General features: G+C 47.2%; 2 protein-coding genes, 1 long non-coding RNA gene and 1 pseudogene across 14 annotated transcripts; 2 read left to right on the top strand and 2 right to left on the bottom strand.

The window, feature by feature from the left end:
- Positions 1-5,733: 5,733 nt before the first annotated feature.
- Positions 5,734-5,831, bottom strand: LOC111562094 (annotated as a pseudogene).
- Positions 5,832-12,929: 7,098 nt separating this feature from the next.
- On the bottom strand, positions 12,930-30,537 carry PARK7 (Parkinsonism associated deglycase). Of its 2 annotated transcripts, none has more exons than XM_023258060.2 (7): positions 30,382-30,537; positions 29,367-29,479; positions 27,661-27,762; positions 25,285-25,344; positions 24,313-24,382; positions 20,727-20,813; positions 12,930-13,534 (listed from the first exon to the last, which is right to left on the bottom strand). In XM_023258060.2, exons 2-7 carry the CDS (start codon positions 29,454-29,456, stop codon positions 13,374-13,376), a joined length of 570 nt encoding a protein of 189 aa, XP_023113828.1. In that variant the 5' UTR covers positions 29,457-29,479; positions 30,382-30,537; the 3' UTR covers positions 12,930-13,373. The 2 variants fall into 2 exon arrangements, with proteins under 2 accessions (XP_023113828.1, XP_023113829.1); XM_023258061.2 differs by having other exon boundaries at positions 30,376-30,529.
- A 167-nt stretch (positions 30,538-30,704) lies between these two features.
- On the top strand, positions 30,705-33,249 carry LOC123379456. The gene is made up of 2 exons (XR_006583876.1): positions 30,705-31,018; positions 31,967-33,249. It is a non-coding gene; the product is annotated as an uncharacterized LOC123379456 (long non-coding RNA).
- Positions 33,250-33,632: 383 nt separating this feature from the next.
- Positions 33,633-60,446, top strand: TNFRSF9 (TNF receptor superfamily member 9). Of its 11 annotated transcripts, none has more exons than XM_045035044.1 (12): positions 33,633-35,582; positions 36,814-36,944; positions 37,092-37,190; positions 40,998-41,075; positions 46,755-46,831; positions 47,626-47,809; positions 48,544-48,651; positions 49,646-49,783; positions 50,225-50,291; positions 52,975-53,105; positions 53,636-53,770; positions 58,647-60,446. In XM_045035044.1, the coding sequence occupies exons 6-12, from the start codon at positions 47,695-47,697 to the stop codon at positions 58,742-58,744; spliced, it is 792 nt and encodes a 263-aa protein (XP_044890979.1). In that variant the 5' UTR covers positions 33,633-35,582; positions 36,814-36,944; positions 37,092-37,190; positions 40,998-41,075; positions 46,755-46,831; positions 47,626-47,694; the 3' UTR covers positions 58,745-60,446. The 11 variants fall into 11 exon arrangements, 10 of the variants coding, with proteins under 10 accessions (XP_044890979.1, XP_044890980.1, XP_044890978.1 ...); XM_045035045.1 differs by lacking the exon at positions 33,633-35,582 and adding an exon at positions 35,596-35,774; XM_045035043.1 differs by lacking the exon at positions 33,633-35,582 and adding an exon at positions 35,781-36,146.
- The last annotated feature ends 9,691 nt before the right edge of the window (positions 60,447-70,137 follow it).

The raw sequence follows: 70,137 nt of genomic DNA, 5'->3' as shown, positions 1-70,137 counted from the left end.
AATGGATGAAGATATAGGGAGTTTTTAGGAGTAGTACAGAAAATATAAAAAAGAACCAAATGGAAATCTTAGGCCTGAAAAATGCCATATCTAAAAAAAAATATGTTTTTTGTTTCAGAGGCTTGACAGCAGAGGATAAAAGAAAGGATCATAACATGAACATAAAGACAGATGAGTAGAAAGTCTTGGACCTACAGCACACAAAAAGAAAAGCAGTCACAAGTTCCCTAGTTGGGAATCTAGAAATTGGATGTACAACTTCTAAACCATTTGAAGAAAAAGAAAATGAAACTTTAAAAAATGATCAATCCTGGGGCGCCTCGGTGGCTCAGTCGGTTAAGTGTCTTGGCTCAGGTCATGATCTCATGGTTCGTGGGATTGAGCCCCGTGTCGGGCTCCGTGCTGAGTGTGGGACCTGCCTGGGATGATTCTCTCTCCCTCTCTGTCTGCCCCCCCCCCCCACCGACTCATGCTCTTTCTCTCTCAAAATAAATAAACAAACTTTAAAAAAAAAATCGATCCAACAAATGGAAAGAAAAAGGGAAACATTTCAACATTTAAAAAATCATGGTAGGGACACCTGGCTGGCTCAGTCAGTGGGCATGCTACTCTTGATCTCAAGGTTGTGAGTTCGAGCCCCAGGTTGGGTGAGGAGATGACTTAAAATCTCAAAAAAAAAAAAAATCATGGTAAAAAGTAAACCAAATGACATTGCAGGAATAAGTCAAAACATATCAGCAAAACAAAAGGAGAATGGATTGAATCCCCATTTTAGAATACAGAGACTTTCAGATTTAGTTAACAACAACAAAATCTCTATGTTATTCACAGAAGACACACATAAAAAGAAAGCTCTGTATTGGTTAGGGCTACTTTTGAGTACAAATAACAGAAACACCACCTAACAATAGCTAACAAAGTGGGTTTATTTTTCTTCTAGAAGTCTGGGAGTATGTGGCTGCTGGTCTTTGTTCAGTAGTATAGGGATGGTGTCTCAGCATTTCTCTTTACCTTTTCTTCGTGGTCACAGAAAGGCTGCCAAGACTCCAGCCTGTACATCCACACTCAAAGCAGGAAAGGAAAAGCTAAAAACTAGTCACATTGCTTCCTTTTTCGGGAAGAGCAAACACCCTCCCAGAATCTCAACCGACTTCGGCTTGTGTTTCATTCATCAAAACTGTTGTCACCTGACAAAAGAAGCTAGTCTTCCCCCCCCCCCCCCCCCCGCCCCGCTCCCCCAGCCCAGGTGGTAAGAGTATACAAGAGAGAAGGAAATCACAAGTGAGTGTTCAGTAGCCGGTGAATAGTGTCTCCCCCAGTCAAAATAAGGGGAGGGAAAAGATACACTGGGGAAAGTTGACCAAAGGCTAGCAAGAACTGAGCTGTCTGGGTTCTGAGCTGAATAGGACCAAAGGACCCGGCAGAAGCTAGAAAGTACACGCTTCGTTTCTGAGGGCTCTTTTGCAGCTAGGTTCTAGACGTGAATTAGGTCTGGCCGGTTGCCCAGACCTGCATCAGATTTGGTAGACGGAAGCGAGACAGGGGCGGGTCTTTCTGCAACTAAGGTCATGGAAACGAGTGTGAGAGGCAGCCATGGCAGTGGCAGGACTAGGTGTTTCAAGGTTTTATCAGCAGCTTTGCGGGCAGATACGGTTGTTCTGGCAACAGCTTCAATAGCCTTAGTGGCCACATAACCCTCGCTTCCTTATGCCTGAATCAATTCACCAGTTCCGGGGAGGCCTGCCGATGACCACTCCTCCGTCTTTCCAAGGATTTTACGAGCACCTGACGTCCTGTTTTCAACTTCTTTCTGCTTAATGTACACTGACTGGCTTCTGTTTTCTGCACTGGACTCCAAAACTGATACAAAGTGTGTGCATATGAAACACACACACACACACACACACACACACACACGCACACACCCCATCTTGGGAGAATAGGGCCCTCAGGTGACTTTCAGAAGCAAATGTGAACCCTCCCTGGAAGAACTCAACCTCAGCCCAAACCTCAAAGAATTCCTACAGAATGAACAATAAAAAGAGAGGAAAATGAACACTTCCCAAGCAAAAACCACAGGACACACAAGGAGGCAAAGCACCGTAAATAAGAACAGCAGAAACCAGACAGCGACACAGAACTACAAAGACCCGACTTTAGAATTATTGGATACAGGGCCGCCTGGGTGGCTCAGTCGGTTGAGTGTCCGACTTCGGCTCGGGTCATGATCTCATGGTTCGTGCGTTCGAGCCCCACTGGGGCTCTGTGCTGACAGCTCGGAGCCTGGAGCCTGTGTCTCCCTCTCTCTCTGCCCCTCCCCCACTCATGCTCTGTATGTCTATCTGTTTGTCTCTCTCAAAACCAAATAAACATTAAAAACTTTTTAAAAATAATAATTCCTCTACGTGTTAGTCACAAGAGGTGGTTCCAAAACATAAGGATCGTAAAAAATTGAAAACGTAGAAAAAGATAAACTAGAGGGGCGCCTGGGTGGCGCAGTCGGTTAAGCGTCCGACTTCAGCCAGGTCACGATCTCACGGTCCGTGAGTTCGAGCCCCGCGTCGGGCTCTGTGCTGATGGCTCAGAGCCTGGAGCCTGTTTCCGATTCTGTGTCTCCCTCTCTCTCTGCCCCTCCCCCGTTCATGCTCTGTCTCTCTCTGTCCCAAAAATAAATAAACGTTGAAAAAAAAAAAAAGATAAACTAGAAAACAGTAGCCGAGAGAAAGCTGGTACAGCTATTAAACATCAGACAAAACAGAGAAGAAAGCAAAAATCATTACCCGTGATAAAGAGGACTATATAATGATACAAACTTCCAATTCATCAGGAAGAGATAATGATTCTAAACTTGTAAGCATCCAGTAATACAGCCTCAAGAGATGTAAAACAAATATTTACAGATTTATGAGAAGAAGCTGCCAAATGCACTGTTAAGGCGGGAAAGTTTAACGCGACCTCTCTTATACCTGACAGATCAAGTGTGTAAGAAGTAAGTAAGGATAGAGATTTGACAGGAACATTGACAAGCTTGATTTAAAGAGATTTTTTTTTTAAGATTTTATTTTTAAGTAATCTCTACCCCCCAAGCGGGGCTTGAACCCACAACCCTGTGATCAGGGGTCCCCACCCTCCACCAACTGAGCCAGCCAGGAGCCCCTAACAAGTTTGATTTAATGAATATATAAACATCGCACCTAGCAATTAAGGAACAAACTTTTTTTTTTTTTAAGTAGGCCTTACACCCAGCACAGAGCCCAACGTGGGGCTTGAACTCACAACCCTGAGATCAAGACCTGAGCTGAGATCAAGAGTCAGATCCTTAACTGATTGAGCCACCCAGGTGCTTCCATTTGTTTGTTTTCCACGGAACTTTTTCTTGAACAAGAAGATATATAGAGAAGAGTACACAAATCAAAAATATAACTCAAAGGAATCCTGTCTTTTTTATTTAAATTCAAGTTAGTTAACATACAGTGTAGTCTTGGCCTCAAGAGCAGAACCCAATGATTCATGTCTTACATATGACACCCAGTGTTCATCCCCAAAAGTGCTGTCCTTAATGCCCATCACTCAATGAGCCCATCCCCCCTCCAGCAACCCTCAGTTTGTTCTCTGTCTTTGAGAGTCTCCTGTGGTTTGCCTCTCGGTTTTTATCATATTTTCCCTTCCCTCCCCTCCCCTCCCCTCCCTTCCCCTGTGTTCAGCTGTTGTGTTTCTCGAATCAAATGAATTCTCATGGAGTCGACACACTACAGACCTAGTACTTGGATTAGATCAGGAAATGGGTCTTTATGGCACCCTCAGACCCCTCTTTCTGCCACCGCACCAACCCCAGTCACAATCCATGCTACAGGAAACCACCTTCTGACTTCTAACACTGTAGATTAATTTTGCCCATATTGACTGAATATCGATGAAATCATACAGTAGTACTCTTTTGCTCAATGTTATGTTTGAGAGATTTATGTGTGTAGAAATGTCTTTGTATTCTCATTCCATTGTATGAATAAGCCACACGTACCCATTGTTCTGTGGATGGATATTTAGATTGTTGCCTCCTTGCAAGCAGCATAAATGGGGCTGGGATAAACACTTTTTTAACCTCTATTATTATTATCTTTCAGTATCTTCTACACCCAACGTGGGGCTTGAACTCACGACTCCGAGACCACGGGTTGCATGCTTTGGGCTACACTGGGTGGTTCAGTAAGTTAAGTGTCTGACTCTTGATTTCGGCTCAGGTCATGGTCTCATGGTTCATGAGTTTGAGCCCCACATTGGGTTCTGCACTGACAGTGCAGAGCCTGTTTGGGATTCTTTTCTGTCTGCCCCTCTCCCACTCACACACTCTCTCTCTTAAAAATAAATAAATAAATAAATAAATAAATAAATAAATAAATAAACGTAAAAAAAAAAAAAAAAAAGAGTCGCACACTCTACAGACTGAGCCAGGCAGGCATCCCCGGATGAACAGTCTTGTAGGTGTCACCTGATGATCACGTGTACGTATTTCTGTTGGGTATGTTTAGCTTATGTTTAGCCTTTGCAGACATTGCCCGAAAGGTTTCCAAATGGTTGTAGCAATTTGTATTCCCGCCAGTCCTACGTGAAAGCTCCAGGGGCCCCCCTCCTCATCAATGCTTAGCAGTATTCTGTCTTTTCATTTGAGCCATTCTGATGGATGTGAGAAGACCCATTCTATTTTTAAGTTTATTTATTTATTTTGAGAGAGAGAGAGAGAGAGAGAGAGAGAGAGAGAGAGATTGCAAGTGTGGAAATGGCAGAGAGAGGGAAAGCCAGAATCCCAAGCAGGCTCTGCACTCTTAGTGCAGAGCCTGACATGGGGCTCAAACTCACAAACCCCGAGATCATGACCTGAGCCAAGATCAGAAGTCAGACGCTTAGCCAACTGAGCCACCCAGGCGCCCCAAGACCCATTCTATTGGATCACACGTGAAATGGTCACAAAGATAGACCAACTGTTAGGTTCCACATATTTCACAGGATTGGCCCCATGCAGACGGGGCTCTCTGACCACACTGCAATTAAGTTAGAAATCAGTAACGAAATACAGCTACATATATTGGGAAAAAGTGCATACACTTGGAAGTCATCAGAACTGAATGTGGACACAAACTGATATCCATATACAGAAATAATGTATCATGTCTGATACATTAGATACATTCTAACATTTCTGTTAGAAAAGAAGAAAATCTCAAAATGAATGAACCAACCACTGAACTTTAGAATTTTAAAAGTCTGCAAAAGAAAGAGTAAGAGTAGAAACTTCTGAAAAGCAGGGAAAACAAAACAGAAAGTATTATCAAAGTCAATATCAATGTTTATGCCAATAAGTTTGAAAACTTAGATAAAGTAGTAGGTAACATCCTAGAAAAAAAAAAAAACACAGTTTACCAAAACCATCTTAGGGAGAAATAAAGAACGTGAGTAATCCTTTTTTTCTTAAGTTTATTTTATTTATTTTGAGAGAGAGAGAGAGAGAGAGAGAGAGAGAGAGACAGCGTGAGTGGGGGAGGAGCATAGGAGGGAGACAGAGAATCTCAAGCAGGCTCCATACTGTCAGCACGGACCCTGATGTGGAGCTCGATCCCACCAACAGTAAGATCGTGACCTGAGCCGGAATCAAGAGTCAGACGCCGAACCGACTGAACCACCCAGGCACCCCTAGAACCTGAATAGTCCTATGTTACCTGGAAAGATTTTTTTTTTTTAAATATGGAATGCTTCATGAATTTGCACATCATCCTTGTGCAGAGGCCATGCTGGTCTTCTCTGTATCACTCCAGTCTCTCTCCATCTTCAATAAACTCTGCTCTTACCTCCTCTCGGCTGCATTTTGGTTTTCATCCTGTACGAGACCAGGGACCCTTTTGGCTGGTCTTTGTAGGACTCCCTCTGGGTCCTCAGACCCAGCCAGCCTACATCGGTTGGAATAACGTCCCCCACAACCCGCCCCCCAAAGATGTCCTGTTCTTGTCTCCAAAACCTGTACATTACCATTCATGGCAAAAGGGACTCTGAAGACATGATTAGGTTTCAGGACATGATCTTGGGTTATCCAGGTGATCCAGTCTGATCATTCAATCCTTTCACGTGGAGAACATTTTCTGGCTGAAGTTGGTCAGGGAGACGTCGCTCTGGAAGGGTCAGAGATGCAACATTACCAGCTTTGAAGATGGAGGACGGAGCCACAGCCAAGGGACACGGGCACCTCTAGAAGCTGGAAAAGTCAAGGAAATGGATTCTTCTCTAGTGACTCCAGAAGGAAGCACAACCCTGTCCACACCTTGATTTTAGTCCCGTGAGAGACAGAGTCAGATGTTTGGCCTCCAGAACTGTAAGATAATATATTTTTCTTGCTAAACCTCTAAAATTGTGGTATTTTTAACAACAAAATAAAGACCGAATACTATATATACCCAAAACGACAACTGTACAACCAATGTTATATTTAATTCCCTTTAAAATCCAACTGGACGTAAGTTGCCTATTGTAAGTTGCCTGTAAGTTAGCATTGTGCTGAAGATCCAAACCAGGGTAGAAAGGCAAGAAAAAAGAAATAAAACATTGGAGGATTGGGAAGAGAGAAATAATTGCCAGTCTTTGCTGATGATATGAATATATGAGAATCTTAAAATAACTTATAGCTACATTATATTAGAATAAGAGTTTTTTTTAAGCCTGGATACATGATCAATATATAAAAGTATATATCTGCATTTCTATATACGGCAACAATTTTTTAAAAGGTCTTTACAATATCAGAAATTAAGAAAAATGCAAGAAGGCGGGAAAGAAGGAAGAGTTAATAACAAATCTAACAAAAGATGTGCAAGCCCTTTGCTGGAAACATTACAGAACTTTATTGAAAAGACATCAGAGATTAAAGAAGATCTAAATGAATGGACAGCGGACTATATTCTTGGATAAAAAGACAGTAACTGAAAGATGTCAGCTGTCCACAAATTGCTTTATAAATTCAACGCCATCCCAGTAAGAATTCCGAGAGTATTTTGTGTGAGCTTTGGCAAGCTGATTCTGACATTTCTCTGGAAAAGCTGAGGCTGCAAATAGCCAAGGTACTCCTGAAGAAAGTGGGAGACTTGCCTCCACCTGGTAAGGAAATGCGAAGGTGGGGTATTGACGCGGGCATGGAACAATAGTGTTGGATCAGGATGGAGACCAGAACCAAAGATAAGCGCTCATGGAAATTTGATTTCGGACAGAAGGGGAACTGCAGACTAGTGGGGGATAAATGGATTCACCAACTGGTGCCGGGACAACTAATTAACCACATGGGGGAAAAATGAAATCGGATCCCTAGCTTGACATACACAAAATTAATTCCCGGTGGATTGAAGACCTACATGTGAAATACAAAACCGTAAATAATTTAGAACACCATGTAAATGGACATCTTTATGATCTTCAGATAGAAAAGAAGTTTGCACAAACCATAAAGACAAAAGCTGACAGATTCTACTCTATTAAAATTAAGAATTTCTGGGGGGCGCCTGGGTGGCTCAGTCAGTTAAGGGACCGACACTGGATCCCAGCTCAGGTCTTGACTTCAAGGTCCTGAGTTCAAGGCCCTTTTGGGTTCCACGCTGGGCATGGAGCCTACTGTAATTAATTAATTATTTAATTAATTAAAAATGAAAATTGAGAATTTCTGCCTATTGCAGATACCATAAAGAATAAAAAAGGCAAGCCACAATCCAGAAGAAGATACTTGTAACATATATGAATAATAAGGGGTTTTTTTGTCTTTATTATTTGAACAAAAACACAAGCAGTTCACTCATCTCTCCCCATTTCTTCTCATATAAAGGATTCCTACAAGTCAAAGAGATAAAAGCAAAAACCCAACAGAGAAATGAACAAAAGGTAATCATTACACAGAAGAAAAAACTATATGAAAAGACGCTTCATGAATAATCAGAAAAGTGCGAATTAAAATTTCCAGGAGATTCCATTTCATACCCACCAAATTGTCACTAATTTATTTATTTGTTTTAAGATTTTATTTTTATTATTTTTTTATGTTTATTTTTGTGAGAGAGACAGAGACAGAGTACGAGCAGGGGAGGGGCAGAAAGAGAGGGAGACAGAGCATCCGAAGCAGGCTCCAGGCTCTGAGCCGTCAGCACAGGGCCCAACGCGGGGCTCGAACTCACGGACCGAGAGATCATGACCTGAGCCGAAGTCGGACGCTCAACCGACTGAGCCACCCAGGGGCCCCTTAAGATTTTATTCGAAAGTGACCTCTCTACCCAACATGCCACTGGAACTTACAAACCCAAGATCGAGAGTCACACGCTCCACCTACTAAGTCAGCCAGGTGCCCCTTGTTGGCACTAATTGAAAAGCTGGCCAATGGCTAGTGCTCCCAGGAGAGGAGACAGCGGTCACTCACTGGGCAAGGAGTGTAAGCGCCATAATCTTGGGAGACGGTGTAGCATTTCTGGGGGTGAGGGTTCTTAACCTGGGGAACACAGATGGAACTCGGGGCCCAGGAAACTTCAATGGGGGAAGAAAACCTTATGTGTTTTCCCTAATTTCTAGCTATAGCTTGGTATTTTCCTCTATGAGGAACCAAACCAAAGTAGTATTAGTCATGCCTGTGACTTCCACCAAATAAGTACAGATTATCACATTATCACATTAGAATTGTTGCTGATATCTCAAAATATCATTTATGCTCATCACGGCTTCAAAATTTGGGTAGTCATGGGGCGCCTGGGTGGCTCAATCGGTTAAGCGTTCGACTTGGGCTCAGGTCATGATCTCACAGTTCAAAGGTTTGAGCCCCATATCGGGCTCTGTGCTGACAGCTCAGAGCCTGGAGCCTGCTTCGGATTCTGTGTCTCCCTCTCTCTCTGCCCCTCCCCCACTCATGCTCTGTCTCTCTCTCTCTCTCTCTCTCTCTCAAATAAACATTACAAAATTTAAAAAAAAAAGGGGGGGGAGGCCGCCTGGGTGGCTCAGTCAGGTAAGCGTCCTGCTTCGGCTCAGGTCATGGTCTCACGGTTCAAGGGTTCAAGCCCCGCATCGGGCTCTGTGCTGACAGCTCGGAGCCTGGAGCCCGCTTCGGATTCTGTGTTTCCCTCTCTCTCTGCCCCTCTCCTGTTCATGCTCTGTGTCTCTCTGTCTCTCAAAAATAAATTATAATGTTTTAAAAAGAAGCCATTCAGAGAAAGATGTGGGTCCAGTGAGGCCCAGAGCCCTGACCCTGGCTGCAAGGGCCGTGTCCGTAGATGCCTCCTCCGTTACCCACACTTTTGTTCTTGTCTTTGTTTTCTACGACAATGAACTTTTCATTCTAATGCTAACGTTTTTTGAAAAAGACTTTCATTTTTATTTTATTTTTTTTAAAGTAATCTCTACCCCCAAACATGGGGCCCGAACTCACGACCCCAAGATCAAGGGTCGCACCCTCCGCCGGCTGAGCCAGCCAGGCGCCCCTCCCACGTTCTTTTTAAGCCAAGTAAAAATTTCCAAGAGCGGGCTGAACTCAAAAACAGCATACGTCTTTAAAAAGAGAAGACCCGCGGACACGGTCGCACGCAGAAGTGAAAAGGCAAAAATAAAGCAGTAGGGTTGTGAGGCCGGTGGGGCGATCTCATCTGGTTTGAGGATCATCGCCGCCAGCCCAGGGCTGGCTTGGGAACGTGAAACAGCCCCTTCGGGCTGCAGGAAGCAGAGAGGACGGTGGCGGTGGAGGCATACGGTGGGCACAGTGAAGGCTTCCTCCAGGTGTCACGGGAGCCCCGGGCCTGGGGGCCTCAGGCTAGAGCTGGGGTCCGGGGAGACGGGCCAGCTCCAGAAGGACCCCGCGCTAGGAGCGAACAGCGCGTGACCAGGCCGGCTGCAAACAGGATTCCCTGTGGCCCCTTCCTGCTCACCTCACCGCCGGCCCCCGTGCGCGGGGGACACGCGCTCAGGCTGGTGACTCACTGGTGTGACTTCGGTCCCCTTACTAAGGGCAGAGACAGGGAATTCCCTAAAAACAAAATAAAACAGACCAAAAAAAAAAAAAAAAAAACGCAAACAAAACGCTGAGATTATTCTTCAGGTGAGTATAATGTTCGCATCCCTTTGGGAACCAAGACCCTCGAATAGAGAGCACATCACCAGACTCTGGGAGGAGACCGTCGGCTACGCTAAAAATAAGACTTCACATTGAATGTTTCCCAGCTTAAGAAACGTACTTGCCTTTCACTGTGGGCTTTGATCCTTCCGACAATCCCACAGCGCAGCACAGACAGGTTCTTGACCTCTAAAGAGACGAGGGTTTCCTCCTTTTTACGATGGGTGACGACCTCAGCCCCTTGTGACGGGCTGCTGGCCTCGGGGACCCGGCCGACCGACGCGGCACACGAGTTTCTCCGCGCTGACGGGGAGCAAGGTCTCCAGACGACAGTGCGTCAAAACGAGGGGCGGAAAAGTGGAACAAACCGCACAATCCCTTTTGTATAAAGTGTGAAAGACCCGCCTCACCTAGCTCAGTGATCGGCGCACAGTAGGCGCTCGATAAGCCGTGTGGCCCCTTCCCGGTCCTACTGTTCAGCACCCGGGGAACGGACGGAAGCCTTTCCCAAGTCATACGGAAAGACAGGTACCGACTCCCCCTTCGGAAGGGCAGGCTGGCGGCCGCTGCCCCAGACGGGCCCCAGGAACGGAGCCCGGCCGCCTCCTGCCCCGCGCTGGGCTGCGTCCTGCCAGGGAATTTTCTTTCCCAAGGGGGCTGAGCTCCGGGGTAAAGCTGCATTTCTGGAGCCCCTGGCCTCCCTCGCCGTCCCGGAGAGCTGGGCAGACCCCAGGAGCTCTCGAAACTGCAGCTACTGTCGCTGAGGTTGTGTGGGCGGAGTGGTACCAAAGTCCCTCCGAGTTTGACCTCCGGTGACCCCAGGCCTGGGAGGCGCCATCCGGTCGGGCTGGGGGGGCCACACTCCTCAACTCCAGGTACTTCCAAATGTAGCCAGCCTCCCCCCCCCCGCCAAACTTCAGTGCCCAGGTTTGGTGTGCCCCCCCCCAGCCTCCCACCCCCCCCAACTTCCTGGAAGAAGGAGAGCAGGTGTGCTCAGCACAGAGCAGCAGCTAGAGAGGGTGGAGGCTTCACCTGCTATCACTGTGCCTAAAGCCATAATTCTTGACCAAGCCAGGAAAGGCCCGAGCCTTAGATAAGGCGCCCGCGGTCCCTGCCCCAAACCCTGTCCGGAAAAACCCTTCACTACAACACCTGAGCTCTGATAAAGGCTCCCCGTAGAAGCGCTCTTTTCATCGTCGGCCATTCTAGAACCACCTTTTCTGGCTGCCCCGAGGGCAAAAAGTGCAAAAAAAAAAAAAAAAAAAAGTTTCCCTTCCTTTAGATCCCTCCAAAATTCCAGGGAGTTTATTCGGAGCTAGGGGCTGGCTGGTAAAACCCCGGTAACTTGGGAGAGTTCACAACTGCTCACTAGTAACATTTTCAGGTCGGTAATTTGGGACTTTCAAAGTACCAGGTCTCTGGGTTTTCTTTCCTTAGTCAAAGTGTATCTTCTAGACCTGTCAGCTTCGTCCAGCTGATCTCTAAATTCACCCCACTCAACCCCAATCGCTCTCTCTGGCTCCCCACACAGAATCTCCATTTGACCTTGTGTTCAAGATGGGACAATTGTCCCAGAGGCCCCACTGCCTCCCCCTCCTGTGCCTGGAGCTTCCCATCCGGGGCCTGCAGCAGGCCTTCTCAGCAGGGCCTTTGAGCCAAGTAGGGTTGGGTCCCTCCTCCACGGCTCAGAGTCAGTTCCAGGCCTTGCCTCCCCAGCCTCACCTCCGAGTTCCCCCTCAACCGGCCCTCTTGCTGTCCCTCCACACCCCACGCACTCCTTCTGCCTCAGGCCCTTTGCATGTCCGGCTTCTCCTTCCTCAAATGCTAACAGACTTGCCTCGTGCACACCCAAGACTCCACATTTTCTGAGGTCCCCTTCCAGAGAGGACTTCTCTAACACGGCTGCAGAAAAAAACCCCATCGCTGCCTCCTTACCCCACTTTTCTTCTCAGAACACAAAGTCTCTCCTGCTGCTGTCTCTCCCCTAGCCGTCTCTTTACAGCTTCATCGTTTCCCAAAACGTAGTTACATATCTGCATTAAAAAAATGATCTGCCTTGCCTCCTAGCCCAGGGGTCAGCAAGCTGCAGCCCGAGGGCCAAATCCCCACCGCTCCCTGGATTCATGAGTTTTGTTGGACACAACCATCCTCCCTGCCTCACGTGTGTCTTTTGTCTGTTTTGGTGCTACAAGGCCAGCTGGGTAACCGCGACGAGGCTTTGTGACCCACGTTTAAAATGGTTACCAGCTGGCCTTTCCAGAGAGTTTGCTGACAGCTGTTGTTTGCCAGAGGACGGAGAGGGGGAAAGGAACAGGAGGAAGAAAAGGTACCGCGCGATGAGGCTGTCTGCCTAGGCGCTGGCTCTACATCAGTTGTGCGGAGCAGCTCAGCTCCCTGTGCAGAAGCCCGAACTCCGTTCCGCCCCTCGGCCGGGCAGTACGCGCCGGTCACGGGGAGACAGAAAAGCCAGGGGAACCTGCTGGGTCCTGGGAACAACCCAGGAGTCGCTCTGGCTCAGCTACAGATGGATCTGCCTTCCTGGGCGGGCTCTCCTCGGGGACAGGGTGGCTGCCGGTGGCTCCAGGCGCCCTGCCCGTCGTCCTGACCACTCCGCGGAGAGAACGCCGCCAGCAGGCTCGGCCGAGGCCCCGGGGTGGAGCCACGCTGGCTGGTGGGCCCGGGCCCCTGGTGCCGGTCACCAGAGGAAGGGAAAACGGAGGCCGGGCCAGCCTCGGAAGGTTTTCACTTCCGCCTGAAGACTCCTCCTGCGACGTCAAAAGGAACTGGTCTACAAAAATTCACCATTACAGCCAACTTGGTTGGTATTTTTTAATAGCACGTTAATGATACGCAATTAACAAATGAGAGAACATCTTAAATCCTTGCTTTTATGCCTTTCCTTCTTCTGCGACAAATGTGTTCACTATTCGTTCACCTCAGCAGCCGTATCAACAGCTAACAGCTACAAGTGAGGCTGATCATGAACCTGATTTCACAAACAAAAAAGGGGAAACCAGAGATAAATGAAAACCATCAGGAGCTCGCTAAATGCCATCTACGGTGCAATCCAGGTTCAGGACCGTCGGGGGGGACACGAGGCAGGGGGGGAAGGCCCGTGCGGCTGCCGCCACCGGCCCACACCGCTGGGGGCAGTGACCACGATCCTCCGCACGGTGACGGCTCCTTTCGCTTAAAGTGAACACGGGGACAATGACTGCGGACGGCCCGTTTCTCTAACTCCTTCTCGAAGGTTTCTGCTCTAATCCTTAAGCACGAGCGGGGCCTTCACTTGGTCAGCCACGTCCTTCCCGCTCAGCGCTTCAACAATCGCAAGAGCAAACTCGAAGCTGGTTCCAGGCCCGCGGCTCGTGAGGATCAGGCCGTCCTTCTCCACGCGGTTCTCGGAGTAGCTGTAATGACCTTCGGAGGACGAACAAGAGAGGGTTACATCCGAACGGGCTCCGCTGGGAACACCATCACTCCACCCTGCAATCCAAATCCCCGTTACCGCACAAGATGGGTCTCACAGAAATTTCCCAAAACCCTAAAACCAAACCCCACGACAAGGGCAGCTGGCCGAGGCGGCGGCGGCCCGACCCCGCGCGGAGATGGCTACGGCGGCGTGTGTGGCGGAGGGAGAGGAACCGACAGCCGCGGCGGAATGACACGAACACACGGAGGTCAAGTGCGGTTGCAGAAGACCTTGTAAGTGGGCAGGGCAGCGGGAGGGAGGCCGAGCGTTCACGTTTCTGTCACCAACCAACGCTCAAGGGTCCGCCCTGTGCACTGAAGGGGAAGCAGAAGCCCCGAAACGTGCCGCTTTGGTACAGCGACTACTCTGGGCTGAAGGCACCGGACGAACGGCAACTGCAGGAAGAGGCTTTCTCTGAGCCCCCCTCGCCCCCGCCCTGCCTGAAGACAGGTCCTAAGGGACTCGGCCGTCGTGTCCCTTCCGGGAGCCCATCAGCCGGGGAGGATGGACTCTTGTCCCAGGAGAGAGGAGACCAGAAGTGGACACCAGACAGACTGTCACAAACCATCCCACCTCCCATCTCGTCTCCCAAGGGCCCCTTCATCTTTCCTGAAAATCATTCAGGTCTCCTGAAAGGCCTAGGTCCCTGCTCCCCCTTCCCTACAGACTGCCTGTCACACAGACTCCTGTCACATGGACTCCCTGTCACACGGACTGCCTGCATCACGCACAGACTCTATCTCAAAAACAAACTAGCAAAAATAAGGGGCGCCTGGTGGCTCAGTCGGTTGGGCATCCGACTTCGGCTCAGGTCATGATCTCGCGATTCGTGGGTTCGAGCCCCATGTCGGGCTCTGTAGGGACAGCTCGGAGCCTGGAGCCTGCTTCGGATTCTGTGTCTCCCCCTCTCTCTGTCCCTCCCCAGCTCACCCTCTGTCTCTCCCTCTCTAATATAAATAAACATTTAAAAAAACATTAAAAAAAAAACAACTAGCAAAAACAACACAGAACACACAGGGAGGAGGAGGTGTGTGGAAGGAGAAACACCACTCATTTCTCAGGAACCACTTTCCTTCCGTGTCCCCCGATTGGCTTTTGGGGGGAAATACAGTAAAACCAGCATATGCTTCTCCTATGTCCAAATTCAGTAGATGACGGGACATCTGGGCAGATCACAGCCACAAAGCTGGGAACCTTCAGCGTCAGCTCCCCAAGGCCTCCCCTTCCACACACATGGTCACCAAGCCCTCCTAATGCACGGGCCACCCGGCCCTAAGTCCTCGGGAGCAGCCGCGCCCCCACGACCCGGCCCCCAGCTCCCACTGCCCAAAAAGCTCTCACCTCCTCCAGAGCCCCTCAGAGGCGGCATCTGTGACCACTCCCTGGATCAGGCCCCTGGATCGCACCACTGGGGCCCCCGGCACTGACAGGACGTGAAAATAGTGTGTCTCCTGCTTTACCGCCTGCCCTTTAAAAGGCCGGGCCCTCAGCCACCCCACGTGGCCTAGGACACTAACGGACCCACGGAAGTGCCCCCAAGCATCAGGTGAACGAATGAACATCCCTCGTTGCCTCCTCTCTGCATCTGCGGCCTTCACGCAGGATCTCCGTGTTCCGGCCCTGCCTTCCACCTGTCCTTCCCTCCACTCTGCTCAGCGCCACAAAAAAGGTCACCTTTCCAAAGTGCACGTCGGAGCTTATCCAGTTCTGCTCCCAGGAGAGGCCTTTGCCTACTTTCTCCAGCACCTAAAGGCGACTCTGTTCCACATCCCGGCAGGCACGCCCTCTGGGTCTGACCTGCACAAAGACTGGACCAGAAGGAACCAAAGGGGAGACCGAAAAGAACTTGCCATCCAGGTGGGAGCTCATGGTGACCTGGGTGGGGCCAGGGGTGACAGGGAAATGAAGGTGTGAGAAATCACGTAGAAAACAAAATGCCCACGACTCCAAGCAGGACTGAACACGGGGAGGTGGTGAAGAGAACTCCTAGCTGTCTGTCCTACAACTGGGTGGATGGTGGCACCACACAGAGACCAAGGACACAAAAAACAGACTCAGGGGAGGGGCCGAAGCCCACAAGGTTCCCCTGTCGCACCGCCGCCCCTGAGACTAGTCTCCCCCTACTGCCAGATTCAGTGCCCGCGCCACCAGGCTCTCCCATCAGATAGCTTGGGCTTGTTCCTTTTTCTGTTCTCAGAGCAGAGGAGAGGAGCCCAGGAAATGCCTGTTCGATGTCTACAGACAGAAAATGGTTACCTGATCTAATGAGCCCCCTTAAAGCAGAAGTGATCTGCTTCTGCCGTATTCATGAGCTTTAGAAACCATGCGATGATGTTCACGTCCTTTCCAAGTGGTGGAGACCTTCAGTAGATTAGGTCTTCCTGTCCTCGTTACAAATCCAGTCACCCGAGGGACGCCCGGGCGGCTCGGTCAGTTGAACATCTGACTTTGGCTCAGGTTATGACCTCACCGTTTGTGCTGACCAGGCAGAGCCTGCTTCGGATCCTCTGTCCCCCTCCATCTCTGTCCCTCCCTTGCTTGCTCTCTCTTTCGAAATTAAACAAACATTAAAAACAAAAATCGAGTCACCCACTGAAATAACGAAATACTGCACATGAACATCTTCCTAGTGGTCAGCCAGTTAAGCATCGGACTCCGGCTCAGATCACGATCTCCTGGTCTGTGGGTTCGAGCCCCGCCTCAGGCTCTAGGCTGACAGCGCGGAGCCGGTTTTGGATCCTGTGTCTCCCTCCCTGCCCCTCCCCTGCTCTCTCTCTCTCAAAAATGAACAGACACTGAAAGACAGATTTCCTAGTTACCCTGCCGCAGAGGAAGAGCATCTCTGGGTTGACGTCTAACCTCATTTACTGACGGCTGAACCAGGCCGAGACATCTTCAGATGCCCAACCAGGAAACCCACTGGGTCTCGTCTTCCAGGGCGGCGAGATGCACGGCCTGGACTGGGGCTGGGTGAGGCCACTTCTGAACGGCTCGCTGAACGCTCTCTTCGTGGATAAAGTATTACAACCACGGCTTGCACCAGTTACAGACAGTTCAAGGTTCCAGGACTCTTTTTACAATTCCAGCCCGAAGAGCAGGTCTACGCTCGCCGGCTACCTCCACCTAGCGGCAACGCCGGACAAGGACACCGCGCGCCCCAGGGCTGCGAGGCAGGTGGGCACGCCTCAGCCGACTTGGATTCACGAACTCTGCAAATCCACACCCCACAGTCCACTGGCACAAAGCATTAGTTGCCGACTTCTTTTTAATTTTAACCAAACACTCCAGAGCCAGGAAGGAAGGCTCTTCGGAGCAGCGGCAGCCAAGGGAGCCTAGACACGAGGGGTCGGCACCTAATGGCTGCTTTTTATCGGTCAGTGGCTCCTCAAGAGAGTAGTTGCTGGAGAGACCCGAAGTCCCCGAGAGCCCGGGACATTCACAATCTTGCCCGTTAAGAAAAGTCACCGACCTCTGGCAATGGCAGCCCTGGGTTCCAATTCCAGGTCTGCCATTTAGTAGCTGTCCCGTCTCGCTAAGCCTCGCCTTTCTCTTCTGTAAAATGGGGGTGACACCAACCCCCCGGGGCTGCCACGGGAGTCCGATCAAGTGGAAGGCCCGGACAGAGCGGTGGTGTTACTCAGCAGGCAGCAGCCGGGGGAGGACGGCAGTTCACCGCCGTGTTCCCAGCGCTCGGCCCGGAGCCGGGACCGACCGGCCCTCCGCCCCCTGGGCAGGCTCACGCCAGGCCACGTTCTGGGTGCGTCACACACACTGACTCACGGGGCCTGTCAACGACCCTGTGAGGCGAGGGCTACTGGTATCCTTAGGTGTCAGGATGGAAACCGGGGCCGGGAGGGGGAAGGAGCCCGCCCACGGCCGGCCCCACACTGCCTGGCCCAGGGGCACAGCCCTTCACTGCTCACCTTCGTGACGGGGGGCTTCGGGTGCTTTCGAGAACAGACACATAGGAAGCGAAAAGACTATTAAAGTAACAATTCCTTCATTTAAAAACGGAGACACGGGAGGACTGCGCCCTTCAGACCGGATTGCTCATGTGAGTAAAAGTTTCACGCCGCTCTGCCAGGTACGTGAGGAGGACCAGGGCCCCCAGGGGTGATTACGGCCTCGCTCCTCAGGCGCCCTGAGAGGGCAGATACTCAACCGGTCTTTCCCCACAGGAGGACTCACCGGCTGAACCCAGCACCTCGTAACTTAACGTGCACGGGAGCCACACCGGGACAGAGGTGGGCCCGAGCTCCGGCCCGGCCTCCGGGAGCCGGTGTCCTCTTCCGGGAAGCCAACAGCTGCCTCGCTGGGCACCGGGGCCCGGGCGGCTCCGTGGAGATCACGCCCACGAGTGCACCTGACCAGCGCCGAGAGTTAACGACCTAAGCTCTCCTGTTCCCAACCCACCTCCGTGTTCTTGAGGCAGGAAAACAGACACAACAGATCCACATTCGGATAAAGGAGGAACGTGGCCGACTGGACGCATCCCCCCCCCCCAACATGTCGTAACCACTAAAGGAAGCCTGATTCCGATCTTTCTGACTCTCTAAAACCCGTCCGTTAGCCCACGTTAGAAACGCCCGGCAGCCAGAGCCCTCTGTAAAAAAACCCCACTTTTCACACAGATGGTTTTATCGACAACTGAGGATCTAGCAGCTCCAAAAAAGTGATAGGTATTTAAGACAATACTACCTTGGATCATGTTTGAAAATATTCTGAACATCCAACACCAAGAGCAAACCCTGACGTAAAGGATGGATTTGAGGTGGTGATGCCGTGTCCGTGCAGATGCATCGACTATGACAAAGGTACCCCTCTGGTGAGGGAGAGGAAGGCGAGGGAGACCGCGTGTGCGGGCAGGGCGTGCGGGAGGCCTGCACTCTCGGCTCCATTTTGCGGCGAGCCTAACACTGCTCTAAAAAGCAGCACCTCTTCGTTACAGACAAAGCAACAGGGGCGCCTGAGTGGCTCAGTCGGTTGAGCGGGTCAGGGTCTCACGGCTCATTAGTTCGAGCCCCACATCGGGCTCTGGGCCGACGGCTCGGAGCCCGGAGCCGGCCTCGGATTCTGCGTCTCCCTCCGTCTGCCCCTCCGCCGCTTGCGCGCTGTCTCTCGCGTTGTCTCAAAAATAAACAAACATTAAAAAAAAAAGACAAAGCAGCACCGTGCAAATGCGCCACCCGGCCCGGCCGTGAGAAGATGACGAAGAGATGATACCCGCCTACTTTGTGTGAGGTCAGAATGAGCCTCGAGTGGGGCTGAGACCGGGGACAAAATCTACCGCCGCCTGTTTCCCAATCAGCTGCCGCCATTGTCGTTTCCTCTTCCGGTCCATTCGCTGGTGTTTGGCGGGCGAGGTTTCACACACGGCCAGCCTCCCGGTTTCCTTGCTGGCTCCATGCCAGCCGAACCACTTCTGGCTTCTAACTGGAAATTTCAGACGCTCTTGCAATCATCCACAACAGCGTGTAGTTTTCTTTCTCTCTGCAAGTTCCAGAGTCTCTGTCTCTCTGGTGCGTGCACTCCAGGGACAGATGGCAGAGGGAGAAGCCACCTGTCTGGCAAAAGACACTACCTGGCTGGTGTTCCGAGTGTCACACTGAGAGGCCGTGGCTGTTACTGAGGGAGCATCGTCACACAGTTGTACGTTTACGTGGCTGGTTACACTGCGCTGTCGTAAATTGCACGTTGCCTTCTGGTTTTAAATTCGACGTGTGTGTCCTGTGTCTGTAAGCTGTTCCCTCCCGGAGGACAGAGACCATGGCAGGCTCTGCACTGTGAGCGCAGAGACCGATCCAGGCCTCGAACTCCTGAACCGTGAGCTCAGGACCTGAGTTGAGATCAAGAGTCCTACACTGAACAGACTGAGCCACCCAGGCGCCCCAATGGCGTGCTTCTTTTACAGCCTCTGAGTAAGTAACCGGTCACGCAAAGAATTAAAGAAATACCTGATAGATTACTCTCCTGCCCCCAGAAAAGGATACAATCTTAGGTTTAAAAAGCAAGCTGCAGGGGTGCCTGGGGGGCTCAGTCAGTTGAGCATCCAACTTTTGATCCCTGTTCAGGTTGTGATCCCAGGGCCGTGGGAACGAACCAGTGTCAGGCCCCATGCTGGGAGTGGAGCCTGCTTAAGATTCTCTCTCCCCCCTCTGCCGCTTCCCCGTTTGCACTCTCTCTCTTTCCCTCTCTCTCAAGGAAAAAAAAAAAAAAAAAAGTTGCAGAGCAATATATTTAACAGACTTCATTTGAATAAAATTATTAAACTATAAAGGATAATGAGTGTATGTGAAGAAAATTCTAGAGTTACACAAGAAACTTTCTAACAGAAATTACCTCCGAAAAGCAGAAAGGGGGTGAGGAAGAAAGAGAAAACGCAAATTTATGTTTTTACTTCACCCCCTTTTGCACTGTTTGCACTTTTTACCATGAATAGAAATTGTTTTCATAAAAATAAATGAAACTTAACAGTCTAGCTGGTATTTATGAAAGAAACATGTCACCTAAGGAACAGACCTGCCACCCAGGGAGAGAGCAACATTCACTTTACTTTGGACTGTGGGCAAAAGGGCATCTTCTGAAATTGCTGTCGAGGTCTGAAGTTTACCCTCAAGTGTCTGGCAAGGTGGTAAAAACCCGAGTCAGCCTGGCATTTCATAACCACGCCCATCCAGGACGACCGGGGCTCCGGCTGGCCTCTGCTCGTCGGCCCTTGTGCCCCGTCAGGGCGCACACACGGGCACGCGCACCACCTCCCCCCACCGCTCGCTCCCTCTCCGGCTGCGACACCGGCGAAGCAGGTGAGGAACACGCCATGCCTCAACCCGCGGAGAGTCCCTCGGCGTAAGGCGACCAGGCGGGACACAAAGCTGAATCACAGCTTTCTGAGAAGGTTTTTCCGTACATGAAAACAGAAGCACAGGGGTGCCTGGGCGGCTCGGCAGGTTAAGCGTCTGACTCTTGGTTTCAGCTCAGGCCATGGGTTCGAGCCCCGTGTCGGGCTCCGCACTGCTGGTGTGGCGCCTGTCGGGATTCTGTCTCTCCCTCTCTCCCTGCCCCTCCACCACTCACTCTACCTCTCTCAAGAAAAACTTTAAAAGGATGCTTTAAATACATAAAATATAAGCATATACTTACTCCCATTCATCATTTTGTCTTTAGCAAGCGGGTGTGTCGTAACTTTGCTTCCAAAACCTATTTCATGAGCCAAGAGAGCCGTAGGACCTAAGAAGAAGATTAATAAAAAGACTTAATTAAGTGTGGATATAAAAAAACTAACGGTTTAAAAATTAAAACGGAAGAATTTTTCAAAACCAGGAGGCTCTCACCTAACATATCCTGATGATTCTGAAATTAAACACCTTTTAGTATGAGAGGCACGGTTTGTTTCTAATAAACCATCTGCTGAGCACATCTGGCAGAAGTGTACAAACTCAAAATCCTTCACCAGCCATCTCACCAAATGATACGGAGCAGCGTCAGATGAACAGTGTGTGGTCCCTCAAGGAACTGCAGGCAAGCCTGCCGGGGATTCCCGGAGGGGAGACCGCCAAGGCCTTACTCTCGGCAAATGGAAGATTTAGTCACACACGAAAGGCAGCTGGCACTCTCCAAACTTCTGGACTTGACTGCTACTTCACAGACTCATTTTGGTTTTCTACTTAAAAATGAGCACTCACTCATCCGTCTATCCATCCGTACATCCCAGGTGACTAGGACACTGTCCAGCCCTGAAGAAGATACACCTGTGAAATGCCCAGAAATCTGGAGACATAAAGGCACCAGCGTTTCTTTATTAATAACCACTAAAGACCATGCACAGATGTCCGCTTCTGATCCTCTAAAATACGCAGTTGCTAACAGGAGATTTTGATCCAAATGTATTCACTGAAAATGGTCAATTTCATGGAGAATCACAACCATATTTTGTATGTAATGTTTCTCAGATAAGGACTACAACAAAGACATTTTATGACTTTGTCATGTTACTTTGAAAGTTATAAAAAAAAAAATTCTACCTTTTTTCTCTAAGCCTCACGTCACACCTAGAAAAACATGCTTCAGAACAGCAACGCGACCCTCAAAACGGGTCAGGATGCAACGCCGTGGCTGGGCCCCGAGGACACAGCCCGTACGCTTCAGCTTCAGCCACCCTGCCCACCTGCTCCGACCTTTCATTTTTCAGCCCAGTTCCAAGGAAAAGGGAGCTACAGACTACACCTGCCGGCTAGATCACAGCAGCTGCACACGGGAAGATCAACAAATACCGCTTAATTACACAAGCTTTCCACCTGACAGGCCAATCCCGATCTACATCTCCTAAATCGAAGTCCTCAGATAGATCTGATGTCCCTCTCACCTTATTTTTACCCTATGTACGAGACAGCTATGTATGGTGGCAAATTTTAAGTCTGTAAAGACTGAATAATTACCACTCAATATTTACGTGAATGGACTCATCAGTTTCCCTTAATTCTTACACTGTAAGATGTTAAGAAGTAAGTAACTACCTACATGATCTTGTATTTTATGAAAGCAAACCTCCAGAGGTGACCGTACAGTGAGGAGAACAATCGCTCGTACGTAAGTTAGAAATTTTTAGGCTGCTCCCTTCAGTTGATGAAACTGCTGCCTACGGTAATGTTAATAAATTTACGTTTCGGCCAAACGTAGGACTTTAGTGATGGCTTATTCACCCTGATAAGCCCATAATTTCTGCTTTCTGGAGCTTAAGATTCCTATTTGGAGAATTCGAGAAGAAATATTTAACTCCCATTACTTGAGATTTTGGCAGATGAAAATACTGCTGCGTGTATGCGGGGATCCGGCTCTGAGCCAGAGCCGAGAGCAGAGGGCACCGCAGCCGGAGCCCCTGGGCAGTCAAGACACTACGGCCAACAGCGCCACCGTGTGGTGACTCACGCAGACAACACCTCGGTCACCCCAGCTCCTCCAAGCCCTTGCAGGTTGTACCTAGACCCAGTCTCCGGGCTCCTTTCCCTCCAGACCCAGAGTGAATCTCATTTTACTTTCTTATCCAGATAGTCTGCCCTCCAGTTTCTGTCTCAAGCACTCAATACTCGGGGCTAAGCCAACAGTCTTTCAGTTCAGTAAGCAGCCCCCGCTTCCTAACTGCGACACTGAAGAACCACCTTATTTTTCTCCACACTTCCTACTTTCTGCAGCACCAGAAGGCCAGGCAGTACAGGATATTCAACGATACAAACACCATATTAGATCGCTGTTTATGTCAACAGCGATTTAAATGATTCTAAAGTCTAAGCTCCTTAGCACGGCATTCGAGCTGCCTGGGCACAAAACAGTGAACCAGATATGGCCAATCATCCAGCCACCTCAGTGATACAAAAGGACAAACCCACGTGTGGTTTTTCCTTTCAGCCGACTCATAAGGGAACAAATCCAGACCAAACTCTTCCTTAGGTTAGAGAACCTAAGAATGAGGCCGTGGCCAGGAGCTGAGAGTGACTGGACCAAGTCCTCGTACATCGAAGAGGACCTGGGACCCCCACCCAGAGAGAGGCACCTGCGCGGGCGGTAGGGACCGCAGGGTCCTCCAGCGAGGACAGACCTGGGCCCCCAAGGCAGGTCAAGAGGCTGGTGCTGCCTGGAACCCAAGGACAGGGCCTGCCAGGGTGGTCACCTCTGTGGTCCCTCCCAGGCTCCAATGCAGGGGTTCTCGAACATCCGGGTCTTTAGGAACCCCCCTGAGCTTTTACGTGAGTTACATCTACCTGTAACTGCCGCGTTAGAAGTCGGAAATTACAACTGGGACATTTTTACGACACAAGAATGCGGGAGCATGTGTGCCACAACCCAATGGTGGCATCATCACACTCTCCACAAGAAGGAAAAGGACAAATGACATCAGTATCTGCTTTCACCTTATGACGCCTTTGAAAGAGCTCTGAGAACGTCTGCTGTAACGCCAAGTCCCCAGGGTCCCCGACTTATAACTTCTTTAACAGATCCACTTTACTGAACAAAACACTGTGTCATCTTATCAAACCATCCATCTAGTCATTGATTTACTTGCTCTTTTGACAAATGTCCCAGAAAGACCTATATCAAAGAATTGCACTCTGGAAAGATGCAAGATGGCGGGACATCATGATACTGGAGCATCAAGAACGGATTTCACGGTGGTTCCAGAAAAGAAAGTATTACTGACTTCCAAAGATGTGGGGACATCCAGGAAGCACGAACAACCTTCTTCTTCTAACTTACGTGACAGACAGTACAATGCCCGAAACCCAACATTCCACACTGAGGACCAGGCGGAAAGCACCCGAGGCCTCGGAACCCGCAGGGCAGGCACAGGACAGAGCTGTTACGTTCACGTCTGACCGATTCTTGCTGACTGGTGCTGGCAGACCTAGTTTCTGGCATAGAGATTTGCTGTAACAAGCTGTTTACTGAATTCCAGAGGGCGTTATTTTCCTCAGAGGTCAACCAAAGACGGAAAACATGTAGTTTCACAGAACACAGACCAAAAAGCACAGAGAAGCAGAAAAGAGAGCTGTACTCATTTCTGAAATGACACTGAGCTCATGCCGCCCAAACTATGCCCATACAGATGCCCTGCACGCTCTGTGAAGGGAAAGAAGTATCTGGAACAAAATCTCACAATTAAAGGCTACCCCATCACGTATTTTTGGGAGAAATCCAACAACACATTTTAACACAGGATGGTTCCGCACGTTACCTGCACAGATAGCGGCAATAAGGCCCTTCCTTTTTTCTTGTTCCTTCAGTATCTCTTTCACAGCAGCAGACTATTCAAAGAAAACCCAAACACATCAAGTTATCATTAAGCCACAGCCAATGGCCAGCTGGAAACTGGGAGAGAATCTGCTTTTAGCTTAAAATGCAAGATCTTCAATCTATCTTCTAATAGTATTTCTAAATCACTAATAGAAAAATTCTCAAATTCATAGTTTCTACATTTTTAAACCTAATCAAGGTGTTTGTTACAGGAGAAGGGCACTCTTTTCTTAAAGGTGTTTAAAGATGAGACGAGAAAAGCAATTCCCCTTGGGCACGCTGACCCCTGCCGCTTTGTGCTCCGCGGAGAAAGCAGAAGGGGGGGGGGGGGGACGCGTGGTGTCTGGAGCGTTTTCAGAAGGCAGAGCCAGGAACAGGGCCCAGCAGAGTCCCAAACGTCTGATTCCACCTGCCTTGCGCGCTGCTGTCTCTTGCCCCTCCCTCCCCTCTCTCTTCCCGCAGGTAGACTCGACGAAGACTTCGATGAAGAAGCAGGGGCCTCTTCCGATGCCATTTTCACACAAGCTGGCATTTCCAGCCTCTGCAGCCCCCCCCCCCGCCCCTGGCAGCCCTAGTGTTGAGCAGACAGCCAGTCTCTTATCTTTCTACGCTTAAACCTTCATAAGACACAAAAGTAGGTTCATTTTTCTACTGTGGGGGAGGAAAAAAGAAGTCTTCCATTCGGACTGTATTCACAGAATCTGTTCCCAAATTAACCGTTCCACCAATTCTGCTTACTCACTCATATAGTAAGTGTCATTAGGGATGTTTTTCCTAAATAAGCTACAACACCATTTTGTTCACTTCACCTGTTTCTAGCTTACTCCCAGCCTCCTTCCTGAAATATTTTAGTAACAACAAGACCAACAGAACACGGGCAGATGCTGAAGTACTTCCTTTACACGGTTTTTACCTCAGATAAATTCTGTGCACCCAGGTTACCTCCCGGCAGAACCACTACGTCGTAAGGTCCCTGCAGTTTAAAAACAAAACAAAAAAAGTAAACACTTTTCATCTGAGATGTGCACCAAAGTGATAGTCTGATAATACTTTCACGTTTTAAACGTGGGTCATAGCAAAAAACTGTTCATGGAAGCACAGCTAAACAAATTAAAATATATATCTCTATGATGGATTGTTGTTGTAACTAGCAAAAAATCTGAATATAGTAACAGGAAAGGATGCCCGTGTTGCAGGATTACAGGGGTAGCATGATCTCATTCTTGTAAAAAGGGAGGAAAAAAAGGGGGCGCTTGGCTGGCTCAGTCGGTGGAGCACGAGACTCTGGATCTCGGGGTTGTGAGTTCAGGCCCCATGTTGAGCGTAGAGCTCACTTAAAAAAAAAAACGCAGATGTGTGTGTATGTCCCTGACACACACGGGGTCTACAGGTACCCACACACGGAAGAGAGCTCAGCTGCTAATGAGATGTGGTGTGGGTTGGTGGGGCGAGGACAATGAGAACGGGGACATTTAACATTTTCACTCTGTAGGTATACACGGTCTACACGCATTATTTTTTCAACGATAATGTGCACAGTAATAAAAATAATTAAAAGAACAATTTCAAGTAAAATGCACAGAAAAAGGTTTTTTACCTCTATGAAAAATGGAACTTAGGGGAGAATAATGATACAGTATTTTAGTATCCCAAACACCTAACATCCTACAAACCTGCTGATTCCAAACTTGATTCAATTCATGAAATGGAATTTGATGTAACAATACTTTAAGATGTTAAAAAAATTTTTCAAAAGTTTAGTCATTAGCATTTTAAAAATTTAGTACATACTTAGTGCAACATATACTACTCAGAATTACTCAAGACTATGAACATTCCGCTGTTTTCAAACCAAGCAAAACTACCAACTAAACAAAGTATGAAGTACAGAATTTCTTTCACTCCTTTCAGAATCTGATAAACAGACACAAAAGGTAACCACGGTTCTAAAATACCCAGACACAAGATGAAAAAGACCAGAGAAGAGCGAGTGTTTACTTCTACTCGGCCACTCGAAACATGCTATTTAGAATGTTTTCAGCAATTTTTATGTAAATACCAACATTCCTGTACCCCACAATCTGGTACTGAAATAGGTGAATTTATTAGAAAGGAATAAACTTTTCTCTACGCATCTGAGGCCAGCTGAGCACGGGAATGATGCTCCGGGTTCCTCAGCAGGGCACAAGTGGCCGTCCATGAGCTGCCTCCACTTTTTTTTCTGCCACACCTATGCCCTGAGAGCACAGAGCCCACACCCCTATCACACTGGCCATTAAGCAATGAACTACACGAAAGGGTGTGCAAAAGCATCTGTGCACATGTGGGTGAGCTTGCGTCTGAGGACAGGGCCCTCAGCTCTTGACAGATTCCCCGGTGTTAGCTGCCACCAAAGGTAACTGTCAACATAAAGTGACACTATTTAACAACAATTCTTAATGCCCCCTTAATCCCACCACTAATCAACTACGAGCTGTTCACATAAAATGAATCACATAACTATGTCTGGGACACTGAAAAAGGAAAGGCAAAAAGGAACTTTTGCATAAAGAATAAGAAATGAGGGGCGCCTGGGTGGCTCAGTCGGTTATGTGTCCGACTTCGGCTCAGGTCATGATCTCACCTGCTTCGGATGCTGTGACTCCCTCTCTCTCTGCCCCTCCCCTGCTCACATTCTGTCTCTCTCTCTCTCAAAAGTAAATAAACATTAAAAAAAAAAAAAGGGGCGCCTGGGTGGCGCAGTCGGTTAAGCGTCCGACTTCAGCCAGGTCACGATCTCGCGGTCCGTGAGTTCGAGCCCCGCGTCGGGCTCTGGGCTGATGGCTCGGAGCCTGGAGCCTGTTTCCCATTCTGTGTCTCCCTCTCTCTCTGCCCCTCCCCCGTTCATGCTTTGTCTCTCTCTGTCCCAAAAATAAATAAAAACGTTGAAAAAAAAAATTAAAAAAAAAAAAAGAAATGAACAGGAAATGTGGCAGGTGATTCCTTCTATCAGGTACGTCGTAACAGGAGGCTAAGCTGCCTGCGAGGCCAGAAGAATCCTGATGAAAACGTCCCACCCCCCCCCACCCTCCCCAGCCAGCACAGGCAGTAGGGAACTGCCAGGTTCCATGGATACAAAAAAGGGAGAGTCCCTGACTTCCCAGGGCTTATTATAGTGGGGAAGACATCCAAGCAAAGTAACTTTCTTAAAATAAGTCTGCGCTCACAGCCTTAGATGTAGTCAAGAGACATTTCAAGAAACTGACAAAGAAGGCACAGGAAGGAGTAATTCCAGGTATGGAGAACAAACCTCTTTTTTTGCATCTTCCAGACTGGCATCCGGACAAATGAGAACATCTCGGCTACACTGTACCGGGTCTTTCCCGGCCAGACCCGCAACGGTGACCTTAATCTAGGAGAAAGACATCATCACATTTAACACTGAAACATAAATCTAGAGCAACATTTTCACAGCTGCTGTGTTTTAAAATAACTTGGCAGGAAATACTGCGACAAAACCATGCTGCCTTGCAGCCAGTAAGTTAGCTAAGTATATTTAACAACCAGGTCTGTCCCAGTTTGCCTGAGACAGTCCTGATTTACAGATGCTGTCCCGGGACCCTGTCTGGTGAGTGTCCTTTCTCCCACAAGTGTCCTTTCTGGTTTGGGCGACAATTACATGATCATCCTGTTAATAATCCATCTTGCAAAGTTACTGTTGCCATTTAAGTGTCATGGGATTTTCTGAAGATACAAAGACAAGTTAAAACGATGAAATCCTACTTTAGCTTGCAAAAATGTACAAAGCTGACATAAGCAAGAGCTGGTGCCGGCAACATGGGAATTTTCCTACACTGCTGGTGGGTCCACATGTTGGTACTTCGGGCAGGTGACAAAATCTGGTAAGGCCAACTATGGGCTGTCCTTTGGCCTAGCAATTCCACTCTCAGTCACAAAACCTGGAAAAACTTCCACACATTTGCATAAAGAAACCCGTAGGAGAATACTACAGAACTGAAATGGCACAAAACTGGAACAGAGCAGACTGCAGCATATTCGTACAGCATAATACTAAGCAGCAATTTTAAATAAACGAAGTGCATCTGTGTGTCTTCACTTATGGGAACCAGAGAAATGAAGGTAACAGACCCTGGGGCCAGACTGCTAGGGTCTGAGTACTGGCTCTTCTCAGTAAGTCTACAATGTCGACACTTCATCTAGTGTCGTTGTGCCTCAGTTTCTTCAATTGTACAATGAGAATGGCAATAACTCACAGGGCTGTTGGAAGAGTTAGACAAGTTTACGTTAAGTACTTAGAATGACACCTAGCATCAGTAAATGCTATTTAAGTGCTCACTATGGATGCATATATGCATATATGCATACACACACACACACACACACACAGAGACACGTGCAAAATGCAGCTGCAGTTTAATGCTACTTTGAAGACATGCATGGGATGGACACACACCAGTGAGGGGACAGAGCTATCTCTGGGGCAAGAGGAGGAATAGTATTGGGGAAATTTACAAAGAGGGCTGTGTAATGCTTTATTTGTTTTAAGCACCTGTTCCTAAAGGGGCACCTGGGTGGCTCAGTCAGCCGACCATCCAACTTTTGATTTCAGCTCAGGTCATGATCTCTCGGTTCATGGGCTCAAGCCCCACACTGGGCTTTGCGCGGACAGCACACGGAGCCTGCTTGGAATTCTCTCTCTCCTCCCTCTCTACCTGCTCACATATGCACGTGCTCTCTCTCTCAAAATAAATAAACAACAAAAAAAAAAACTGTTTTAAAGCATCTATTCCTCTGGAAGTGGGTCTAAAAGAAACATGGCAAAATACTAACACATACTAAACGTGGGCAGTGAATAAACAGGTAATTGTTATTATACAGTCTTCTGTATTTGTGGGTGTTTGAAATATTTTATAAAGTACGCTGACTATTATTTTATTCAAAATGACTTCAAAACCCAAAAATTTTGAAAAAGGTAGAAGACATCAGGGGACTTACGCCGGCTCGCCTCATGACATCTACAGGAATGACTGTCTCCATCTCCTCTGCTCCTTTGGCCAGGATGACCAGAGCTCTTTTGGAAGCCATTTTTGTGTTGTACTTTTTAAAGACTTAATGGGAAAAAAAAAAAAAAAAAGAATTAAAAAAAACTTCCATTGCAACCCTAAAGCAGCCAAAAACTTTAAGCTTAGTAACATTTTTAAGCAGGGTAACTAGGTGCCTCTTAGGGGAAAAGTTCGGAGAGACAAACATTTAAAAAAAAAAAAAAAAAAAGGACCTTAGGTTAATATTGGTTTACACAGAATTTCAACGGGCTGGATTTCTGAGAGAACACAGTAAGGTTGCTAATACGAGATAGTACCACTTGGATTTCCTTCGACCATATTTTTCAAAAACCCAGTATACAGGAACACACAGGCCTTGCATTTCACACAAGGTAGGGAGATAGTTTTCTTTTTGTTAGCACTATTTCAGAGAAACGACTAAAGTTAAATTTCACGGGGGAAAGCTGCACATAGTCTTTGGCAATTAGCCGGTGAGATTTTTGGAGGGGATTTTTTTTTTTTAAGTTCCAATAACTGTACGAAAAATTCTGGAAAGTTAACGGTGTTAAATATTTTATCACACTCTTTGATGACGCAGAAAGATGGGAATCCCCCACTACATTCAACCCAACTGGATTCTCTGTCTGCACTTTGCCCTCTCGTTGCAAATGGCAGCTGCTAAGCAAGGGTCTGGATAGTTCTTAGCCTGTTTTTTCTGCAGCTTGCCCATGCAAATCAGAAGCTGATAAATGCACTCCCACAAACACAGCACTGGCCAGTTCCAAACTGCCGGACACCCTGCACACAATCCTGGAGGGTCCGAGGTCGCCCCGTGAGCTCCTGGCCGAAGGCCGCCCGTTCCGCAGACGCGGCGGGGCCTCGTCCCTCGGCGCCCCCTTCCGAAGCCCGCGCCGGGAGGCCCGCGGCCCCCTCGCCACCCTCAGCGCTCCCCAGACCCCGACCTGAACCTCGACTCTGCCCAATCCCGCGTCGGGGACGACCGAACGGAACCAGAACCGGACTAAACGGGTCGCACGCACACACGTACGCCCGTCGCCAGGGTTCACGCCCTCAGCCCCGCACTGCGCAGACGCGCGCCCCCCGGCTTCACGTCCTGCCCCGCCTCCCCGGTACTGCGCAGACGCCCGCCGCGCAGACTTCACGTCTTCCCCCCCGCCCCCCGCCCGCCTCACAGCCCTATAATGCGCAGGCGCACGACGCCCAGCTTCTTGTTCTGCCCCTCCCCCCCTCCCCCCGGTATTGCGCAGACGCCCGCCGCCCAGGTCCCCACTTCCTCCTCAGCTCTGAGCTGCACCGACTCGAGCGGCTCGCTCGCTTACGTCACATCCGGCCGAGCCCACCTTGGACCGCTGCGGGGTACCGCCCGCCTTTCCGCGCCCTGACTCTGCGTCTAGGGGACGTCTTCAGTTGGAGCACCCAACGCGAGGAGAGTCCCGTGGGCTCACGCGTGCTCACGGGATCTCCCCCGCCCCGAGTGGCGCGGTCTGGCCTGCCCTCGGCGCCGCTCGAGTTCACTCGCTTTTCCCCACGGGCCGGAGGCGCCCGGCGGGACCCCTTCGGGAGCTGTGGCGGTTTGCTTTAAACGTGCGTTTTCCTGGAGTGGAGTTGTGCCTTCTCGCTTCTGTGCACTTGGCTTTCCTTTTTTGGAGGGCCTGCCCGTGTCCCCCTCCCCCCGCACCCCCCACCGGTTCCCGACCTCGACGCCCCAGGGCGGGCTGCAGGTCCTCGGTCTCTGGCGACTCTTAGCATTATTTGCATGCGGTAATTTCACGTGTGCTAGTGTCTCGAAAGTTCTTTTTTTCTAAAGATCCCAGGGTGTGGAGCCCTGCTGAGCACAGTGATCTGACAGTCCCTTTAATGACATCTGTTTAAGTTACAATCTCAGATTTCGTTTTTACAAATATGAATTGAATACTGACGCTTTTCCCAAAGTTTTTATTTATTTTGAGAGAATCCCAAGGAGGCTCTGCACTGTCAGGCAGAGCCTGAGCCTGATGCGGGCCTCGAACTCCTAAACCATGGGATCATGACCAGAGCCAGAACCAAAAGCCAGATGCTTAACCGACAGAGCCGCCCAGGCGCCCCTGAATGCTGACGGTTTAACCCATTTCAAAAACCAAGTTGATCAAAGTTACATTGAACAGATGGGACTCCCAGCGTTGTCCCCATGTGGTTCCATCCCTGCTGCTGCCTACCGGTAACCTTGTATTCGTTTCCTGGCCATCTTTCCAGTGTTTCCTTATGCAAGCATAAGCAAATACACTTTTACTTCTTTCTCGTGGAAATGTAGCAGATTATCCATATTGTTGTGTCCTTCACCTCGCACTGCCACCAGCTTATTAAACGAATGTGGTGGAGATTTTTCCTTATCAAAAAGAACTTCCTCTCTTTTTTCCAGATAGTATGCCATTGTGGAATGTCCCATAGTTTATTTACCGATGCCCTACCGATAAGACTTAGGTTATTTCCAGCTGTTTTTTGTACAGACAGCTCTGCACTGAATAACCTTTTTTATATGTCCTACTTGTGTAGGTGAAACTGGAGAGGAAATTCTCAGAAGTGTAAATACACTGGAGCAACTCCATGCAAGTTGAGTGAGTCACTTAGCACCCTCACCAGTAATGGGTGAGCTCAGTCTTCTAAGTCAGGTTCTTGTCAGGTTCTTGACATTTCAGTTTAGATGTTAAAAACATGATTATTTTCAAGAAATAACTTACATTCCTTTGTTCGTTTACAAAGCACTTGAATAGATTTCATGAGATCCTTACAATGGTGGTGAGCACGGTTTTTGTTTAATTTTAAGAATTGTGAGTAGATTTCTTCATGCACCACTGCGTTGTGCAAAAGTTTTTGACTGTCTTTAATCTTTTGGCATTTGAAAAAGACATTTTGGGAGTTCTGGAATGACTTCATCTTTGACTGTTTGCCAAGGAAGCGGGCAAAAGCCACCCGGTTTTAGTTTTGAGTATGGTGGGGAAAGAGAGGCAAGTGGTCAGATGTGTTTCCAAAAGGTGGGATTTTAGGTAGTTGGAGGAAGACCCAAGAGAAGACGGGCTGTTGGGTTCCAGTCCCCATAGTGTGGGGAGACAGTAAGGAGACATCCATGCCGGTGGCCTGCTGCCGTGCGAGGTAGGACAGAAAAAGGGAAAGGCAGATAGTTTTAGTTAAAGGGAAAGAGGGAATGAACCTGACTGAGCACTCCCGAGACATCTGCGTCACCAGCAAGATCTGAAATCGACCTGGGTCAGTATCAGTGTTTATCCAATGAATACATCACACACAGCGTTCACAACTAAAGTATGACTTTTGGTAGATTGGGTTATCTCTTAGAAATGTTCACTCTCTCCTCTTTCACCTGCATGAGTGGGGGATACTCCCTGCCCGTTGGCTTTGCGTTTGCCCTTGTTTTCGCTAATAGAATGTTAACAGACAGGCCCGATGAAAGTTCTGAAAAGCGCTGACCTGCTGATCAGGCGTGCTCTCTAGTAGTTTTCCGCTGCCGTAGGAAGAGCTTTCCTCCAGGGCTGCTGCTGCCCCTTCAGCCCGGGTTTCAGAATGAACACAGGTGGAACAGAGCTGCCTCGGCCAACCCGCACCTGCACCTGAAGGACTCACCGTAGCCAAATGGTGCCCAATAGCTCAGATTTTGTTACGCCTCAGCTCAGTGATTCAACTTTAAAAGATTCATAATGAAAAACAGCAGTCTTCTGACTCAGGCCTTCCTACCCCTCAGCCCTGCTTTCCAGAGGCAAATATTTTCAACTCCTTAAATTATTTCCTGTACTTCCGTGAATACAGTTGACCCTCGAACAACATACACTTGAACTGCGTGCGTCTGCTTGTGCTCGGATTTTTTTCAGTGGACGCAGTTCAGGACTCTAAATATTTTCTCTAATGATTTAACATTTTGTATTCGCTAGGTTTATTACAAGGCTACAGTATATATAAAATGTAACAAACAAAACATGTTAACTGTTATCAGGTTTCCCCCATCAACTGTAGACTATTAACAGTTAAGTCTTGGGGCACCCGGGTGGCTCAGTTGGTTAAGCGTCCGACTTCGGCTCAGGTCGAGATCTCCGCAGTCTGTGAATTTGAGCCCCGCATAGGGCTCTGTGCTGACAGCTCAGAGCCTGGAGCCTATTTCAGATTCTGTGTCTCCCTCTCTCTGACCCTCCCCCGTTCATGCTCTGTCTCTCTCTGTCTCAAAAATAAATAAACGTTAAAAATTTTTTTTAAAAAAGGAATTGTTAAAAAAAAACAAACAAACAGTTAAGTCTTCCCCGGAGTTAAAAATTTACATGTGCATTTCTGACTGCCTAAGGGGACAGGGGGTGTCAGTGCCCCTAACCCTTGTATTTTTCCGAGAGCCAACTGTATTTTTAAATAATACTCTAATACTGTTGTTTCTCCTTCTTGGTTTCTCCTTCTTGTATATTGACTTCCTGGAAAACATACTTTCCATTTCACAGATGCAGAGGTTGAGGGTCCGGAGGGGTGAAATGACTGTAAAAGGTCCTGCAGAACCTTGGTTAAATTCTCATACCAAATTTCACACTCTGCCACCATAAACTCTTACCAGTATTAGTAGGTCCACAACACTCATGACACTCTCTTAACTTTCTAGTTCATACCTATTTCTCATCACACATTTGCAGAATAAAGCAAAAAAATTAAACCATTCACAAAAAAATAATTGCTCTATTACTGGTAGTGAAGAGGCCTCCTAATTAAGTCCTTTATTTCCGGGCAGAAAAACCTCATTCTATTCACTTCTTTTATTCAGTATTTGACAAGTCTTTATGCACAAATACCAAGTAAAGGACTGGCTGTTTTCAGGGAGCTTAAAATCAGTTTCAACCTAGAGCAGTTGCAACATTTAATTAAAAGATACTGTTCCGCCTTGCTGAGCTCAAAATCCAACAATGGAGAAATGTTGCCGATAATGTTAGTGACGAAGTTCAGGACATGCTATCTCCAAATAGGTCACGTTGGCACATTATTTTGACTTAAAGGCATTTTTTGTTTTTTTGTTTTTTAATTTTTTTTTAACTTTATTTCTTTTGAGACGGGGAGAAAGCATTTGAGCACAGGTCGGGGAGGGGCAGAGAGTGGGAGAGAGAATTCCAAGCAGGCTCCACAGTGTCAGTTTAAGCCCACAAACTGTGGGACCATGACATGAGCCAAAGTCAAGAGTCGGACGCTTAACTGACTGAGCCACCCAGGCACCCCAAGTTACAGGCATTTTTGTAAACAACAGGTGCAAGAAAGGTGCTCAGCTTCCCATTTTTTCTTCCTGAAAGCAGAAGGTGAAATCCCAGCGCCAGGAGGAAAGAAACCTCATCAGAGAGGAACTTGAGTCTGGAAGAATTTTCACACGGAGACCTTAAAATAACTTCCTTGAGCCTTCCCTGTTTTATTTTAGTTGCTTTGCCACAATAGCCACAATTGTTCAACCCCGTATGTAAACATTTAGCTTTTGTCCCTTCTTTGTGTCATTTTCTCATGAAAGCCCCTGGGTCATGTAACACACTAAATAAGTTTGTGTACTTTTGTCCTGTTAACCTTTTTTTTTGTGAATTTAGTTCTCAGGCTCTGCCAGAGAGCCTAAGGAGGCAAAACTTTCGCCTGCCCAACGTTAACAGGCCACCAGTGGCCATTCTGATCCTAATTCCAAAAAACAACTCTCCCCCAAATTAGCCTGATCACCATAAATAGCAAAGAAACTGCTGCCAGGTTTTCATGCCTCACTTATATTTCGCATCTCATCTCAGTAAAAGACTCATTTTCTATTAATGTGAATGTATCTTTTATGTCACTGATAGTACCTATTTAGCATTTTGTCTTTTTACTTATTATCTGTCTTCCTCTAATCCTGTGAACTCAGTAGGACCTTCCTGTCTCTCGGTCCATAGCATCTATCACAGTCCCTGGCACACAGCCGGTGCTCAATACTTGCTAAGCATTATCTTAACTTCACCTAGATGTTCCTTGCTTTGACTATCGCTGTAGGCTAACACTTTGTAATACGACACTACAGTTAACAACGTGGCTCCAGCCAATTTCTGATCCCTATTTTAATCTTGGTCTCCACGTCTAATTCATTTCACCGCACAGCGAACAGGAACTTCTATGTACAGCGGATAAGGTAACTTTCTTTCCATCCGTTTCCTGGGTTCACTAAAAAGGGCGAGGGCGCTAAACTGGAGTTACTGGGTGGAAGGACGCCATTTGCGGAATTCAACGAATGTATTTTTCGACATCCACTGAAGGATGGTTCGGGGCAAGCTCCGGAGACGTCCGGCAGAGACGGCGAATTTCCCCTCCGAGCCCCCGAAAGGTTAGGTCGGCGAAACAGGAGAAGAGTGGGCGAGTCCTGACATTTGAGGCAGCGCTGGCGCAAGGGGGAAATTCTGACACCGAGGCCTGCGAGGGGCCCGGAGGGTGGCTTCGCCTCTGCTCCCCCCCGGTGTGAAAGCCCCCCGAGCGTGGGCCACCCGGCACCCATCCCACTGCCCGCCAGGAGCCGGAGGCCAGCGGCCCGCCCGCAGTGACGTCAGGCCCGCGGCCGGCGCCCGGGATTGGTCGGGCCGCGCCGCAGTGGGCGGGGCGCTGCGCGAGAGGGCGGGGCGGCCGGCCGTGTCCGAGGTCCAGGTCGCGCGTCCCGTTCCCTGTGGGCGGGCGGAAGTATCTGAGCGACCCGCCGGCCACGGTGGGGTCACCGTCGCACCCTTGCGACACCGCGAACTTCCGGGGAAGGTTGCGGCCCGCGTAGGCGAGGCAGGAAGTTCACCCTTCCCGCCTCCTCAGCTCAGATTGGTTCCGGTGGCGGACGCCAGCGGGCGCGCGGGGTTACACAGGGCTCCACGGTGGCTTTGGGGGAGGATCTGCGGAGCCCGGCGTCGGAATCGAGGCTGTGCCGCGCTCGCCTCGTTTGCTCTCACGTCTCTCCGGGTCTTGGTGGGAAACACTGCTCTGCTCTTAACTGGCATCTTACTGCTGGAAGAGACAGTAGGGTCTGATTGGGGCTTCGTACTGGGTTATCAAAAGCGTTCAAACACCCCCCGTTTGTAAGACGTGAATAGGAATGCCCGCCCTTAGTTTGGTGAGGACCTAGTGAGATCTTACGTAAAGAAAGAGCTCAGAGGAATTGAAACGTGGCTGGTCCCTGCGGCGGTGCTTTAGTCCTGTTCTGCTGCAGTGTTTGCAGATTCCAGTGATCTTGGGATCACGGGGATCCGGGAGCCACGCCGACGTTTCTCTCACTGGTCAAAGTGATCAGCTACTCCTCCCAGCAGTACACGTGTGAGTCTAGCAGAACCTTCCGACTCCTTGCTCCTGCCCTTTGACTGTATCCTGTGTCCCTTTCTTTTCTCTAGCCCACTTAGTGCACGTGGGGGCACCCACGGTGAAAACAACATTTTGGCAAGCTTTGGCACGCCCGCGTAGTGCTGTGGATCCGCTGGCTGCGGCCGTGCGCGCCTATGTAGGAGATGACAATCAATAGAAGGTATGGTCATGCGTTCAAATCCCTCCACACTGGGCTTCAAACATCTTCCAAACCTTTCACGTTCTTACCTTACTCTCCCTCATTTATTTTTTCTGTTCCTTGAACATGCGCTGTACTTTACCTCCTCCATGCTTTGGCATAAAGCAGTTCCCTCTAACTGGAATGCCATCTGCTTCCCACGCCAGCCTTTCAAGCCTTCCTCCATCCTGCGAAACCCCGTTCCCTTGTCAAGCGCTCCAGGAGAAGGTATATTCCCACAGCACTTTGTCCTCCTATTACAGAATCTGTAAGGCTGTACGGCCTTATCTTCGTTATGGGTATAAACGCCTTCCTTCCTCTCTAGGCTGTGAAGGCTGTTGGGATGGTGTCCTATCTAGATATGCCTCGCAAGGCAGCAGAATTCACTCACGAAGCATCTATTGAGTGCCTGTCCTGTGCCCAGCACTGCTCTGGGTGTCCGGGACGCAGCCGTGAAAAAAACACCTCCCCTCTGATAGAACTGATGTCCATGAGAGTGCGAGAAGACAGATAGTCAGCAATTGCATGGATGACTGTGGGTGCCAGGTGGCCATATGTGCTAGGAAAGCAAGTACAAGGGAGAGGAGATGGAGAACCACAGGGTGGCGCTCTTTTAGAGAGGAGGAGACCTGGGTAAGATGAGGGGACAAGTCACCTAGAAAGTGAGAGGGCAGGATCTGGGACGAGAGAGCAGCGAAGGCCCAGGAGTGGGAGTGTGGTCCATCCGTCCGAGAGGGGCAGGGAAGGCCGGCTTGAGGGAGGGGCAGGACACAAAGCAGGAGAAGTGACAGATCAGGTCCTGGGCACACTTGCATCAGACATTCAGTAGATGCTTGTGAGCTGAATTTATTGAATTGCTAAGGGATAGAGAATAATTTAATGACAGTAACAATGAAACTTGGAAATTGTTTGAGTGGTATAGACCTAGTAGGCGTACCTAAGTACCCACAACTTACACGCAGGTATGTTGGAGCTCTCGTTTAGTGCAGCGTTATCGAATGGACAAAAAAATCTTTTTTTCTTTTTTTTTTCTTCGAGAGAGGGAGCAAGTGAGTGAGGAGCAGAGAGAGAGAGAGAGGGAGAACCCCAAGAGGGGCAGGGAGAGACAGAAGCAGGGCTCACGTTCACCCGAAGTGGGAGTTGAATTCACAAACGTAAGATCATGACCTGAGCCCAAGTCAGATGCTTAACGACTGAGCCACCCAGGCGCCCCCGAAAATCTTAGCGAAAACCAATGGTTTATGAAGTGGCCCTCCATGATAATGGCAATTCGGGAAGGAAAGGAGGCGGGTTTTGTGAAGGAAGATCTGGGTTGACGTGTGAGTGGAATCATTTGGGAGACAATTCTGATCACCATTAAAAAGTTCAAAAGGAAACCAAATCCATCCTCTGATGCTGTCTTGCTTTTGGCTTGGAGGAAAAATACTTGTGTATCAGTTGACAGAAGTCGAGCTTAGGAAATAGTTGGATGTGTCTGTGTATTTGTTAATTATAGAAGCACTCTCCTTCCCCAGGGCTAAGGGGAACGCTAGGGAGAGGAGGCCAGTACTCCACAGGCAGAAGCTGGCTTTCAGCAGAAAGTCATAAGCTTCAGGATAACCTTGCTTGTTGGGGTGACTTTTCTTTCATCATAGTTATCAGCTGCAGGCCACAAAACATTTCCCTCTAAGTGACCTGTGGCAGCTCTCTCTCTCTCCAGTAGAATTTTCAAATGCAGACCACTTGCTTACTTAAGAAGCTTTGGTTCCACGCTCTTAAATTTTGAAAAGTTAACCTAGCTTCCTCCAAAACGTGGCTGCTGTTGGTTCCAGCCCTCATCACATTTCTCGAGGTTGAAATTGACTGTCAGTTTATTGGCAATCCTTCACATCGATGAGATCAGATCAGATGTGGTTTCCGACTCAGCTCGCAAACCACTACGTCGGCAGTCTCAGGCTCCTTTGCTGAGTCAAATATCTTTGTGTTCATTCACAGGAACGAGTAGCTCCCGGGTTAGTCAGAGCCCTTGGCCAAATGTTAAGGGAACCTGGGAATGAGAACACCCGGGCTCAGGCCTTGGCGTCTCCTTGCTCTAAAGGTGGCTGTCTGGTGTGCTGAGAAAATGCATGTGCTCGAATTCCAGCCTGTCTGCGTTTAAGCCCAGCTCCCTCCATGCTAGCTGGATGATCCTGAACGAGTTCCCCGACCCTCATGCCTCAGGACCCCCATATGAGTTAGGGCCCTCACTTCATAGAGTTAGGATCAAAGGAGGTCACAGAGATGAAGCTGGAACGTTGGTCCGTAGTGGACACTCTGGTGCCGCCATTAACGCTTGGCTCAGTCACTTGAGTTCCCTCAACTTCTGTTTCTTCCACATTAGAAGAGTGACAGCAGCTCTTGCCTTGTAGACTCGTTCAGAGGCTGCGTGTTTAGTGTCCTGAGTAGAACATCAGCGACGCAGGCAGCAACCGACAAGTACTGGCTATTGTTAAGTATTAGAAGACATTGATTTGTCAGTGTTGCAACCTGTCTAAGTTCATTGGCGAAGGGCCCATAGGAGAGGAACACGGGAAGTGATAGACCATAAAAATGTGCCATCTTGGGGCGCCTGGGTGGCGCAGTCGGTTAAGCGTCCGACTTCAGCCAGGTCACGATCTCGCGGTCCGGGAGTTCGAGCCCCGTGTCAGGCTCTGGGCTGATGGCTCGGAGCCTGGAGCCTGTTTCCGATTCTGTGTCTCCCTCTCTCTCTGCCCCTCCCCCATTCATGCTCTGTCTCTCTCTGTCCCAAAAATAAAATAAAACGTTGAAAAAAAAAATGTGCCATCTTGATGGGGATGGTGAGGGATAGAAATTGTACAGAGGGACCTTTTGCCTTAAGGTGCAGCCATAGGATCTGTATAAAGATTCGAAAGAAGAAAGAGGAAGAGCAAATTCCCAGAGCTAAAACCAAGCGTTGAGTGTCTGTCTCAACACAAGACATGAAAGGCAGCAAGGAGGCCTTGTGCATAGAGGTTGTGATCCTGGGGTCCTCAGATGCCCCAGGGGCACAGATAACATTCAGGGGTCTATGAAGCTGGACAGGGAAAATCACATCTTTTATTTTCACTAACCTCTAGCAGAAATCTAGTATTTCCCTCAATCTTGAATTTAAAAATCCTCATAGAGAAAAAAAATTTCTTTTTTAAAAAAAAGGGGCGCCTGCGTGGCTCAGTAGGTTGAGCATCCGACTTCGGCTCAGGTCGTGATCTCACAGTTCGTGAGTTTGAGCCCCGGGTCGGGCTCTGTGCTGATAGCTCGGAGCCTGGAGCCGGCTTCGGATTCTGCGTCCCCCGATCTCTCTCTGCCCCACCCCTGCTTGTGCTCTGTCTCTCTCTGTCTTTTAAAAATGAATAAACATAAAAAAAATGTTTTTTGAATTTAAAAATCCTCGGAGCATAGCCAAGGGAGCGGAACCTATGATATTGCACCAGTAGAAATCAGTTATTTTCATATCACGTTACGGTTATTTCAGATACCCAAAAATACCATTTACACTCATGATTAATCTGTAATTAGGACAGGTATGTCTTAATGAAGGAATCCATCTATTACCATACATTGCAAGTTGACTTTAAATTTTTTTTTTCACGTCTTATTTTATTTTTTGAGAGACAGAGACAGAGAGCAAGCAGGAGAGGGGCAGAGAGAGAGGGAGAATCCGAAGCCGGCTCCAGGCTCTTGAGCTGTCGGCACAGAGCCCCATGCGGGGCCCGAACCCACGCACGCGAGATCATGACCTGAGCCGAAGTCGGAGGCTCCATCGACTGAGCCATCCAGACAAGTTGGCTTTTTAAATATTTGGTGGGTATATTTCCAAACAACTGGTTTCCTCTGTCGTCCTTTGTATTATATTTTACAAACTTAAGAAGAGAATTCCATGAGGGGTCCACAAGCATAGAGTCCCCAGGATTAAAGGGTTCTGAGCCCAGAACGGTGAAGAGTCCTTGTTAAGAGCAAGGGCTCCAGAGCCAGCCAGCCAGCCAGGTTTGAACCCTTTCTCTGCTCCTTCCCGGCCAGGTGACATCGGGCAGCCTACCCGGGTTCTCCGTGCTCCTGTTCTCTCATCTGTAAAGTAGGGACAGAGGCTGTTGGAAGGTATGATTGGCATCATCTATGTAAACGCGTACAATAGAGCCTTGCAGGAGTAAGCCCGCAGCAAATGTTACGGCCAGCACAAAAGCATCTTAGGTGAGCCCCACGGAAGGGAAACTGTAAAACTTAGGCTGGGGTACACGCACCAGCATGATCTCACAAGGGAGAGGGGAGGAAAACGTTAGGTCATGAAGAGGGAGGCAGACTATGAGACTGGAGTTAACAACCTCGTTTGTTCATTTACCCATTCATTCATTCATTCATTCATTCGGCAAAGGTTTCTTGAATGCCTGCTTCGTGCCTCTCAATGTTGTCACCGACGTTTGCGGGGCCTAGAGCAGGTGTAGAAATGGCACTCGCATACCGTATCAGATGTAAGAGTGGCAAATCAAGCGGAAGACGTGTTAAATGTGTTCTGTTTTTCTACTCCAACAGAGAAGTCTTCAAAAGAACAAAATAAAAATAGTATTGTTTCTGTGTGACCAAGTTGGGAAAATATCGATGATGACTGAATTGAATTATTGCAGATGCCTGAATGTACTCCGATGGTCTGGAAATGTTTAAATGGGTGGTGAAGACACATAACTCGTAAATTACTCGTAAATTACTATCTGTTTGCTCCATACAATTTCGTTTCACTTGTTGAGAACTTCACATAATCCGTGCTTTGCTGACAGTACTGACTTGAAGGAGTAAAAGAATAAAATATATTTGTACTCAAAGAATACAGACTTTATATGCGTGTGATGTAAATTATAAATGTGAATATGCAGAATTTTTCAATTCAAATTATTTTTGGTTTTCGAAAAGTTATTCTACTAAAAGCTTTAAAGTTATTAAGATAAAATTATAATTGATACATGTCAAATATCTAAAATTATTTAAATATATCTGAGGCTTTTTATTTTTGAAATGTAATTAAATTCCATTAAATGTTTTTCACAGAAATTTAAACCTCTGCAATTCTGAGGTTCAGTGTCCTTCTTGTTGATTTTAGTAAAGAACCAATATTAAAATTCTTTTCTTAAAAATGTTTATTTATTTATTTAAGTAAGCTCTGTGCCCCACATGGGGGCTCTGACTTCGGCTCAGGTCACAATCTCACGGTTCGTAGGTTTGAGCCCCGTGTCGGGCTCTGTGCCGACAGCTCGGAGCCTGGAGCCTGCTTCGGATGCTGTGTCTCCCTCTTTCTCTGTCCCTCCCCTGCTCGCACTGTCTCTCTCTCTGCCTCTCTCTCTCTCAAAAATAAATCAAACATAAAAAAAAATAATACGAATTAATGTGGCAAAGGCTACCTCAGACTTCGTGTGCGACTGTTACAAATCCTGTGCTGATTCACAAGGACTTTCAGAACTACAGGGACATAAATAGGACCAAGAAGATGGACACTTGGGACTTCTGGAAACTACACTGGCCACAATATTCTTGCGAAATAATAGATTATGTGGGAATCGGTTACGTGCCAGGTATTCGAGACGGATTTGGCTTTGCCGGTCGCAGCACGCTGGGGCTCGCTGTGTCTGCGCTCTGAGGCTAGTCGCCCAGCACGGGGATGCTGTCCCCATGGGATTCCAGGCCCTAGACCGAGAGCGGTGGGGAAGCGGTTATCTTGATGAGCTCAGATAGTGTGTGCAGCAGGTGAACTACAGAATCCGCCTATGACGTTTTTTATCAAAGAAGAAGGTGGTGACATGAACGGCGGACAATTCCTTAAACGCCGGAATCAAGCTGTGCGGAGCCTTCAGTGGATTAATTCTGAAAATGGTGGATTTTGTGTAACATGAGCTGGTCAAGCTAGCCTTGAGAATCTTTTCTCTAGGTAAAGACTTTTGTGTCACTGGCGCCGCTTGAAACAGGGAGCTAACTAACTGCTGTGCTGGGAAATGGCAGACGTCACTTTCAGAGGAGGCAGTGTGTCTGCCCACAGACTGTCCAGAACGTAGCTCCGTGAGCAGCACTGAGTTAAATGAAAATACAGTCCAGTTAAATGTCATGCTGCAGTGTTAAACCCAGAGCACCACATGTAAATGAGGAGGTCACCTGGTTAGATCGTGACTTTGAAAGTGTTAGGTGATCAGCAGTGCCATTTTTATGCGGTATGAAACTCCCACGGGGCGAACTCTGATGAAGTCGCTGCAGGGGATCCCACAATGCCCACAGGTAAAGTGGCTTTTGGAGGACTCTCAGACTCTGGGAATAAATTCTGTAGACAGCCCGTGCATTTTCCTTCTCTTTTGCTACTTGCCCTGGTTGCTTTACAGATGATCAGCATGGGAAACTGGGGGAGGGAAATTTTAAAGTCCTAAGTCACATAATAACAGCTCCTTTCTTCTTGAGAACTATGTGCCAGGCACTGAGCTAGGTACTTCACGTTCAATGTCTCATTTAGTCCTCACTAGATAAGGATGAAGTACAGTGTTATTGTATCTGTAAGACGTGATTGGAAAAATTGACTCACGGAGGTTAAGAAATTTGCCCAAGGTCTTGTGACCATTAATTGCAGAGCCTCGATTCAATCCAAGCCAGTCTGACGGCAAAGCTTGGGCTCTTAAGCAGCTGCCATACTCTACTGGTCCCATTATGTGGAGGATAGTGTGTGTGTGTGGGGGGGGGTACATAATAAAATTGGACTAAGGGTAGCAAATGAAAACCACAATGAAAGGCCACCTACCAGGATGACTATAACAAAAAAATTTTAACTAAAAATAGGGGCGCCTGTGTGGCTTAGTCGGTTAAGCGTCTGACTTTGGCCCAGGTCATTCATGATCTCATAGTTTGTGGGTGTGAGCCCCACGTCGGGTTCTGTGCTGACAGCTTGGAGCCTGGAGCCTGCTTCGGATTCTGTTGTCTCCCTCTCTCCCTGCCCCTCCCCTGCTTGCACTCTGTCTCTGTCTCTCTCAAAGAATAAATAAACATTAAAAAAATTTTTTTAATTTTTTTAATGTTTATTAATTTTTGACAGCATGAGTGGGGGAGGGGCAGAGAGAGAGAGGGAGACACAGAATCGGAAGCAGGCTCCAGGCCCCGAGCTGGACAGAGCCTGACGCGAGGCTAGAACTCACGGACCGTGAGATCGTGACCTGAGCCGAGGTTGGATGCTCAACTGACCGAGCCACCTAGGCGCCCCTAAAAATTTTTTTTTTTTAATACGCTTAAAAAAAACAAACGGAGGGCACATGGGTGGCTCGGTCGGTTGAGCATCCGACTCTTGATTTCAGCTCAGGTCATGATCCCAGGGTGGTGGGATTGAGCCCTGTGTCAGGCTCCACACTGAACTTACGATTCTCTCTCTCTCCCTCTGCCCTCCCCGCTTCCCCCACCACTCGAGCATGTTCTCACCCTCTCTCTCTCTAAAATAAGAAATAAAAACAATTTAAAGAACGGAAAAATAGCAAGTGCTAGCAAGGCTGTGGGGAAATTGGAATCCTACGCACTGCTGGTGGGGGACATATAATGGCGCAGCTGCCAGAGAAGAGAGTCTGGCATATTCCTCAAAAAGTGAAACAGAATTACCATACAATGCAGCAATTTCACGCCTAGCTATGCACCCGGGAACGGAAAACCTGCTCGTACAAAAACGTGTACGCAAATATTCATGGCGACATTATTCATAGTAGTCAAAAGTGGAACAATTCAAACGTCCATCGACTGATGAATGGCCAGACAACATGCGGACCTCGGTGCGGCGGAATATTACGCAGCTGTGAAAAAGAACGAAGTTCTGATACACGCAAGGACGTGAGTAAACGTGCTAAGCGAGAGAAGCCTGGTGCAAAAGACAAGACACTGTATGATTCTGTGAACAGGGAGCATCTAGAACGGGCAGATTCATAGAGACAGAAAACAGATTGGCGGTTACCAGGGTACGCTGGGGAGTGACTGACTGCTCATGTGTATCTTTTTGGAGGGATGAAAATGTTCTGCATTTATATACTGATGATAGTTGCAAAATCTAGGGAATGTACCAAAATGCACTGAAATGTACACTTTAGTGAAATTTGGGGCACCTGCATGGCTCGGTCGGTTGAGTGGCCAACTCTTGGTTTTGGCTCAGGTCATGATCTCACGCTTCATGAGACAAGCACCGTGACGGGCTCTGCACTGACGGCATGGAGCCTGCTTGGGATTCTCTCTCCCTCTCTCTCTGCCCCTCCCCTGCTTGTACTGTCTCTCTCTCAAAATAAATAAAAAATAATAATAAAGCAAAATAGTGAAATTTATGCTATTTGAGGTATATCTTAATTAATTTACTTTTTAATGTTTATTTATTTTTGAGAGAAAGAGACAGAAACAGAGCGTGAGCGGCAGAGGGGCAGAGAGAGAGAGAGAGAGACAGAATCCGAAGCAGGCTCCAGGCTCCGAGCTGTCAGCACAGAGCCCGGTGCGGGGCTCGAACTCACGAACTGTGAGATCATGATCTGAGCAGAAGGCCGACACTCAACCAGCTGAGCCCCCCCAGGCGCCCCGTTAATTTTTTTAAACGGAGACTTCCGATCAGGTCTCAGAGGTCCTTGAATATTGGGCCCTCTGGACCATGGGATCCAGCTTTTCTTTCCACTTTGTTTTGTTTTGTGGACAACAGGGAGCCCCTGAAAGTTTCTAAGGAGCACGGTGGCATGGTGGGAGTCGTGGAAACATGTAAAGTGCTTAGCACGTAGCAAGTGTTTACTAAGCATTAGCTCCCTCCTCCCCTCTCTTCGTACCCCATCTCTCCTGGGGGGAGACCCCAAGCCCCCATGTCTCCTGGGGGGAAATAGTTCTTTTCTGTTTGGATCCTAACAGAAAACCATCTGTTTTCGTTGAAACCACTCTTGCTCTACAGTTCCCTTGGTTGTCTTCCTGAGGGGCCCTAGCCTCTCGATACTGGACAGGTTCTTCTTAGTGTCTCTGGAACACCCTCCTCCTCTTCCTCCTGCCTGACCACCTCCTCCACCTCTCCTTCCCCTGCTCTGCCCTTCCTCTTCTTCCGTTTGGAAAACAAAAACGGAAATAATGGTTTCCTGAAAAACCCTCGTAGCTCTCAACTTTACCCAAAGTCATCCGCCATATAAGTTCTATGCTCTTTCTCCCTCCTCCTTCCCGCATCTCACCCACACAGCAAGGAGCCCAGTAGAAAGGAATCAGGTTGACCTGGGTTCTAATCCTGGCTCCCCGTCCTGCTGATGGTCTGGCTAGACTCATAGGCTCAATGTTCTCATTTGCATAGTGCCGTTCTAATAATGATGATGATATCAACTCTTGGGGGTCTTCTGAGGACCGTATTCATTAAAGGGCTTATGCGATGCCTGGTACATCAGTGCGCTCAATGAGTTACAGCTATAGAATCATCATGATTATACAGGTAAGAGGCAGGGTATGGCGAAAGTGCTGGTATTTATCTAAGAGGTGGGCTTCATCCCTAACACCTCAAAGATGTTCGGGACCCATTAAAGGTTTTGACATGGAAGATTCTTTTAAAAAATGACAAAACCCTTTTCCCAAAGTCATCAGAGAGATGTCCTAACAGTAGAGAACTGCTTCCAAGAAATGGTTTGAAGTGCCATTATCAAGTGGGGACGGGGGCTCTAGGGGATTTTGGGGTCAGCAGATATCAAGTGAGCAACCTCACAGAGTTGTGGCGGGGATTTCCCACGAGGCCCCGCCCCCGGCTGAGTCACCAAACTCTTGGGTTTGACCTGGCAGCTCTCCTCAAGAGTCAGAACCTCGCAGCTCTGAAGATCAAGGAGTGGAAAGTTCTTCACCAGCCCTGAGATCTCAAGGTTTGTCCGTTTGGGGCAGTCGGGGGAATGGAGTCGGGGTGGGGATAGAGGCTTTATTCTGTTTCTCCAGGTCTAGACGTTTTTCCTTCCAACTTCTAATAACTGTTGATCCATAGCCTATTACATAAGGACCAAGAACCTAGCCTCAGGAGATTTCATTCTTCTGAGCTTTGTTACTATATGAGCTTCAGACCTCAAAATGGGCAAATACTAAGAAATGTTACTATATGAGCTTCAGACCTCAAAATGGGCAAATATTAAGAAAATATGATGATCAGCTGAGCAGAGAGGTGCTTCAACATTTTAGCGATTCGGTGTTGAGATTTTCACGTATTGTTCTGACAAGGGGGGGAAGAGTAATAATGAGATGCCTTCCCACTGAGCTGAACTGTCAGATATGACTGCAGATTGTCGACTGACAGATTGTCATTTTAAGAACTCTGTCTCAGAGGCAGCAAGCAGCTGGCATTGTTGAAATCTGGACGTCAGTGCTAAGTGTCCATGAAAGTCCCCAAAAGTTCTTGCTATTGCTATTTCTGCATTTTGGCAAAATATGTTGGAAAGTGTGCTCTTAGACTTTGGCCAGCCTGCACAAGGCTGTGTGTGTAGTCAGGCCTGTCTGATCGTAGACACGTCTATGAATTCGCCACCTTTTCCATAACATTCCATCAGCGATTGTTTCGGAAAAAAACCCCAAGTTACGGTCTTATGGAATTGCAGTGGTAATGGTCCAAATGCAGGTAATTCTAAAAAAGAGGAACCATCTCATTCTTGAAATGTTTTACCTTTTGCAGAGTGGTATTTGCAAAACCAGCTACTTTGACTAAAATCCTTCTGGAATCTGCCTTGCTTGTATCCCATCCATGCAAGATTTCATCATGGGCAGTGGCTATTACAACATATTGGCTACCGTGTTGTTGGTCATGAATTTTGAGAGGACGAGACCAATGCAGGATTCTTGTAGCAAATGCCCAGCAGGTAAGAACCAAATTAGCATGTGTGTTTGATCTATCCTGTTGAACACCGTGGTTCGGTTAGTCTAGTAGTCAGGGCTAATGAGCTCTGTTTCAATGATGTTGTATTAATTCACTTACAAATTATTTCTTGGATGCTACATTTTAGCTGGGTGGACATACCAGCCATGTGACTTACTCTCTTGTGCCCCAGCTTTGTCCTCTGGGGATAATAAAAGATCCTATCTCCCAGCTTTGCTGGGAAGAACATATGATCAACTGTTCACTGTTGTGAACCGTGCATGGCACATGGCAAGACCTTGGTAAGTGTCAGCCTTATCTGTAAGGATCTGTGCTCAGCAGGGGGCACAGCAGGGCATAAGCCGTGGCAGGAGGCTTCACAGAGTAGGGAAGAGCAGACACACGAACGTTGTTAGTATACTGATCCCCTGAATCGGTCGTATTGGTCTCCTGAGGCCATCAAGAGATATCATTGTTTTTTGTTCAGCAGAGGAAGGAAGCTGTGCTCTTTCTGTTGGTTTCTCTGTTGCGATATCTACACTTCGTTTAGGTGTAGCTCTGTGGCTATGCTAAGGGCAATATTGCAGTTCTAGAAAGTCCACCAAAAGAAAGTGTAGGACTGCACCAGCCAGAGACAAGAATCATTGGTTCGTATTCTAGTTTTCCTGTCAACGTCACGATACTTCGGGCGATGCCTGTCCATTGTCAAACACGTACAGCCATTATCCACCTTCCTAGGTACTTTCTGTGAGAAAACCAAGGATCACATCTGCATCGCTTGCCCTTCAAATAGTTTCTCCAGCACCAGTGGACAGAGGGCCTGTGACATATGCAGGCAGTGTGAAGGTAAGATTCAAAAGATGTATTGTTGGGGCGCCTGGGTGACTCAGTCGGTTGAGAGTCCGACTTCGGCTCGGGTCATGATCTCGCGGTCCGTGAGTTCGAGCCCCGCGTCGGGCTCTGTGCTGATGGCTCAGAGCCTGGAGCCTGCTTCGGATTCTGTGCCTCCCTCTCTCTCTCTGCCCCTCCCCCACTCATGCGCTGTCTCTCTGTCTCAGAAATAAATAAACACTAAAAAAAAAAAAAAAAAAAAAGATGTATTGTTTACCCGGACCTGTGTTGGGAGGACAGGTTCTTATTCCCTAGTGTATTGATTTCGATGGAAAGTGTTAAGTGTTAAATAGGCTGGTTCCTTTGTCAAAAGGCAAGTCCAGTAAAATAATTCACTGTAAAAGCAATAATTTGTGGATTGAGCTTTTAAATATTAGAGGAAACACATATCTGACAAGAGAGAAGCTTTTAATTGGGAAGATGTAAAAATGTCTTCTGTAGAGATTTAAAAAGAAACTTTATACTTGAAGGTCATTAGGAACATTGTAAATAGAGTGAGCATGTGGCTTTTTTTTGTTTTTGGTTTTGTTTTGTTTTTTTTGCCTTGTTTTATTTTTGTTTTTGTTTTTGTTTTTTGTTTTGTTTTTTTGGGTTTGTTTGTTTTTGAGCATGGTTTTTTGTTTGTTTGTTTGTTTTTAAATCACAGAACAGGGGCGCCTGGGTGGCACAGTCGGTTAAGCGTCCGACTTCAGCCAGGTCACGATCTCGCGGTCTGGGAGTTCGAGCCCCGCGTCGGGCTCTGGGCTGATGGCTCAGAGCCTGGAGCCTGTTTCCGATTCTGTGTCTCCCTCTCTCTCTGCCCCTCCCCCGTTCATGCTCTATCTCTCTCTGTCCCAAAAAATAAATAAACGTTGAAAAAATAAAAATAAAAATAAAATAAATCACAGAACATAAATTTTCTTCCTGGGTTCAGAGGTCAAGTGTAATGTAACACTGGGAAACTTTGTAGGTGTTTTCAGGACCAAGAAAATGTGTTCCCCCACCAGCAATGCAGAGTGTGAGTGCATCTCAGGATTCCACTGCTTGGGGGAAAGATGTACCATGTGTGAGCAGGATTGTAAACAAGGTCAAGAATTAACCAAAGAAGGTAAGTTCACTCTTCCTCAATCTAGTGCAAGTCTGTTCTCTAGATGTATGTCATTGATTTAGGTCTTGGTCCTTTGAATATAAAGTAGAACATAGATTAGTAGAACCTTAAAGTAACACACAATGAACCACTGAGTCACGTCTATGATGTTTACAAAATTATTTTGCAATCAATGGAAAAAACTTGAAATTTCAACATTTGTTATTCACCAGGATTATGTATTTTCATACATTCTCTACATATATATAAAATCCTCTATGTACAATTAGAATGAAAATTTTAATCATCTTGGGGGTTCATTTCCAGGAGCATTGTTGAACAATCTGTGTAGATTGTACTAAGTTAATGCCTTTATTATTATGTAATTATGTTCATCTCAGAGAGAGCTATAAAATCATGAAAATATTCCCTTTCTTATTGTTGCTTTAATTTTTATGCAAGGTTGTAAAGACTGCTGCTTTGGGACATTTAATGATCAGAAACATGGGACCTGTCGACCCTGGACAAAGTATGTATAATTTCCTTTTGCTTTCAAAATAAAAAATCTGGGTTAACCTTTTTGTTTTTTTTTAATGTTTATTCATTTTTGAGAGAGAGAGAGAGCCAGAGTGTGAGCGGGGGAGGGACAGAGAGAGAGAGACACACACACAGAATCCGAAGCAGGCTCCAGGCTCTGAGCCATCAGCACAGAGCCCGACGCGGGTCTCGAACTCAAGTACCGCGAGATCATGACCTGAGCTGAAGTCGGACGCTTAACCAACTGAGCCACCCAGGCGCCCCTCTGGGTTAACCTTTTTAAAGAAAAAGAATGTTTTCACTGAAGCTTTTAAAAATCTATCCAGTATACAGGGGACCCTGACTAGCTCAGTTGGTGGAGCGCGTGACTCCTGATCTCAGTGTTGTGAGTTCAAGCCTTTACGTGGCCTTGGAGCCTACTTAAAAAATCTATCAAGTATAGGTATAGAAGGACATATGAATAGACAGCATGGGAGCAGTATGAGGTAATAGTGATTTGATGCACAAAGTGGGCATTTTCTCCAGAAGCAACGCCCAGAGCATTTAGCTCAGATTTGCTGGAACTTTGTTACTATCAGCCCCTCAGCCCCAGCTGTTCTGTTCTGTTGCCTTCTAATCTCTTTGCTGCCTCTTACTTTCCTCATCGATCAGCCCATCTTCAAGTACAATGCCAGCACTGAGAATTGTACAGGAAGGGTAAAGTGTATTTCCTACCCCCGAAAACATAACATCTACCTGGACAGACACGACCATCACAGAAGTAAAACAGCCAACAGCATACATGAGAATATGCTTGTTGCCTTGTGTGATCAGGACCAGAGCTACTCAAATTGTGGTCCGTGGACGGGTGCTGACCTACAGACAGTTGGTTGTCCGTGGCAAGAACACCACACACATTAAGAATAAGCATGTAGAGGGGCGCCTGGGGGGCTCAGTCGGTTGAGCGTCCAACTTCGGCTCAGGTCATGATCTCATGCTCCATGAGTTCAAGCCCCGCGTCGGGCTCTGTGCTGACAGCTCAGAGTCTGGAGCCTGCTTCGGATTCTGTGTCTCCCTCTCTCTCTGGCCCTCCCCGCCCCCCGTTCATGCTGGGGTGCCTGGGTAGCTCAGTTGGTTAAGCGGCCGACTTCAGCTCAGGTCACGATCTTGCGGTCCATGAGTTCAAGCCCCGCGTCGGGCTCTGTGCTGACAGCTCAGAGCCTGGAACCTGTTTCAGATTCTGTGTCTCCCTCTTTCTGACCCTCCCCATTCATGCTCTGTCTCAAAAATAAATAAACATTAAAAAAATTTTTTTTTTAAAAAGAATAAGCATGTAGAAACTTTTGAGGTAATCGGCAGAGTCACCTAATAAAAATTTAGGTCTTGTATTTTGTATGCCTTTGTTCTTTCTTCATTTGATTTTCTGGCTAGAAAATCTTTATCTTTATTTTTATTTTTATTTTCTTATTTTATAAGTAGGTTTCACACCCAGTGCAGAGCCCAGCACGGGGCTTGAACTCACAACCCCCAGATCAAAACCCGAGCTGAGATCAAGAGTTGGACGCTTCACCAACTGGAGCCACCCAGGCTAGCCACCCTTACTGGAAAATCATTTTATTATTTTACATTTACATTCTTAGGTTTTACAAAAATATTGGTTCATACAGATTGGAAAAGTGTTGTTGTTTTTAACGTCTTATGACACAAGTAGTTCAGAGAAGTCAGCGAGTCTGCGTGGAGAGTGGGATTGAACTGGGCTTTGGAGAATGAGTGGGTTTACATTAGGTAAAGGGACAGGGGAAAAGAAATAAGGACAATGATGATGATGGTGATGGTGACGGTGATGATGATAGCTTCCATTTATTGGGATGTGTGGGTCTGGGTTCATAGAGTCCAGCCCATAAAAGTGTGTCCTTGGGGCCATTCATTTGCTCTTCACAAAATCCGGGGGGGCATGTATTCCTTATTTTGCAGATGAGAAAACTGAGGCCCAGAGAGATTTTCTAACTTGCCCATGGTCATTCTGCAAAGGGACAGACCCTGGGTTCAAACCCTAGTCTGTCTGATGCCAACAGGTCCTAGGGTTAAGAACTCCTAACGCTTATGCCCGGTTGTCTGTCCTTCATATATGCCAGACACGGTCAAATACGTTTAAGAAATTAAGGGTGATCTGGGGCACCTGGGTGGCTCAGTCGGTCAAGTACCCGACTTCAGCTCAGGTCATGATCTCGCGGTCCTTGGGTCCAAGCCCCATGTGAGGCTCTGTGCTGACAGCTCGGAGCCTGGAACATACTTCAGATTCTGTGTCTCCCTCTCTCTCTGACCCTCCCCCACTCATGCTCTGTCTCTCTCAAAAATAAATAAAGATTAAAAAACTAAAAAAAAAAAAAAAAAAAAAAAGGGAAACGGAGGGTGAGAGACTAACTAGTCCCAACAGTGAACCAAGCTGTCATGGGACAAGGCTCCGCAGCCTGGGAAGAAAGAAGACTCCAGTTAGGTGGATAGAATAGGATGAACTACGGAGAGCCGTAAAAGCTGGCCAGTCAAATGGGCATTTTCCACAATATCTTTATGAACCCAGACCCACACGGCTTCATCACTAGGCTGCTTTATTGGATGGGAAATGTCAGTATTTTTAAAGAGAATGATCTGTACCTAAATTAATTCTCTGAACTCTTTTCATTGGACCGTCTAAGCTGTTCGTTGGATGGCAAGTCTGTACTTGCGAACGGGACGAAGGAACGTGATGTGCTCTGTGGACCAGCTTCGTCCGACTTCTTTCCACGTACAACCTCTGCCACCATACCCGCCCCTGCAAGAGATCCAGGTAGCTGACTCCTTGCTATTAAATCGGAGGGAATGTATTATGGCTCTTCCGATCGGAATCGAAGTCGCCCCAGTGCCGTGATGTCTCACATCTCTGCCTACAACAGGCACCTCCTCCGTGCCTCCCTTCTTGTATCCTGGCATCTAGAAGCCCACCAGTTTTCTTCAAGTGTTTGTCATGCAGTTTGACACACACCTTAGTAAGCAGAGCAAGGTGAGACTTGACCCAAACACCTCACCTTTGATAATGCGAAATAAAGGCGGCTATGGAGTCCCATATTTTCTATATTCTAGAGAAGCCAAAGCACTTAATGTGTGTGGGCCTCTAGGAAAATTACTTAGGTTTTTAAAAAGAGGTCTCTTATACGCAGGCAAGTTGATCAGGTTAGCTGGGTCGAGATGTCCAAGGTACCACTTGTCTTCGCGAATGGGGGTTTACCAGTGTAACCTATACCTATGTAGATATGAGCATCTTTGCAAAACTGTGTATCTGCATGCATTTTGCATTTTTCCTTTTGCTCTTTTTTGAAGGTCCTACCTCCCAGATCCTCGTCGTCTTCCTTGCGCTGATGTCAGCTGCCGTGCTGTTCCTGGTGTTCTTTCTGGCACTCCGTTTCTCTGTTGTTAAACACAGCAGAAAGAAACTCCTGTATTTATTCAAACGACGTAAGACCAACACAATTGTATTTGTTATGAGCTCTTTTGAGGCAAGAGTGTTTATAGCAGAAAGGAAAAGTTTCTTTTTGGGGGGTTAGTACAGCACAATGGTTTCGAGCAGGGGCAATTTGGCAATTTGGCGATGTCTGGAGACAGTTTGGGTGGTCACAACCTTGAGGGGGTGGAGGGCACCTGGTGAAAGGAGTCAGGGAGGCTGCTAAAATCCCACAATGCACGGGAAAACAGAGTTATCCCCCCTCAGCTCTTACCAAAACCTCTGATTTAAAGAGTTATCCTTCCCACCTTCAGCCCCGGTTACAATGGAGTTCTTTATAAAAATGCTTCGGGAGAGTAGTGATGGGCAATTAGTGAGATGCGATGAACTGTAACCCATTTTTTAAGGTTTTAGGTCGTTTACACAAACTTTCTGTTTTGAAATAACTATAGGTGTACGAGACGTTGTAAAGACAGCACAGAAAAGTCTCGCGTGCCACTCATGGGGTTGCATCCTCCGTAACCGTAGCACAATATCCGAACCGGGCAGTTGACATTGGCGTGTCGTGTGTGCACAGCTGTCTGTCACCTGATCACGCGCGTGGACTGGCATAAACTCTGGCACAATCAATACAGAACTGTCCCCTCCCCGCAAGGATCCCCATCCTGCAGGTCCCCTGTGGTCACATCCGCTTCCTCCCCCCGCCCCAACTCCTGGCAGTCACGAGTCTATTTCCTACACCTGACACTCGAAGAAGGTGATATAGATAGAAGCATGCAATGTAATAAGTGGATTATAAGCGTGTGACCTTTTAAGAATGGATTTTTTTGGGGCGCCTGGGTGGCGCAGTCGGTTAAGCGTCCGACTTCAGCCAGGTCACGATCTCGCGGTCTGTGAGTTCGAGGCCCGCGTCGGGCTCTGGGCTGATGGCTCAGAGCCTGGAGCCTGCTTCCGATTCTGTGTCTCCCTCTCTCTCTGCCCCTCCCCCATTCATGCTCTGTCTCTCTCTGTCCCAAAAATAAATAAACGTTGAAAAAAAAATTTAAAAAAAAAAAAAAAAGAATGGATTTTTTTTCACTCAGGTCGATGTCCCTGAGATCCCGAGGTCTAATGTGCTTCCACAGTGGCCTTTTTTTTTGTTTTTCCTTTACCATCGACCAGCATTCCGTGGCATCATTGAACCTCGGTTTGTTTGACCATTCACCTACCGAGAGACATTTTGGTTGTTCCAGTTTCTCACTACTGCATGTAAAGTCTTTGTGAGTAACCGCGCACAAGTTTCGCGTGGACTTACGTTTTCGTATCTCTGGCATAAATGCCCAGGAGGGCAATTTCTGGGTCATATGGTAGGCGTATGTTTGTTGTTTGAAGAAACTGCTCAACTATTTTCCAGAGGAGTCGTGCCCTTTGACATTGCACCAGCGGTGTGAGTGATCACGTCTCCTCATCCTTACCAGCATTTTGTGCAGCCACGGTGTCTTACGCAACTTTTCGAAGAGGCCTACGGTGGTGGATTACTTTGGTCTTCGGTTGCCTTGCCCTAGGGAGCGAACAAACATCTTTTCATGTACTGACTTTCCATCTGTGCGTTTTCCTCAGTGAAAGGTTCCTTCATGCCTTCGGTCTGCTTTCCGATTGGACTTTTGTTTGCCTGTCTTACTGTTGACATTTGAGAGTTCTTCATATCTTCTAGATGAGGCCTTCGTCAGGTGTGTGGTTTCATTGTTTGGCCCCACTCTGCAGCTCGCCTTTTCTTCCTCTTCCCAGGGTCTTCTGCGGAGAAAAAGGTTTTACTTTACTTTTATTTTTTTAAAGACTTTATTTTTAAGTCATCGCGACACCCAACGTGGGACCCCACCTCACAACCCTGAGGTCAAGAGTCGCGTGCTCCACCGACTGAGCCAGCCGGGTGCCCCTAGAGAGAAAGGTTTTAATTTCGATAAATCCAACTTGCCAGTTTTTTTGTTTTGATTTGTTTTAATTTATGGAGTCACGTCTGAGAACTCTTCAAGTTCTGGATCGCAAAGATTTTTATTTTCTCCTGTGTCATCTTCTAAATGTTTTACATTGAAATCCATGGTTTAATTTTAGCTAAGTGCTATGTAAGGTGTGAAAGGTTTACATCAGGAGTTTTTTCAGTGTTACCTATTCATTTATTTATCTACTTACTTTGCCTGGGGATGTCCACTTGTTCCAGTATCATTTGTCGAAAGCATCCATCCTTCTTCACTGAATTGCTTTTGTGACCTGGTCAAAAAATCAGTTGGCGGTACTTGCGTGGGTGCTATTTCTGGTTTCTCTCTTTCGTTCCACTGATCTGTGTGTTTATTCCCTGCCCATACCACACAGTCTCGATGACAGCAGCTATAAAACAAGTTTTGAGTTTAGGTAGAGGGTCGGTGGATTCTTGCCACTTTAGTCTCCTTTTTAAAAATGGTTTCATCTGTCCTAGTTCCTTCTCATTGCCATATAAATTTTAGGACAATCTTATCTGTATCTACAAAAAAGTCAGCTGGGATTCTGAAAGCAGTTGTGTTCAGCCTGTATATTAATTGGGTGAGAACTGATGTCTTTACTAGGTAAAGTGTTCCAGTGCAACAAAATATGTCTCTCCAATTTATGTATATTTTCTTTTATTTTTTATCAGCATTGTGTGGTTTTCAGCACAGAAGTCCTGTACGTATTTGGATAACTTTAGGCCTTAGCATTTAAAGTTTCTTAACAATTGCAAGCGGTCTTGTATCTTAAATTTTGGTTTCCACCTCTTCATTGCTACTATTATCGGAATACAGTTGATTTTTGTAACTTGATCTAGTATTCTGATTTTGTTGAACTCACTTGTTTGTCATGGGAGGATTTTGTGAATTCCCGGGGATTTTACATGGACCATAATGTCATCTGCAAATAGAGACGGTTTTATTTTTTCCTTTCCAAACTGTATGTCTTTTTTTTTTCTTGACTTACTGTGCTGACTAGAACTTGTTTTTTTTTTCAATTTTTTAAACATTTACTTAGTTTAGAGAGAGAGAGAGAGAGAGCGTGAGCAGGGGAGGGGCAGAGAGGGAGGGAGACACAGAATCTGAAACAGGCTCCAGGCTCTGAGCTGTCAGCACAGAGCCTGACGCAGGGCTCGAACTCCTGAGCCGTAAGATCGTGACCTGAGCCAAAGTCAGATGCTCAACCGACTGAGCTACCCAGGAGCCCCATGTGCTGGCTAGAACTTCTGGTGTGAAATTCTCTTAGTTTTTCAGCCGAGAGTGTCTTGATTTCCCCTTCATTCCTGAAAGATACTTTCGCCGGCTATTGAATTTGGGCTTGCAGGGGTTGTCGCCGGCCCTTCAGGTCACATGGGGCTGGAAGACATTCCCCACGGCAGGTGGCGCTGTGGTTCAGCTCCTTGCCTGGGCCTGGGCAAACCAGGCTCTAGGGGGGCCAAACCCCCTTGCTCGAGGGTCTGAATCAGGCAGATTTGCACCCTGTCAGCTTCCCTGTTCAGGGTGAGCCCTCAACTTGGCTCTGCAGAAGAACAAGGCTACTGGTCGTGTTTGCTACTCGGGCTTCTCAAGTTCGTACTCCGTAGGCCAGGATCTGTGCGCTGGTGGCCGTAAGCGCCTCCCGCTTCTCCGCTGCCGTCAGAGTCCCAGTGGTTGGACCCTGAAGCTTCCTCTGCCATCCCGGTGGCGTGAGATCAGAACAGGGGCTCCCACAAAGCGGCCCTAGTGCTGGGAGAGGCTGGTGGTCCCCTGGGGGTTCTCTTTTCTTTGGCACTGGAGGGGCCGGAGGCTCAGGAAGAACCTTTGTGTGTGGTGCTGTGCTGGCCTGATGGAGGGGCATTGAGGTCAACAGAGGCTGCTTCTCTCACTCTTCTAATACAGTCTGTCTTGACCTCTGTAGTGTCGAGGCAGGGCATGCTTCGGCCTCACCCCTGCGTCCCAGGGTTCTGCCAGTGGTGTCTTGCCCTTGAATAGTCTTTTTTTTTTTTAATTTTTTTTTTAACATTTATTTATTTTTGAGACAGGGAGAGACAGAGTGTGAACAGGGGAGGGTCAGAGAGAGGGAGACACAGAATCTGAAACAGGCCCCAGGCTCGGGGCTGTCAGCACAGAGCCCGACGCGGGGCTCGAACTCACGGACCGTGAGATCATGACCCGAGCCGAAGTCGGTTGCTTAACCGACTGAGCCACCCAGGCGCCCCAACCCTTGAATAGTCTTTAGTCGTTCTTCTTGTGAAGGGGAAGCAAAGTCAGGAGCACACGCGGTTGCCGTCCGGGTGAGGTCATTCCCTTCGGTGATTTTTTACAGTAAGAAGCATGTGATATCGAGGCAGGCGCTTTTGCTTCGTCACGCTACTCAAAAAAAAAAAACTCAGTTTAAGATGCCGAGCTGCTCGTTGGTAACACAAATTACTTCACACCAACACGTCAAAGGAAACCTGGGAGCGAATGCGCAAATCAGTTCTTTCATTGCAGAGATGGAAGTGGTGGGAGTATCTAATATCTTGGTGCCATAAGCATTTTCTTCAAAAGAAAGTGTCTAGGGTGTAATCGAAGCACCTCAAGACTCAAATAAGCACCGCTGAATTGAAACTGTGCTTACGTTCGAGATATGACTAATTTTATGCTCCAGTGATTCACGCTTGAGTTTTTAAGCCCTTGCAGCAAATAAAGACAATCATTGTTCAGGGCCAATAAGAGTAACTGGCAAAAAGAAATTGCAAACGATCCTGCGAAAAAGCTCTTCCGTGCGTGCTATCGCTTTTCTTGTCGATGAACTTGTTCAAAGTTGAGCGCGGTTGCTAGATGATGTCCTGTGACTGTGATTTATGGAACCGGGCTGTTAAATGGTTAAGGCCAACAACACAAGATGACTCACTTTTAAATTACTTTTCAGCGTTTATGAGACCAGTACAAACCGCCCAAGAGGAAGATGCCTGTAGCTGCCGATTTCCAGAGGAAGAAGAAGGAGAATGTGTTCACACTGTTCTGTGAAGCAGCCGCTGGGACTGTCTTGAGAAGAGTCAGCACAGAAACATGAGTGATCCCTCTATCCTAGCTTTCTAAATCGAAAAAGACCATCCTAGATAAGACTCAGGATTACCCCCCAAGTTTTCTCAGAATGCTAACAGGTTGGCCTTTAAGAAATGTATCCCTTTTAAGTGGATGTGTGGGACCAGGACATTTTCTAGATAATGTTTAATAGCCTTGAGATGCTTTCTTTTCTTTTCTTTCTTTCTTTTTTTTTTTTTTTTGAATTCTAAAGAGACTTATACTTCAAATGAAATCATGTGGGCCAATGGTCCAGCTAAAATGATAATCAAATTTAATTCCGTTTTGTGTGTGTGTGTATGTGTGTGTGTGTGTGTGTGTGTGTGCTAATAGGACAAAAAGCCATAAGATGCAGGAAATACCCCCAACCAAATCTTCCTTTGGTTCAGACATTCGACACAATGAGCTCTACTAATGTGAGGAGGGAAATTATGACAGGGCCCAAATTTGAGGTCAAGGGCAAAATATCTCAGACCTTCAGGAAGAGTTTTGGAAAGAGTTCGGATGTCTTTGCACATCTTGTGGTCCCCTCCACCCTTGTGTCTTCTGCTTTGTGACTCTCCTCTCTGAGACAGGGTTTATGTTTTGTTGTTGTTGTTGTTGTTGTTTAATGTTTTTTTTTAATTTACTAGTGAAGTGTAATTGACAAGCAATGTTATATTCGTTTCCAGTGTAGAACATAGTGGCTCAATTCTGTACATTACTCAGGCTCACCACGATTATAAGTGTAGTCCCAATCTGTCACCATAGGATGTCATTACAGTGTCATTGACTGTACTCCCTGTGCTATACTCGTCATCCCTGTGCCTTATTTATTTTACAACTGGAAGTTTGTGTCTCTTGAGCCCCTTCATCTGTTTTGCCCATTAAAAAGAATTGGCTTATGTGTTTTTAATTCTTAAAACCGTTAAACATAATATTTGATATACTAATCGAGGAAACGGGTAGGAATGAACAGTTCTAGAATGAACACCCGTGAGCCCGTAGCCCAACCAGGGTCCGAGAGCAGAAGTTGCCAGACCCCGAAGGACCAAATCTGAGGCTTTGTATGGCTTCTGAGCTAAACGTGATTTTTACATGTTTAAATTGTGAAAAACAAATCAAAATAAGACTAATATCTCATGACATGTATGTATGTATGTATGTATGTAAAATTAAAATTTCGGAGTCCATAAATAAAATTTTATGGGAACACTCAGCCACACTCAGGTGGCTTTTGCATCACAACAGCAGAGTTGAGTAGTTGTGCAAGAGACTGTATGGCCCACAAAGCCTAAAATATGTAACATCTGACCCTTTATAGGGTCAGGGTCAAGGTCAGAGCATCCTCTCCATGTTGCTTTTCCTCCCTCATCTTCTGCCTACCTCTCCACCTCACCCCCAGGCACCGTCTCTCAGGAACATCAATTCGATCGATTCCCTTGCTTTAAAAAAAATCATTGCTCACATATTTATGTACTCCAAAACTACGTTATTTAGTTTTGCTTGTTTTTTAGCCTCATGACAATGATATTACACTGTATGTGACTTGGTTTAATCACTCAAAATTCTATTTATAAGATTCATTCATATAATTGTGTGTAACTAGAATGCATTCATTTTAACGATTGTATAATTTTGCAAATATACCATAATTTATCAATGCGTTCTGAATCAAAAGATATGTGAGTCATTTGCAGTTGTTGTTTTTTTTTTTTTGCAATTATAGGCAATGTTGGTATGAATTTTTTTTTAACATTTATTTATTTTTGAGACAGGGAGAGACAGAGCATGTACGGGGGAGGGTCAGAGAGAGAGGGAGACACAGAATCTGAAACAGGCTCCAGGCTCTGAGCTGTCAGCACAGAGCCCGATGCGGGGCTCGAACTCATGCACAAGATCATGACCTGAGCCGAAGTCGGACGCTTAACCGACTGAGCCACCCAAGCGCCCCGGTATGAATGTTTTTTTTCATGTGTGTCTTGTGGAAGAGTGTCTCTAGGGAAACTTCCTCCGAGTGAAATTTCTGGACCTTTGGGCATATGAATGTTCAACTTTATAAACTAAGTTATGCAGAAATAACAAATGTCCCTCCCTGCCCCCCCCCCAATCTTCATGGACTTGGACAAAACAAGCATTTCTTGCTATCATTACATGGCCACGGCAGGCTGAGAGTGGCTCTGTCCCACGTGACTTCACTCGGATATAGGGGGAGGGGGAGCTTCTACTTGGAACACTGGCCGTCTCAGGGCAAAGGCATACGTGCCACTTTGCTCAGAGCTGGTTGGTTAGAGTCTAACCTTTAGAGCGAGTCATGTGGTGAGGCTGGCATCGAACAGGGCAGAGAGCGTAATCTTTGCGCAGGGAGGACCAGAAAATATGTTTGAACAATATAACTCTGCTACTGTGCTCAACGCTTCTCAGAGCAGTAGTTCCAGCTCCTGGTCTTGTCAGCCTCACCAAATCACATCGTTGCTACCATCTGGGATTGGCAGACTCTCGATTTTGCCCATCTAGTGGGTTTTAGAGGGCGGTTTCACTGTGGTCTTATTTTGTATTTCCTGAATTACTGATGAGCATCTCATCCCGTGTTTTTATATCACTGGTGTTTCTTTTTGTGACACGCTTGCTCAAGTTGTTTGCTTGTTTTTAAACACTTGGTTGTCTTCTTCTTATTGGTTCGTCATTCTTTATGTATTCGCAATAATAATCTTTAGTCGCCTGTACGTATCATGAATATCTGCTTTGTTTGTAATTTTTTTCTCTTTTTCATTATGGCCTTCTCCGTCTTTCCAGTAATCGGCAAAAAAGTTCTGACTCTGGTTAAGTTTACAACTCGTTTCTTATATCGTCAACACATTTTTGTTTCTTGATGAAAGAAACCCTTCGACGCCTCAGTATCATAAAGATACTTCCACACCTTTTATTCTGAAAGTTTTAAGTGTAATCTCTCAAGAACTGATTGTTGTGTGTGCTGGGAGGTGATGGTCCAATTTTGAGCCCTGTATGCCGATAACCGCCAGACCTGGTGTCGTTTATTCCACGGTCCATCGTTTCCCCATGGATCTACACTACTGCCTCTGTCCTTCTCCAAGTTCTCCATATCCGTGGGTCTGTTACTGAGCTCTCTGTTCTGTTCCACTGGTCAACGAGTCTGTCCCTGTGCCAGTACCACGCTGTCTTGGTTACAGTAGCTTTATAAAAACTCTTGATCCTCGGTAATACGAGTATTTAATTCAATGTCCCACAGAGTTTTATAAAGTTTCTCCAGAAGCTTTGCTCGTACATCTTTTATTAGATTTATTTCTAGGCACCTTCTTATTGTATAATTTTGTTTTATTTATTTTTCTATTAAGTTTATTTATTTTGGGAGAGTGAGAGAGCAAGAGCAGGGGAGGGGCAGAGGGAGAGGGAGAGAGAGAGAATCCCAAGCAGGCTCCACACTGTCGGCACAGGGCCTGATGCGGGGCTCGAACTCATGAACTGTGAAATCACGACCTGAGCTGGAACCAAGAGTCGGACGCTTAACCGACTGAGCCACCCAGGTGCCCCCATAGTTATATTTTTATTTGTTATTATTTTTCAATAGTCTCCACCCCAACACGGGGCTCAAACTCACCACCTGGAGATCAAGAGTTGCGTGCTTTACCGACGGAGCCGGCCAGGTGGCCCTTGTGTTTGCTTTTTAGATGATTGTGTTTATTGTGGGAGTATAAAGATATAACTGATTTGTTTCTATTAGTTTATAGCCAGCCTCCTTGCTAAACCTTCTCTTTTTTTAATGTTTATTTATTTATTTTGAGAGAGAGACCTTGAGCAGGAGAGGAGCAGGGAGAGAGAGAGAGACAGAGGGGTGGGGGGGAGAGAGAGAGTCCACTCTGAGCGTGGAGCCTGACACAGGGCTCAGTCTCACGACTGAGATCATGACCTGAGCTGAAATCAAGAGTTGGATGCTCACCCCACTGAAGCACCCAGGTGCCCCTTAAACCTTTACTTCCAGTAGTACGTATGTAGATTTGGGGGGGTTTTCTGTACAGATAATTGTGTTATTTACTATAATAATAGTTTCTTCCTTTCTAGTCTTTTGTCTTTTATGTCTTTTCTGATTGACTTAGTGCTGGTCCTACAGTACAAAGTAATAGTCTTTTCCATCTTATCTATAGGGGATATTTTCAGGGGATTTTTTTGATAAACGTAATCAGTCAGGTTAAGTTCCCTTCTGCTCCTGGTTTGTGCAGACATTAAGTTTTTAATTTTAAATCATGAATGCATGTCAAATTTTACCAAATGACTTTTCTTGGGGGAGAAAAAAATAATTTGATTGCCGATGACTCAGCCAGAGGTTCTATCATCTTTGATTTGGATCTGAACTTCAGCCACATTCCAAGAAAATTACTGTCTGAAGGAAATTGAATGTCATAATAGGTATTCCTGTTTTCCTCTCTTCTTTAAAGGATGTATTTTTAAAAGTACTTTGGTGGATGATAAAATTATATGCGTTCAGAAAAAAATGTGTTATTTAAAATTTTTTTAATGTTTATTTATTTTTGAGAAAGAGAGAGAGCGTGAACGGGGGAGGAGCAGAGAGAGAGGGAGACACAGAATCTGAAGCAGGCTCCAGGCTCTGAGCTGTCAGCACAGAGCACAAGGGGCTCAAACTTAAGGAGCCGTGAGATCATGACCTGAGCTGAAGTCGGATGCTTAGCCAACTGAGCCACCCAGGTGGCCCCATCAAAAATGTGTTATTTTAATTTAAGTAGATGGAATACCTTTATCTGCCTTTGAATCTTGTGGGTAACAAAGGCCACTTCAGGAACAAGGCTCGGGAATAAATTCTGATGTGGCTTCCTTTCTCCGCTTCCGACACCCGATGTTTAATTTTCCCTTGGCCATTATCCTCAAAGGGATTGGTAGTGGCCTACCATCATGGGTCACCCTCGCTAACTCAACTAAATTCATCTGTCCCAGATGAGAAACACGGAAAATCCACCGTTTATTGTGCCTCGCTGACAGAGGCTGTGTTTATGACACAGATTGTATGATACTTTTAACATAGTAGATTTTGGTAAAATGTGTAAAATTTAAAAATGAAAACCACGGCAACTTGGAGAATGAGTCATTTTTTCCTTAAGTGGCAGTTAACAAAGGAAGGAAATCAAAACAGAATAATAGGATCCCCTTTAAGAGTTAATTTAGGAACCCAAGAGTTCAGTTTAATAGAAATGAGTGTACATTTTTACAAAAATAGATGAGCATATTTAGGGAGGAACAAGTTGGAAACGGTTTTCAAATACTTAAAAACAAGCTTAGGTTACTTCTGAACAAATTTTTATTTTTTTTTTCTCTGGTGGAAGGTGTCATTCTGATGGAAACTTTTGACATGAAGGGCATACAACTGCTAAAGTGAGTGTCTTCCTTCTGTGGAGAGCAGACATTTCCATCTGTGGGTGGGATGTACGAATGGGCGTCAGCTCTGGTGCGTTATATGCGGTCTGCGGGGTGGGGGTGGAGTGGTGGTCATTATTGATGTTTTTAAAAAAGGGATTCTATAATAAAACACAAAGTTACCATTTTCACAGAAAAAAAAGAATATCTAAGAAAAACGCTTATCTTGTATCTTATTTTCTTTTAAAGCTTATCTTTTAAAAAGTTCACGTTACTCTTGCAACATTGAATTGTAAAGGCCAATAATGAAATAACATGTCATTCTTTGGGAACCATGCAGGCAGACTTTAGTGCCAAGGTATGTGAAGGATTTAGAGTTTGGGATTTCTTGCTCCCAGCGACTGACATTTTAGTCACATGAAAACGAATGCTGCGTTTTATACCAGTATTGATTCTGATCGCTGTCTTTAGAATTAATTGTCATTGAAGCCTGTCAAATATGTCCTTTACAAATTCGAGTGAGTAGGGAAGGGGCAGAGAGAGAGGGAGACACAGAATCCAGGCTCCAGGTTCCAGGATGGCAGCACAGAGCCCAACGCAGGGCTCGAACTCGGGTACTGCAAGTTCATGACCTGAGCCGACATTGGATGCTTAACCGACTGAGCCACCCAGGCTCCCCGTGAACAGGCTGATTCTGATGAACCCATCGAAGGGACTGACTCTGAAATATAAACGACCCGTTCGCTCAACTAGCATCCTTCCAGTGCCCTGCACCTGGGGCCATGTGAGGGCACAGAGACAAAGGACCCACTGCCCGCCTGAGGGCTTTGAGTCCAGGGGACTGACCAGTACAACCCGAGAAGGACGCAATGTCACCAGGACCTGCTCTGTGCCAGGAATACCACTGTGCAAGTAGCCGGAAGGAGCGCTGCCTGCCTAGTACTCCCAGCCTGGTAGGGAGACAGCTGTCGTGGGGGAGGGGGGGACTCTGTGCCAGTGGGAAGCCCACTTGAGAAGGGGTGGAGGGAGGGCTTCCCGGAGAAGGAGGAGGAGCCATCTACTTCCACTGTGTTTCCCAGAAGGAGCAAAGACCCCAGGCAAATGGGAGGGAGGGCCGGGGCTGGGGACCAAGGGCAGATGAAGGAAGCTATAGGGCCAGCAGGGACCAGAAACCCAGATTTCATAGGCTACGTGAAGAAACTTGGATTTTATTTATTTTTTTAATGTTTATTTATTATTGAAAGACAGAGTCAGAGCGTGAGCAGGGGAGGGGCAGAGGGACAGGGAGACAGAATCCGAAGCAGGCGCCAGTCTGAACTGTCAGCACAGAGCCTGATGTGGGGCTCGAACTCACAAACCGTGAGATCATGACCTGAGCTGAAGTCAGACACTTAACTGACTGAGCCACCCAGGCTCCCCAAGAAGCTTGGATTTTAAACTGTGGATAATGATTGCAGAGCCAGGTTAGGGATCTGAGCAGATACGCACTTAGGAAAGATCTCCCTGATTACAGTAAGGAAAATGGATTAATGAGAGTCAAGACTCAAAGCCCTCAGGTAGCCAGTGGGTCCTTTATCTCCAAGCCAGATGAAGGGGCTCCTACAGGAGTCGGGGTGCCTGTCGGGGTGGGGCACGAGGCCTGGTTTCCGGCCAGGGCAGCTGTGGGGAATGATGCACAGGCAGAGCCGAGGCCCTGCAAGAGATGAGGGAGGAAGGAGCTGGTCCAGTGTCAGTGCAGACCCTGGGGGTGCCCCGCAGAGGGCCACGTTGGTGGTGGGAGAGAGGGACAGGGAAAAGTGGCCTCACAGAGAACCAGGGCAGGGTGCCCAGAACCGGTGGATGAAAACAGAGTCAGGAGGGCCAAAGTCACCAAGAGGCCAGGAGGTGACAATAGAACATACCTTAGGTTTGGCAACAAAGCAGTCACCTTACTGAAGGCCTTTCAGGGGTGTGGTGACCCTAAAAGTCAAGCCGTGGGATGGAGGAAGGCATGGGGAGTGACAGCAAATGTACCCACACTTTTCAAGAGTCAGACGGTGGAAGAAAGGAGATAGTGTGAGACGTGGGGGTTGCCTGCGGGTCAGGCGTCACATAAACACAGAGGCCCTCTTAAATCTGAAGTTCAGATAAATGATATTAATTTCTCAGCATAAATGTGCCCCAGACAAGGTTTGGGACATGCTTTTACTAAAAATTATCTGTTGCTTATCTGAAATTCAAATTTACCTGGGAATCCTGTATTTTTTTATTTGCTGAGTTTGGCAAACCTAGTGGAGTGGGGAGTACCGTCGATTCTTGAACAATGTGGGGGGGGATTAGGGGCACCCATCCCTCCACCCCCATGGCAAAAATCTCCCTGTAACTTTTGAGTCCCCCCCAAACTTAACTACTAACAGCCTACTGTTGTCCAGAAGCCTTAAGAATAACAGAAACAGTTGATTAACACATATTGTGTATGTGACATGTACAATAAAGGCAAAGAAAGAAAATGTTAAGAAAATGATAAGAAACAACACATGTACAGTACTGTATTGTATTTATTGGGGAAAAAAATCTGCCTGTAAGTGGGCCTGGGTGGTTCTTTTTTTATGTTTTATTTACTTTTGAGAGAGAGCAAGTATAAATGGGGGAGGTGCAGAGAGAGAGGGGAACAAAGACTCAGAAGCAGGCTCCGCACTGACAGCAGAGAGCCCAATGTAGGGCTCGAATTCAAGAACTGCAAGATCATAATCTGAGCCAAAGTCAGACCTTCAATCGACTGAGCCACCCAGGTGCCCCTGACCTGTGCAGTTCTAACCTGTGTTCTCTTTAGCACTATATTGCCAGTCTAATTACAATATGTCTTGGTGTGGGTTAGCTTTTGGTGATTCTGACAGGAGTTCTCTGTGCCTCTTGGATCTGGATGTCTGTTTCCTTCCCCAGATTAGGACAGTTTTCAGCTATTATTTCTTCAAGTAAATTTTCTGCCCCCTATTCCCTCTCTTCTTCTGGGACTCCTATGAAACAAATGTTATTATGTTTGATGGAGTCACCAAGTTCCCTTAAGTCTATTCTCGTGATCCATAATTCTTCTTTCTCTCTTTTGTTAAGCTCCATTATTTTCCATTATTCTGCCTTCTATGTCACTAATTCATTCCTCTGCTTCTTCCAGCCTGCTGTTCATTGCATCCAATCTGTTTCCAATCTCTTGTATTGCACTCTTCATTGCTGATTGATTCTTTTTTTTGTCTTTTATCTCTGTAGTACGTGTCTTGCTGATGTCTTCTTTTCTCATGCTCAGTGAGTATCCTTATGATTGTTATTTTAAATTCTCCATTAGACATGTTACTTATATCTGTTCCACTTAAATCTCTGGCCGCAACTTTATCTTGTTCTTTCATTTGGGACGAATTCCTCTGTCTTGGCATTTTGTCTGAGTCTCTGCTTTCTTCTCTGTGTTAGAAAAGCAAGTTATGTTTCTTGCTCCTGAAAGTAATGGTTTTTTGAAGGGGAGATCATGTAGTGTCCAGGACCTCGTGCCTCATGGAGTGTCTCAGGTGCGTGCTGCATGCACTGGGCTGTTGTGTCGTGGCTGCTCTATTCTTCAGGCTGTCCTTGCTGTGGGCAGTGTTTGCTCCCTGGCCTGAATGTAGTGAGTGTTAACCACATGTGCTCTGGTCTGCTTGTAAAATGAGACCTGACACCACCTCCACCAGAACTGAGGCCCTGTAGAATTTTCTGGTCAGAAGATTTGGTGTGGGCCTGGGTTTGTGCTGGTCTTCCAGGGGCGCAGCCCACTGTGCTGGGACTGAGGCAGGCCTGACTTAGAAGGGGTGTCCTGCCAGAGCACAGGGGGTGGGGTCTGGTATAAGCAAGTTAGGCAGCCAATGTGAGTGCTATGGGGCTTCCTGCAGGTAGATCTGTGTTTATGCCGAGGGGCAGGGGAGGGAAATGGTGCCAGACAGCCCCTTTGTTCCCCAGAGAGGTGTCTCCATGAACACTATCTCTCAGGGACACACTCTGAGAAGAGCAAATAATCTTTCCCACTGTGTGTCCCAAGCATTTTTCAGATTGCTGTTTCCATGCTTTCTGACCCTTGTTGTGGTGGTGGTGGTTTTTTTGTTTTTTGGTTTTTTGTTGTTGTTGTTGTTTGTTTTGGTTTTTTTTGTTTTGTTTTTTTTTTTTACCTGCTTTCTCTTCAGGAGCAGCGCAATGCCCTCTGGGCTCTATCCCAGTCAAGCCCTGTGGGTTGCAAGAACTCATGAGATTCAACCCCCTCTCATTTTCCAGTCCAGTGGCATTGGGGAACATTCTCCTTGTGCATTCCCCTGTGTGCTCCTCTCTCTTACCTATCTCCATGACCATGGCTCCCCCCACCCCCTGCAGCACCCGAGATCTGTTTGTCCCCCAAGCCACATCTCCACACTTCGTACCTTCTTCGATGTGGCCTCTTCTCTCCCTTTAATTGTGGAGTTTGTTCTGCCAGTCTTCAGGTCAATTTCTGGGCTATTTAGGAAGATTTTATAGTTATCTAGTTGTGTTCCTGGGATGAGGCAAACCTAGTGTCCTGCTACTCTGATGCCATCTTTCCCCCCTCTAAATTGTGTTCTCTTTTAGTTGAGGAGACTCAACGTGATATACAGATGTTCAAGTCATGGCAGCTGGTGCCTGGTGACCCAGAGGATGGCCCAGAACACAGGGAACAGTGATGACATAAGACCCCAGTTTTATAGGAGGATGGGGCCAGATGAGTGAAGATGGTGGTAGGCCCCCGGTTTTGATGGAGGGGAACAGGAGGGGTGCCTGCTAGAAGGTTCTCCGGGGTCCTTTATGGGCATGGGGGGTGCAGGGGAGACTGATGGATGGAAGAATGAGATCTGCCTTATTGGAGGCTTGGATTGCTGCTAGAACCCAGGTGAGCCTTCGCTCTGCAGGGATGCAGGTCCAGATACCCTGGGGGCTGTGTAGGGTCAGGAGAGGCAGGACAGACTGCCCCCAAACTGACAGAAGGTCAGAGGGACAAGGAAATTGAAGATACAGGCAACAGAGTGGCAAAAGGACTCCATGTTCATATTTTATGCATGAATTGTGCACTTGTTATAAAGGCCATTTTAATACCTTATTCAATCCTTCTGAAGCCAGGCTAACAAAAACACAGGGTGACGATAAGGTGCAGCAGCACCTTGCAAAGCAACAAAGCAGCCTTCTCTGGGAACTGGGATGTTAGCATTTCATAAGGACAGAGTTTCAGTTTTGCAGGATGAAAAAACTGATGGGGACTGATGGTGGTGGTGGCACAGTATGACTGTGCTTTGTGTACATAACCTGTACACTTAAAAATGGTTAAAATGGTAAATTAAAAAAATGTTTATTTATTTTGTTTTTTTTAATGTTTATTATTTTTGAGAGTGCATAAGTGGGGGAGGGGCGGAGACAGAGTGGGGGGGACAGAGGATCCGAAGTGGGCTCCATGCTGACAGCGGGGAGCCCAATGTGGGGCTTGAACTCACAAACCATAATATCATGACCTGAGCCAAAGTTGGATGCTCAACTGACTGAGCCACCCAGGCGCCCCAAAAATGTTTATTTTGAAAGAGGGAGAGTGAACAAGCAGGGGAGGGGCAGAGAGACAGGGGGAGAGAGAGAAAATCCCAAGCAGGCTCCTTGCTGTCATCACAGAGCCTGACATGGGGCTCAATCCTATGATCCTGGGATCATGACCTGAACTGAAATCAAGAGTCAGGCGGTCAACTGACTGAAACACCCAGGTGCCCCAACTTTTATTTTTTTTATTAGACAAATAACTTTTATAGACAATTAAGAAATACTTTTTTTACATTTAAAAAATGATAAACCCACCATTTGCTCACGTGGCTTTGTCAGAGAGGAAGGGTCTGCTGAAGATGATCCACATAGGATGTTGGGATGTGGATCAGGGCATCTTCCTATCAGTGTTAATGACAGAAGAAAAATTATCCTTTCATCTTTTCTGA

This window comes from Felis catus, chromosome C1 (assembly GCF_018350175.1).
Source record: "Felis catus isolate Fca126 chromosome C1, F.catus_Fca126_mat1.0, whole genome shotgun sequence".
In the NCBI taxonomy this organism is placed as follows: domain Eukaryota; kingdom Metazoa; phylum Chordata; class Mammalia; order Carnivora; family Felidae; genus Felis; species Felis catus.
This window is presented reverse-complemented; position numbering and strand designations above follow the sequence as displayed.

Excerpts from the sequence above, each read along its gene's own strand:
- PARK7 (XM_023258060.2), bottom strand. The coding sequence starts at position 29,456 with ATGGCTTCCAAAAGAGCTCTGGTCATCCTGGCCAAAGGAGCAGAGGAG. Across the intron at positions 27,763-29,366 it reads ATGTCATGAGGCGAGCCGGC|ATTAAGGTCACCGTTGCGGG; the intron begins GTAAGTCCCCTG and ends TCTTTCTCCTAG. Across the intron at positions 20,814-24,312 it reads TATTGCCGCTATCTGTGCAG|GTCCTACGGCTCTCTTGGCT; the intron begins GTAACGTGCGGA and ends TCTTCTTCTTAG.
- TNFRSF9 (XM_045035044.1), top strand. The coding sequence starts at position 47,695 with ATGCAAGATTTCATCATGGGCAGTGGCTATTACAACATATTGGCTACC. Across the intron at positions 48,652-49,645 it reads CATATGCAGGCAGTGTGAAG|GTGTTTTCAGGACCAAGAAA; the intron begins GTAAGATTCAAA and ends GAAACTTTGTAG. Across the intron at positions 53,106-53,635 it reads CGCCCCTGCAAGAGATCCAG|GTCCTACCTCCCAGATCCTC; the intron begins GTAGCTGACTCC and ends TCTTTTTTGAAG.